The sequence below is a fragment of the Manis javanica genome, chromosome 14 (assembly GCF_040802235.1).
Source record: "Manis javanica isolate MJ-LG chromosome 14, MJ_LKY, whole genome shotgun sequence".
NCBI lineage: Eukaryota > Metazoa > Chordata > Mammalia > Pholidota > Manidae > Manis > Manis javanica.
In genome coordinates, this window is record NC_133169.1 from 42286771 (window position 1) to 42358859 (window position 72089).

Consider the following 72089-nt stretch of genomic DNA (forward strand, 5'->3'; position numbering starts at 1 on the left):
AACAGGACCCTATTGCACTGCCCATCAATAGGCACTTTCACTACCCCAGCCTTTATCAAATCAACCCACATCTGAGTCCTCGAGACCTTCCCTGGTCCTTTGCACCTCTTCTTTCAGTAATAGCCTGTACTTCCTTACATTCTCTTATTATTTCAACCTCCTCCAGAGCTGCTAAACTATGAGTAGCCTCACTTATGGGCTGCTCTATGTGGGATGTAAGAATAGTCAATAGGGACACAAGGAGAGATGGGGAGCTGTATGGAGCACCAGATTTCTCTTTCCTACAGTGAACAACTCCTCACTGGGGCCCTAAGGGTCCGTATTATAGATGATATTTTGCATGCCCAATTCCTGTAACACCTGCTGGAGCTCTGTATGTTTTCCAGCTGGTGGGTAAATATGGTAAATCACCCCGATTAGGCCAAACTACCCTGATGGCTGCTGTAAACCAATCCAGAAGTTCCTGATTCCCTGAGGTGTGATGGCCAGTTTTCAACCACTGCCAGAGAGAAGGGTGAGTCATCAACAAAGTCAGTCTACCCATTTCAGAACCGGACATAAGAATGTTTTCAACCCCCATACCCCAAAGATACCAATGCCATGTAGGCAGAGGTTCTTACAGCTTCTGCTAAAACTTGGTGCTCATGTGCATCAGCTCATCCTGGGTATAGGGGCAGAGCATTGAGTGATCCACACCTAAGGAGGGGGCAGCTCGTTCCCTTGAGGAGCATGTGGTTGTTGCATTTTTATTTTCTTATTTACAGCCATGCAGGCCTTTAATATGAGAGGTGCTAATGCCTTGGGCTGTAGCCTCAGCAGTAGTTCAGCTGTCAGTCCCACCCCCTCATCCTCTCCGGACATCTCCTCTACCCTCTCCAGGGCTGAAGCCACCACTCTTTCATCCCTCTCCTACTTGGCCTTCTGAAAAGTGGATTCTCTTGCTTCCTCCTCTCTCACTGCTAATGTATCTCCCAGGAGAAAAACCTGTCTTCTCAATAAATGTCTCTTTTAAGGGCATCCTCTAGGTCACCACTCACCTCCTCCAAGTGAAGCCAAATTGTGTCTCTCTCCTCTAAAACACTTTCCCCTACCTCAAGAAACAAACATCCCACAATCCTGGCTTTGGCATGTCTACTCAGGGCCTCTGAGCAGTCTTCTGTCTCACAGAGGTCTGATTCCAGAGCTTCTGGTGTCTCCACCCTTCCCCAATTCTGGAAAAGGCCCCACCCATCTAGTAGGAGCTTTACCCTAGTCTAAATTTCCCACTAGGTGCTCCCCAGTTGGGAGCCCCACAGATATGGGTCTCCTGGCTGATGCCACACCCTCCACTGTTGGAGCCACTGGGGAACTCTCCACCATCCACAGGGACATTTCCTGGTATCTCCACATCATCTCCAGGGGAAGCCTGCCTAAGTGTCACACCCACAAAGACAGATTTTGGGTTCAGATGTCCTACTGACTCTTGCCAGATGTAACCCAGGGATGGGGTGAGGAATAAGTTCCCAGCCCTGGGCAAATAATCTTTGAAGCCAAAATCAAAGGGAGAAATCAAGTGGTAAACACTTGTTTATTGCCTACAAGCAGTCTTCCACTTCTGCTCATCTGTGTCTCTCATGAACTGGCTGCAAAAAGGGGTTCCACCCCACCTCTCCAGTCTAGATATGCCCTCGCTTCCCCTTGTAATCACCTGTTGATTGGAGATGGACTACTTCTCTCCACCCCTTGGCAACATCTATTGATATGGTGACGCACTAAGGCCAGGGGGAAAATTCTGGAAATATTGCAATTTTAACCACCCTTGTGTTCCATTGTTTTAAGAGAAGAGCCATGTATGTTTTCTTTTTTCATAGTGTAGTATGTAGACTCTCTTGCAGTAGCTTTTTCACTTACTACTTGCTGGGAATCATTACTTATCAGTGCTAGAGATTGCCTTTCTTATATATTATAGCCAATGAATAACCTATTCTATTATGTATACCATAGTTTTACTAATATCCTGTGTTTGACATTCAGGTACTTTACAAAATTTTGCAATTATGAATAACACAATACATAAAAAACCTTTGAAAGATATTATTGAATTTAGGAGGTACATCAGGGTAATACCTAAGTGAGCCAATAACTGTTCATCAGCCTCTGTTTTTCACTTCCTCACAGCATTCTATCACTATGTTCAAAGCCCAGTGTCCATAAACTCACGTTTTTACACATTCAATTGTTTTGAATATAGCAAAAACAATTAACCCAAAAAAGGATTATTTTGCCCATGTAGAGATTTCCTGTTTCAGATACCCCCAAAAAACTGCATCAAGGCTAGAGGATTAAAGATGGTGGCGCGAGAGGAGAGACAGAGGCTTCTTCCTGAAACTGGATACAATTAGAAAATTTAATTGGCTCTACTAGTCCTGGGAGAGCAAGAGGAAAAAGGATGGCATCATGCTGCACACACCTGGAGAAAAGAGCAGACCTCAACAAATTGGGTAAAGTACCAGAGCTGTGACTCTGCAGGACCCGAGCCCCTCACCCACCCCAGCTCACTGGTGGGAGGAAGACAAATGGAACAGAGAGGGAGTGGAAGGCTTGGGACTGCTGAATACCTAGCTCCAGAGATCTGCTCTGGGAGCACAAACCTACATTTCATGGTTCTTTCATGAGACTCGCATGACTACCGGGTTTGAAAGTTAATACAGGCACAGTTCCTGGGGACACTGGGATTCTGGCTGCTTGTGGAAAGCAGGGATCCATATCTGGCTGATCTGGGACAAAAACTTATACCTATGTCACCGGCCAACTGGCTCAGGCAGTGGAGACAGGCACAGCAGCCAGGAGGTGGGGAACAGCACTTTCCTCCCCCCAGGCACCAGTACCACACCCCTGTGACCCCCAACATTGCTTCGGGGGCTCAGCAACTCCAGAGTGGAACTTCTGGACACTGGAGGGCACCATATACAAACATGAAACGCCAAAGGAACCTTGTACAGAGTAAAATGGTTAATACAACTCCCCAGAGAGATTTAAATGATAGAGACCTCATGACTCTTCCTGAAGGGGAGTTCAAAATAAAAATCATCAACATCCTAATGGAGGTAAGGAAAGACAACCAAGAACTCAGGAATGAATTCAGGTCAGAGATCCAATCATTAAAGAACACGATGGAGGGTATTAATAGCAGGTTGGATACGGTGGAGGAGACAATAAATGAAATAGAAACTAGAGAAGAGGAATGCAAAAAAGCTGAAGCACAGAGAGAAAAAAGGATCTCTAAAAGTGAAAGAATATTGAGAGAACTGTGTGACCAATCCAGGTGGAACAATGTTCACATTATAGGGATACCAGAGGAAGAAGAGAGAGAGAGGGAGATAGAAAGTGCCTTTGAGGAGGTAGTTGCTGAAAAGTTCCCCAATCTGGGGAAGGATATAGTCTGTCAGGCCATGGAGATCCACGTATCCCCCAACACAAGGGACCCAAGGAGGACAACAGCAAGATACATAGTAATTAGGGTGGGAAAGATCAAGGATAAGGACAGACTGTTGAAGGCAGTCAGAGGCAGAAATAAGATCACATACAGAGGAAGGTGCATCAGACTAACATCAGACTTCTCAGCAGAAACCTTGCAGGCCAGAAGGGAGTGGCAAGAAGTATTAAATGCCATGAAGCAGAAGGGCCTGGAACCAAGATTGCTTTATCCAGCAAGATTATCACTTAAATTTGAAGGAGGGATTGAACAATTTCCAGATAAGCAAAGGCTGAGAGAGTTTACCTCCTACAAACCATCTCTGCAGTCTATGTTGGCGGGACTGCTACAGATGGAAGTGTTCCTAGGGTTAGAAAGCTGTCACCAGATGTAGTAAAATCACGGTAGAGAGGGTGGAGCAGCTGATTGTGAGGCAAATGCAAAATTAAATTGAATATCCCCAAAGTCAATCAAGGGATAGACAAAAAGTACAGAATTTGATACCTAATATATGAAGAATGAAGGAGGAAGAAAAAGGAGGAGAAATAGAAAAGAACCTTTAGATAGTGTTTGTAACAGCATATTAAGTGAGTTAAGTTGGACTCTTAGATAGTAAGGAAAGTAACCTGGAACCTTTGGTAACCATAAATCTAAGGCCTGAAATGGCAATAGGAGCATACCTATCAGTAATCACCCTAAATGTAAATGGACTGAATGCACAAATCAAGGGACATGGAGTCACTGAATGGATGCATGGGGTCCGGCGCCCACAGATAAAGAAAAGCGAGCAAATTTTTTTTAAATTAATTATTATTATTTTTTTTTGCGAGTGCTTTTTGGAAGTCTTAAAGGGACAGGAACCCCAAAACCAGAAGAAAGCGTCCCAGAACACTTAGTCCAGCAACAGGGAATCTGAGGATCTCCGGGCATTCTAACTCCCTGGGCAGCAGGGAGCACGGAGGCCTCTCACAGAGATAAATAGCCTCCCAGCCGCTACCCCTCCAAGGCAGCTCCACCATATAGGAGCAGTAGCCCTAGGCAAGGGCTACTTGATGGAATAGAAACCAGAGAACAGGAAGGCATAGAAGCTGACATAGAGAGAGATAAAATTATCTCCAGGAATGAAACAATATTAAAAGAACTATGTGAATAATCCAAAAGGAACAATATCAATATTATAGGGGTACCAGAAGAAGAAGAGAGAGAAAAAGGGATAGAAAGTGTCTTTGAAGAAATAATTGCTGAAGACTTCCCCAAACTGGGGGATGAAATAATTGAACAGACCATGGAAATACACAGAAATCCCAACAGAAAGGACCCAAGGAGGACAACACAAAGACACATAATAATTAAAATGGCAAAGATCAAGGACAAGGAAAGAGTTTTAAAGGCAGCTAGAGAGGAAAAGGTCACCTATAGAGGAAAACCATCAGGCTATCATCAGACTTCTTGACAGAAACATTACAGACCTGAAGAGAATGGCATGATATATTTAATGCAATGAAATAGAAGGGCCTTGAACCAAGGATACTGTATCCAGCAGGATTATCATTTAAATATGATGGAGGGATTAAACAATTCCAGACAAGTAAAAGTTGAGGGAATTTGCCTCCCACAAACCACCTCTACAGGGTATTTTAGAGGGACTGTTCCAGAAAGGAGTACCCCTAAAACTAAACAGATGTCACCAAAGAAAATAAAATCACAGCAAAGAAAGCAGACCAACCAAATACTAACTAAAGGCAAAAAAATAAAATCAACTACCCACTAAAAGCAGTTAAAGGAAACACTAAAGAACACAGAATAAAACAACCAACATATAAAGAATGGAGGAGGAGGAATAAGAAGGGAGAGAAGAAAAGAATCTCCAGACAGTGTATATAACAACTCAATAAGCAAGCTAAGTTAGGCAGTAAGATACTAAAGAGGTTAACCTTGAACCTTTGGTAAACACGAATCTAAAGCCTGCAATGGCAATAAGTACATATCTTTCAATAGTCACCCTAAATGTAAATGGACTGAATGCACCAATCAAAAGACACAGAGCAACAGAATGGATAAAAAAGCAACACCCATCTATATGCTGCTTACAAAAAACTCACCTCAAACCCAAAGACATGCACAGACTAAAAGTCAAGGGATGGAAAAACATATTTCAGGCAAACAACAGAGAGAAGAAAGCAGGGGTCACAGTACTAATATCAGACAAAATAGACTTCAAAACAAAGAAACTAACAAGAGATAAAGAAGGATATTACATAATGATAAAGGGCACAGTCCAACAAGAGGATATAACTATTCTAAATATATATGTACCCAACACAGGAGCCCCAGAATATGTGAAACAAATACCAACAGAACTGAAGGGGGAAATAGACTGCAATGCATTCATTTTAGGAAACTTCAACATGCCACTCACCCAACAGTATAGATCCACCGGGCAGAAAATAAGTAAGGACACGGAGGCACTGAACAACACAGTAGAACAGATGGACCTAATAGACATCTATAGAACTCTACATCCAAAAGCAACAGCAAATACATTCTTCTCAAGTGCACATGTAACATTGTCCAGAATAGATGACATACTAGCTCACAGAAAGAGCCTCAGTAAATTCCAAAATATTGAAATTCTACCAACCAACTTTTCAGACCACAAAGGTATAAAACTAGAAATAAATTCTACAAAGAAAACAAAAAGGCTCACAAACACATGGAGGCTTAACAGCATGCTCCTAAATAATCAATGGATCAAAGAACAAATTAAAATAGAGATCAAAGAATATATGGAAACAAATGACAACAACAACACAAAGCCCCAACTTCTGTGGGACGCAGTGAAAGCAGTCTTAAGAGGAAAGTATATAGCGATCCAGGCACACTTAAAGAAGGAAGAATAATTCCAAATGAATAGTCTAACATCACAATTATCGAAACTGGAAAAAGAAGAACAAATGAGGCCTAAAGTCAGCAGAAGGAGGGACATAATAAAGATCAGAGAAGAAATAAACAAAATTTAGAAGAGTAAAATAATAGAAAAAAATCAATGAAACCGAGAGCTGGTCCTTTGTGGAAATAAACAAAATAAATAAGCCTTTAGCCAAACTTAGTAAGAGAAAAAAAGAATCAACACAAATCAACAGAATCAGAAATGAGAATGGAAAAATCACGACAGACTCCACAGAAATACAAAGAATTATTAAAGACTACTATGAAAACCTATATGCCAACAAGTTGGAAAACCTAGAAGAAATGGACAACTTCCTAGAAAAATGCAACCTCCCAAGACTCACCAAGGAAGAAACACAAAAGTTAAACAAACCAATTACGAGCAAAGTAATTGAAACGGTAATCAAAAAACTACACAAGAACAAAACCCCCGGGCTGGACGGCTTTACCTCGGAATTTTATCAGACAGACAGAGAAGACATAATACCCATTCTCCTTAAAGTGTTCCAAAAAATAGAAGAGGAGGGAATACTTCCAAACTCATTCTATGAAGCCAACATCACCCTAATACCAAAACCAGGCAAAGACCCCACCAAAAAAGAAAATTACAGACCAATATCCCTGCTCAATGTAGATGCAAAAATACTCAATAAAATATTAGCAAACAGAATTCAAAAATATATCAGAAGGATCATACACTATGACCAAGTGGGATTCATCCCAGGGATGCAAAGATGGTACAACATTCGAAAATCCAACATCATCCACCACATCAACAATAAGAAGGACAAAAACCAATGATCATCTGCATAGATGCTGAAAAAACATTGAACAAAATTCAACATCCATTCATGATAAAAACTCTCAGCAAAATGGGAATAGAGGGCAAGTACCTCAACATAATAAAAGCCATATATGATAAACCAACAGCCAACATCGTACTGAACAGCGAGAAGCTGAAATCTTTTCCTCTGAGATCTGGATCAAGACAGGGATGCCCACACTCCCCACTGTTATTTAACATAGTAATGGAGCTCCTAGCCAAGGCAATTAGACAAAACAAAGAAATGTAAGGAATCCAGATTGGCAAAGAAGCAGTTAAACTTTGACTATTTGCAAATGACATGATATTGTACATAAAAAACCCTAAAGACTCCACTCCAAAACTACTAGAACTGATATCGGAATACAGTAAAGTTGCAGGGCACAAAATTAACACACAGAAATCTGTGGCTTTCTTATACACTAACAATGAGTCAATAGAAAGAGAAATCAGGAAAATAATTCCATTCACAATTACATCAAAAAGAATAAAATACCTAGGAATAAATCTAACCAAAGAAGTGAAAGACCTATACCCTGAAAACTATAAGACACTCTTAGGAGAAATTAAAGAGGACACTAACAAATGGAAACTCATCCCATGCTCTTGGCTAGGAATAATTAATATTGTCAAAATGGCCATCCTGCCCTAAGCAATATACAGAGTTGATGCAATCCCAATCAAATTGCCAACAACATTCTTCAACGAACTGGAACAAATAGTTCAAAAGTTCATATGGAATCACCAAAGACCCCGAATAGCCAAAGCAATCCTGAGAAAGAAGAATAAAGTAGGGGGGATCTCACTCCCCATCTTCAAGCTCTACTACAAAGCCATAGTAATCAAGAATATTTGGTACTGGCACAAGAACAGAGCCACAGACCAGTGGAACAGATTAGAGACTCCGAACATTAACCCAGACATATATGGTCAATTAATATTCGATAAAGGAGCCATGTACATACAGTGGGGAAAGGAAAGTCTCTTCAACTGATGGTGCTGGCAAAGCTGGACAGCTACATGTAAGATAATGAAACTGGATCACTGTCTAACCCCATACACAAAAGTAAATTCAAAATGGATCAAAGCCTGAAGGTAAGTCATGAAATCATAAAACTCTTAGAAAAAAAATAGGCAAAAAAAATCTCTTGGACATAAACATGAGTGACTTCTTCATGAATATATCTCCCCAGGCAAGGAAAACAAAAGCAAAAATGAACAAGTGGGACTATATCAAGCTGAAAAGCTTCTGTACAGCAAAGGACACCATCAATAGAACAAAAAGGTACCCTACACTATGGGAGAATATATGCGTAAACGACGGATCCGCTAAAGGCTTGACATCCAAAATATTTAAAGAGCTCATGCACCTCAACAAACAAAAAGCAAATAATCCAATTAAAAAATGGGCAGAGGAACTGAACAGACAGTTCTCCAAAGAAGAAATTCATATGGCCAACAGGCACATGAAAAGATGCTCCACATTGCTAGTTATCAGAGCCAGGAGAGAGGGGGGGCTCAGGCACTGGTTTCAGATAAGCAATGGCTCCTGTCAGGGGAAAGGTGGACACAACCATGAGATGGGGAAGGCAGGTGGAGAGAGCTTGTGACCTGCCTTGTGCAGACTGGATCCTTAGCACTGTACTGAAAATATAGATGTATGAGAAAACAGTGGCAAGTAAACAAAAAAAGCCCATAAAATATCCCAATGGCCACACTGACATTAATAGTGATATGATCTTTAGAGCAAGAAATCCTTAGTAATGTGGGACTCTTCTGGAACCACAGAAAGATAAAGAGAAAGTGCCAGTCGCATATAGACCTCCAAAGAATCCTCCAAGGACCCAGGAGGCAGCTGCCAACTTCCCACATGCCGTCTTGTTCATGACGAGCTCATAGTGCAGGGGGTGGCAGCTGGCCACATAGCGGTCACAGGACATGGCAGCAAGGATGAACACCTCAGACCCCACAAAGTGTATCACCAGTAAGACCTGCAATACACCTCTTGGGAAAGAAATACAGGTGTTGTGGGACAGAGAGTTGAGAATGGATTTTGGAACAATGATGGAAATAAGGCAGAGGTCAAAGAAGGACAAATTCTTCAGGAAGAAGTACATTGGGGTGTGAGGACACTGGTCCACGGTCACAAGTACAATAATGAGAATGTTTCCCAACAGTGTTGTCAAGTAAATCAGTAAAAAAAGAAAGGCATGTAGAACTTGGAGCTCTCTGGTGTCAGGGAATCCCCCCAGGAGGAATCCCGTCACTGCTGTGAGGTTGGCCAATGTCCTTGCCTCTACCATGCCTCCTGTGGGGTAAAGAAATTTAATAATATTAACAGGCTTCCCTAAAGCTCTAATTTTTGAGGACTACACATTTCTTACAGTTCTTCAAGACATTGTCTGAAATCTGCACTTTATCAGTTTGAAGAGTGTGGGCTGGCTTTAAAGTGAGACCACATCATATACACGTGCTTTCTTTTGTTGAGAAAAGGTGGTGATGTTATCTCCTTTTTAACAGCATATATACATCTAGAAAGCTTAATTGAATAGAAAAATTATAATGGAGTTGATTCATACTATGCATTACTAACTGGCAAATGTTTCATTGTTGCTAAATTAATTGAATTAAAAGTAACTTATATATCAGTTTTATATTGTAGAACATTTGCTTTTTAAGTTGTTTCTACTGCAAATATATAGGGTTTATCTGTAAGCAACACAAATTTGAGAATGCAGCAATGATAAGTGGAGATTATTCGTACAAAGTTCAATGTAATAAACACTATGACAAGAAAATGACCCAGTAACAGATAATATATTAATTGAATTAATCTCCTATTTCATGCTATAAAGAGAAAAAGAGAAAAATGTAAAGAAAATGAAGAGAATGGATAAATCATATGGCAGAGTTGGAAATGCAGCTGTAGTAAGAAATGAAAAATAGAGTAAAAGCGTTAGCAGAAGGTAGACAGGACTACCTCTTTTCACAATCTGCTCACCCTATTTCTTATCTTTTCAAGTAAGGAGAATGTATCTTAAGAGAATAAATCTTCATTGTAAATGAAAGGAGCTATTATTTCTACATAAAATTAAGTGTCAAATTCATATTTCAAGGAGGATGAAGATATCATTTTCTGAGAAAAGACAAAATACAGACTGTAACCTGAAAAAAAGGAAAAAAAATACCAGAAATTTTGAAAAAGGTAGTAACAATTAGAATGTTACCACTCACCAATATTCTTAGACAACTTTTGAAATATCTAAAAGAGATTGTTTGTTGATTACAAATAGAGAATGTGCACATTTTTGCAAAACCTATGAGCTTGCCAAATTTCTTAGAGACAAAATTAAATAGATTTTCTAGCACCACCTTTATTTCAGATGTGCTCAGTGTTGTTTTCCCCACAGAGCTGATTTTCAGCTTATTGAATGCTTTTAATTAAATATTAAAACCATCAGGGCAAAACCTCCTTAAATTGTTGTTAAAAATTATCTTTTCATTACTTACCTTTTGATTAATTTCTCATGGATCAATTTAGGTGTGTCTCTAAATCACAAAAAACATAAAATCCAAAATGTTTTAGCTTATTATTATTCACCTAAATATTTCCAGTATTTTCGGGAAGCTAATCCAGAAATGAGAGCAAGCATGAAAAGCAACTTTAGGATAAGAATATTCAGTATTTGGTTCTAAAATGAACCTCCAATGCTTGTAATGACCTGTTGAGGTGAGAAAGCCCGCCTTGGCTGGATCTTAGGCTTTGCTTCCTCTAGGAGTCATCTGCTTTCTGGGAGATAAAAAGACAATGGCAGTGAATAGTGCCATGTCTGAAAATATTTTTTCAACTTGATCAATTTCCTGAAATCCTTTCCATAGTGTTGCAAAGCTCCATTTAAAGGAAATCGGGTCATGGTGAGTGAGGTTCTCAGGGGAGGTATTAAAGCATCTCTGGGGGGGTGAACTTGATCGTCTAAAGCCACAGGGCGCCCGCGCCATGACTCCTGGCTCACCTCAGGACCCCGCACTGTTCCCCTTCTCAGGGCAGGACATGTGGGAAGCCCTACAGGTCTCATCAAGTCAGAAAAACACCAGCGTCACTGCATTTCATTATCTGTTCTGTTTAAATCTAGAAGAACTAATTTTTCACAATTCTAAAGTCTCTGAGATGTTGAAGTTCTTTTTCCTAGGACCCATCTATTTATTTACCTAAATGCAGCTGTCAGAGAAACCAAGAAGAGGGAGGGGAAATAAAGAATTGTCATTGAACGTGTCAGGGCCCTGATACCTATTTTTATCATAAACCCTGATTGGCAATATTGAATATACTAGAAAGTTGGTCTCAGCCTAGAAAACTGCACCCATTTTCCCTGTTGGACAACATTAAAATATATGGCTTTCTCATTAGATTGCCAATGCATAGCCAAGACACTACAGATTAGGGCCCATTTGCTTCATTATTCAGAAAGTAGCTTTGGTATTGCTGCCAATCTACATGAAGAAAAGTATAAAAGAGTATTTCATTGCCTTCTATAAATTTAAATTTCATTCATATAAACTGACTCCAGGGAGAAGAATAAGCAGATCCTACAGCCTGAGCGTAACAATGTCCTGCCTCAGGGGAGACGGCTTAGCAAGGACAGTGGGAAGTCCTCTAAATATGAAGAGACTTAATTTTGAAGAGACTGACTGCTTTCCTTGCTTTATCAATTCCATCAAAATAAGACCTGTGTTTCAATCTTTTTGGATATTAATATACACTCTTCATATGGTTTTTAAAGTCTTAAGTGAATTCATAAATACTATCCACAGATGATGGTCATAGTTATAATTTAGAGAAGATAAGGAAGGGATGCATCAAAAAGCCTCAATACTGGGTGCCTGATTTAAACATGCTTACATTAAACATGTAATTTTCCCTTTGGTCTCTCCCATTGAGTAGCACGCTGAATGCTGTTAAAAATTTTTCTGTATCTGTTGTTGGCAGCTCTATTTTATAGTAATCAAGTCATTTTGTCATAAGAAAGAGCATCTTCACCATTTTGTATCTTCTCAAGCATCAAGCAGTTTTTTATCTATTCATTCAAGTCTGCTTTTGCAATTTGCCCAGAGGTAATTGTTTTTAAAATAGCCCAATATATTATTCATAAACTGACTTTCCAGCATTTTATATTCTGTGTCCTTTTGGTTAAGCATATTTTTACATATGAAAGCACATTAGAATGATAAGGATAGACGGTGTTGAAATAAATTTTTGGCCCCAAATGGAGCCACTTCTGCATGGGGTTTCAAGTCAGCAAAGTGAAGTTTCATGTTAGTATAAATGTTCTTCTTGACCAGGAACACACTATATCCAGTCCACCGATATCCACATGCCAGGTCCTCTCTGCGCTCTACGTCCCTTGACATTTTAAAATGACGCCAGATACGAATCCTCAGCCGATCATGCCCTACTCCCCTTCCAAGGCTCTATAACACTTGCTTTTACCCAAAATCCCTTGGGAGGTGCTCCACTGCTTGCGAGCACTGCGCTCCCTCAGACAACGGACCGCTTCCCTCGGATAAGGACATCAAACTAGTTACTAAATTGCTTTAGTTTGACAAGGGCACTGACAGGTAACTAAATAGACTGGTTGAAAAGTGGAATAGACAGTAACAGCCACCTCACTGGACTTTTTTTTTTTACATCACAACATTGTTCATGTGAATTTTTTACATTACAAACAAAAAAATACAGAAATGTGTATATGAATACAGCTAAATGCAGAATGGTGACTCTTTTTTTCCCCTTTCAAGAGGTCATGATTCCCAATTCTAATAAAATAAAGAGACTGCACATAGGTAGGAATAGGTTGGTGGTTAGCTTCACAATTTTACCTAGAAATGAACTATAAATGCATTTCCCCCTGCTACTTACCATAAAGTGTAAAAACGGAATTAAAGGAAAGTTCTCTTTGTTTCATAACATAAAAAAGATGCTATATTCTATTTTATCAGGACCAATATATGGAAAATACCTAAATTAAATGTTATTATGAAAGTGAAGCTGTAATGAGATTCCGAATAAAGAGGGTACTAAATGAGAATGTATATTTAAAGAATCCAAAACAAACACACAAACAAAATATTGTTATAAAAAAGCTCTAGGTGCATTTTAAGCATATAGGGTCTTTTTCCATGTGTATTTTTAAACAATGGAAGTGTCAAAAAATAGGGTCAACTGTGTTAGACTAAATTACATTATTGTATATCCTGCATCGAATGGAACCTTTGTATTTTATTTATTATAGAGAAGCATAGTTTGCATCATAATATGGCAATTTATCCTCAATGAAAACCTTTCAGAGTCCTTTTATTTTGGAATATCCTGTAAACAATCAAACCACCAGAACATGATTGTACAACAGTACAATGTTTTTTTGCATTAAATTGAAGACATCTGTTTAATAAAAAAGAAAAGAGAATGTAGGAAAGGTACTTAGAGCTGTTAGTTTCTAAGTACACAACACCCTAGACAATTCAAGGCATCTTAATCTCCATCAAGAACAAAGAATAATAATTTTGTCATGCTGTTAAATCCATCATTAAGGATTAAACTGGTGCAGATTGGTCAAACGGATCCAGCAAACACCGATGTCCAAGCTGGAATACTGGCAGCTAATAGGTAAGTGGTGGTCAATTGCGGATTTAAAAGGTCTTCCCCTTCTTCTTGTTCTTTCCAAGGTCCTTGAAGAGTTCTGTTGTTCTAAAATACGTTGTTGGGCTTCCCAGTTTGCTTTCTCATCTTCAAACTGACGACGTTTTTCCTCCAATTTGTTGTGCTGGGCTTCCAGATGCTTTTTCATTTGCTCATGGCGCCTTTGGAACTCAGGTTCAGAGTCCAGTTCTTGAACTTTTTCTTTGACCTTCATCTCAAACGCCTGCTCCATCTGCATCTCCATTTTCTTCATCTTCGCTACGTGCTCCCTTCTTTCTTCTTCCATTTGTGCAAGTGGGCTCTTGGTGAGCTGCCCTTCATTCTTGCTATTATCAGCTCCATTATAAGTCACAGTTGCCAGTTTTCTGCTCCGGTAGTTTTCATAGTGTACATTTTTAGTGACATCTTTCAAGTCCTGCAAGCGTGTTCTTATCAACATACTTCTTAGAATTGTAAAATCACAGTGTTCCCCATTTTATAATTCATCAACATGCAGTCATCCTCTGATCCATTTGCTATTAAATTCAATGATAGTATTACTACCTACCACAGCAAGAGGGTTACGGTCCTTTATCTTTTTAACAAGCTTATTTTCTTCTTCATCACCTGTCTCTAGAAACTCATATATTTTAATTTTACGTCCTTGGATTTCTTTCATTATCTGTTTTTTAAACTGTTGACATTCCTCTGGTGTGAGTGGGTCTGCTTTGGCAATAAGTGGAATGATATTCACTTTTTCATGCAAACGCTTCAGAAACTCAATATCCAGTGGTTTAAGTCCATGTTTGAAGGAGCAATGAAGTATAAACAGCACTGCACCCTGTTATCAGGCATCTACCGTCTGTTCACTAGAGATTCTGCATTTAGGTAGTCCTCAAATTTACTATCAGCATGGTCAGTAACAGGCTGCCGGCAATTACTATTATCCACTGCATCTCCAAATCCTAGGGTATCAATTATTCGAGCAGCAACTAAACACCACCTTCTTTGATTAAAACTTTGGATTATTCCACCCGTATAGTCTTTTTTATTCTATGAGAAGGATCTGGATACTCTGGAGAATACAAATCTGTGAGGAATAATGAGTTGATTAATGTTGACTGTCCCAGTCCAGATTCACCCACAACCATTAAGTGTGAATTCAAACCCTCTCTTCACTGATTTTCTGTATACTTGACGTGGGAGATTTGCATATCCCACCTAGCCTTCACGGTTCTTCTGTTGAGCCATGGTGCTGCTGTTGACGCTCCTCTCCTGAGCAGCTGTGGATCTCGACACCCACCCCCTTCACAACCAGCCCAGGCGCCACACAGCCCACCGCTTCTCCAAGGCCGCTGGCCCTGATTCCATGGTGCAGCCGCCCCACTCAAGCAGACGGCAGCGGGCGGACCCCACTGCGGGCTCTTGCCTCACTCCCGCCCCTCGCTCTGCCCCCCGCCCCCGCAGAAGGGGCCTCACTGGACTGTCCTACTGGATAAGCGTGGTGAGCAGTCTGCAGTCCCAGGGAGCAGGATTCCTCGTGGGGAAGAAAGCTGGCTCACGTGATGTTGGTTGATTTCTTAAACACGTTTCCTCTATGCAAAAATAAAATAAGTCCAACATGGTGTTAAGATGTCATAACTGGAAAAGGACTAAAGGTCATTTATTTTTTTCAAAAATCACTCTAATGACTGTGTTTTGTTTAAAACTTAGGAGATTTTTGCTCCCTCTCTGGCCTTTGTTCTTTTCATTGTAAAGTGAAGAGGAAAGAGTACATGAATGCTGTAGAACTTTGATATCTAATCTGGGTTTATTTCCTGTGCCCTGGTCCTGCCTGGCCTGCTAGGACCATCAGTAGACCACAGTTGCTGACCAGCATGACCAGCAGGCAGAGGGTGGAGTGCCCAAAAGGAATCCCAGTAGAAGCTTCTCACATCACAGAAAGGGCTGGCAGAGGAGAGCCACCAGCCCATGCTGATGGCGATCTCCTACTACTGACAGGAAGGCAGAGAGGTGGGCCCTACCCACAGCACAGTAGCAGGAACACAGATCCCCTGCAAAAGGAAACCAGGCACTGGCGAGCAAAGAGTCTTCAGCTCCTGGGCACCACAGGATGCATACTTCAGACAGCCACAGCATTCTAGACAAGGAGGCATAGCTGATCTATCTAGGACAAATGAAGAAACACAGGAACCCAGACCAAATTAGGAGGCAGGGGAATATGTAACAAACAAAATACAGGATTAACACACCTACATAGGGCCAAATGCAAGAGAAATTAGCAATCATTTTGAGAAAGATTTCAAAGTAACAGTCATAAAGATGTTCACTGAACTGTGGAAAATAATTGATGATCTCAGTGAAAACATCAGCAAAGACATAGAAAATATGAACAAGAGTGACTCTGAGCTAAAGGATACAATAACTGAAATGAAAAGTAGAATAGAGGGAATGAATATAGACTGATGGAAGAGAGGAAATAATCAATGTGATGGAAGATAGAGAACAGGAAAGTAGCCAAGCTGACAAACACAGATACTAAAAAATTTCTAAGAATGAGAAGATGCTAAGAAAGCTGTGTGACAACTTCAAATGCAACAATAGTGATGTTATAGGGTTTCAGAAGGATGAGATAAAAAGAAGTAGAAAATCTCTTTGAGTAAATAATCATTGAAAACCTCCACAATCTGGGGAAGGAAATAGACTCTTAGATCCTGGAAGCACAATGATCCCCTAATAAAAGGAACACTAGGGAGAAAACACCAATACATATGTAATTAAAATGGCAAAGATTAAAGATCAGAAGAAATTTTTAAAAGCAGAAAGAGTGAGGGAGACAGTTAAATATAAGGGAAACTCCATAAGTCTATCGGCAGACATATGAGCAGAAATTTTACAGGCCAGAAAGGAGTGGCAATAAATATTTAATATATTAGAAGGGATGAACCTACAACCAAGAATCCTCTATCCACAGGTTGATCATTCAGAATTGAAGTTGAGAAGAAAAGTTTCCCAAATAGATGAAGGTTCAAGTACTCCCCACCACTAAACCAGTTATATTAAAGGCTGTAAATAGAAATGTTATTAACCTATGTAATTTTCAACAGTGAAAATAACCCTACAGTAAACAGGATAAATAGTAAATAGCAAATCCTATAGTAAGTGTAGACCAATTACTTACCACACAAGAATGAACTTAAGAAAAACAAAAGCAATAAAACCAACTTTACGCAAAATCAATCAAGGCATAAACAAAAGATGTAAATTATGACATGTCATACACAAAGTGTGGAGGAGGAAGAAGAATGAAAAATAGTACTTTTAGATTGTGTTCAAAATAGAGTAACACATAAACTGTTATAAACTGTTAGTTCATAACTTAACATAAACTGTTGGATATTTAGAAAGTATCTATGAACCTTATGGTAACTACATACTGAAATCCTTTAACAGAAAACACAAAATTTTGAAAGAAAGAAAAAAAATACAAGCATAACACCAAAAATAAACCACCAAATAAGAAGAGAACAGTATGAAAAGAAGAAAGAAACAGAGATGAACTTCAAAAGCAACCAGAAAACAATTAATTAAATGGCAATAAGTATATACCTAACAATAATTACCTTAAATATAAATGGACTGAAATGTACCAATCAAAACATATAAGGTGGCAGAATGGAAAAAGAAACAAGACCCATCTACATGCTGCATACAAGAGACTGTTTCAGACATAAAGTCATACATAGACCAAAATCAAAGCAATGGAAAAAGATATTTCATACAAATATATGGGAGAAAGTAGAAGGAATAGCAGTACTTGTATCTGAGAAAATAGACTTCAACACAAAGGAAAGCAACAAGAGACAAGTAAGGGAATTACATTATGATAAAGGAATCACTCTAACAAGGGATATAACAATTGTAAATATCTATGCTCTAAACAGAGGGCACCTAAAAACATAAAACAAGTGTGACAAGACACCAATGTGTAAATAGACAGCAATTCACTCATATTAGAAGATTTTAACAGCCCATTTACATCAATGGATGGATCGTCTGGAGAGAAAATAAGGAAACAGAGATGTTGAAAAACACATTAGAGAAGATGGACTTTATAGATACATACACATCCTTCCACCCAAAAGCAGCAGGACACACATTTTTCTCAGATGCATATGAATAGATAAAATATTAGGATACAAGAAATATCTCAGTAAAATAAAAAAGATTGAAATTGTATCAAACATCTTTTCAGATTAAAATGATATAAAGCTAGAAATCATGTACATAAAGAAAAAAGAAGCCTACAAGCAATTGAGGACTAAACAACATTTTTCTACCTAATCAATGGATCACTGAAAAAGCCAAAGAGATCCAGCAAGTCATGCAGAGAAATGAAAAAAATACAACAGTTCCAAATCTGTGAGAAGCCACAGAAGTAATTATAAAAAGTTATATAACAATGCAGACCTATCTCAAGAAACAAACAAACAAAAAAACAAATGGAAAGCCTAACCTTACAGCTAAAGAAACTAGAAAAAGAAGAAAACATGAAACCCAAAGTTAGTAGATGGGAATGATAATCATCAGAGCAGAAATAAATAAAATAGAGAATAATAAAATCGTGAAAACAATGAAACCAAGAGCTGGTTGTTTTCAAAGATAATAAAAAAACACTAGCCAAATTTATCAATTAAAAAATGACAAATTAACAAACTCAGAATTAAAGAGGAGAAATTACAACTGAAACCACAGTAATACAAATTATTACTAAAGAAATCTATGAAAAACTATATGACAATAAACTGGACAACCTAGAAGAAATAAACACAGTCCTAGAATTGTACACCTTTCCAAGACTGACTCAGGAAAAAACATAAAATTACCAGTAAAAATGTTAAATAGGTAACCAAAAATCTCCCAATAAACAAAATACCAGAGACAGGTAGCTTCACAGTTGAATTCTATTAAACATTAAAGAGCTAATACCCATTCTCAGTAAAGTATACCCATTGTGGTTTTGATTTTCATTTTCTTGATGATTAGTGATGCCGAGCATAGTTTCATGTCGGTCATCTGCATGCCTTCGAAAAAAAAGTCTTTTCAGGTTCCTGACCTTTTTTATATCAGATTGTTTTCTTTGATCTTGCATACTAAGTAATTTTATGTATTTTCAATTTTAAACTCTTGTCAGATATATCATTTAAAAATATATGTTCCCATTGAAAAGATTGCCATTTTATTTTATTAATGACATACTTTGTTGTGTGGCTTTTGTTTGATGTAGCTGCACATATTTATTTCCTAATTTTTATTCCTTCACCTCACTGGAGACAGTCTTCAGTATGAGTTCTTGCCATTATGAAGAGTGATAAATGAAGCTTGCAGAATGTTAATGAGAGAAATATGAGCATGACTATGTGGATAAGCATATAAAAAATGTAATGGAAAAATTAATTTTTACTGTTATCTAACAATGCAATGATGCAAATTCAATCTTTATGGCTTGCTTTATAGAATTTAATTATAATTTGTACTGTTTAGTAATTTTTCTTGTAGCATTGTAAGAATAGAATTACACTTAGAAAGTCATTAAATAGTATGAAATTACTGTTAGTTATCAGCATTATTGCTCTGTTTACTAAAGAAATCCGTGAAAAAATATATGCCAACCTAGACATATAGTGGACAACCTAGAAGAAATAAACACAGTCCTAGAAATGTACAGCTTTCCAAGACTGACTGATGAAAAAACATAAAATCAAATGGACTAATTACCAGTAAAAAAGTTGAATAGGTAATTTGCCATATAGCATAATCATTAGACAAAGAATATGTTATGGAGATAATTGTTTTATGACATATTGAAACAAATAAATGTATGTCTTCATTTGCACAGAAAATGCAGAGGGGTCCAATTATATATCATAAATAACTATCTCACAAATCAGATGTCCAGGTCAGGATGAAAAGTGGTATGTCAATAAATCATACTGATACTAACCAAGGTATTGAGACTAATGGCTGATGCCTCGTAGCAGATGAAGTATGAAAATAAAAACCATATAATTAAAATAATAAACTTAAAAAGATACCTTGCTGAAATACATATAAATAAAAGTGTTATTTCAGACTGGGAAAGAATGTCCCAGAAATTAGAATATTGGCCAACTGAAAATTTCTCACTGGCACTAGAAAGAACTTAGCCCCATTCTCTTCTCTTTCTCTGCAAAACTGAAATAAAGCATTCTAGCAGCCCTGAAGAAGCAGCTCAGAGCTACTGTCCTGCCTCCTGTGCTGCAACTAATGAAATCTGTTTTCTCACACTTGCCAAGATTTGGACAACAAACACTTAAAGAATCTGCAAACACGACTGAACTTCTCCAGTCCCTGCTTTGAAATGTATAAGCTGTTGTCTTCAGAAAAAATAAACCTAACCTATGAGCTGATTAAGTCTGGTATATTTTAATGAAAGTTTAAACTAATGTTTTAGGTAATTTTTAAACCACCTGCACAGAATATATTTTAATTTGCATTGTAATTTCTTGAGGAACATTAGAAATAATGTTAAAAACCAACTCTAATGTGTGACAATTCAGAAAAGGACACTGAACATATTAATTTTAGTATATATAGAGTATCAACAATAACAACAAAATAAAGAAATAGGGGAGTGATTAAAGAAAATCGGTAAGCAAATTTTAATTTATTTTTAATAGATGCTACAATATCAAATACTACAACTAAAACTGAATTAACATTAATTTCACATTTTTATAATAGTGAATACTAGAAAAAATAGTCTAAAACAATTTTTCTACTGAATTATAAAAATTTAGAGAGTAAGGATTGTGAACCTCTTCTTTTCAATATTCATCAGCTTTTAATAAGACTTTGTTTCTTGGTAATCTTTCCTTCTCCCACCAGAAATTCAATTTAAAACACATATGTGGACATGGGTTAGAGGCTTGTTTTTTTTATTATCACCGTTGTAACAAATTGTCACAAATTCTGTCCCTTAAAACAGTTTCATTATTTTACAGTGCTGTCATTTAGTAATACAAGCCTGGCCACTCGGGTGAAAATCTAGGATTAGCTGGCATGGTTGCATTCCTTTCTAGCATTCTGGTGGAAATCCATTTATTTGTATTTTCCACCATCTAAAGTCTGCCCACATTCCCTGGCTCATGACCACCAACCATCCTGAGAACTGACAGTGCAATGTAAGACCTTCCTTCTTCCTAATGCTTATCTCACTTTGGACATAGATTAGAAAAGGTCTCCACATCAAGGTATTTATGTAACTACATTAGGCCCTCAGGATAATCCACTATAATCTCCTCAAGTTCCCTAAATTTATCACATCACCAAAGTCTCCTTTTCTATGTAAGGGATCATATTTATACCTGCCAAGGATTAGGACACAGACATCTTCAGCAGACACTCAGAGGCTTACAGCTGTGTTTCAGAAAGACTATTTTGAATGGATCACACTCAAAACAGTAAGCATTCTGCTTTTGAGAAAAGCAGTTTTATTAATTTCCCTGAATATTCCTCTTGTATCCTAAAATAATATTGCATTTAACATAAATATTAAATAATTTATACTAGGTCACAAAAGCATGGTGAAATAGTAAAAACTATAATTCAATCAATTTAAATACTAGATCTATTATTTTCCTGTAAAATTATGTAAAATTTCCATACAAACTTCCCTAAAGCTGCCTTGATTTCCTTGTTTCTTAGACTGTATGTTATTGGGTTCAGAAATGAAGGCAACACAGCATAAAACACAGACACTAAAATACCCACAAAATGTGGGGAATCAGGAACAGGCTTCAAACAGGCAGTGGTGGCTGTTATAAGGAATGTCATCACAACTGTGATATGGAGCAGGCAGATGGAGAAGGCTTCGGACCGTCCTTGTAAGGATGGCATCCTCAGCACTATGTTGAAAATGGAAACATATCTATAACCTATATAACATGTACAAAAAAAGCCCATATATGACCCTAAATGCTACACTAACATCAATGGCAATATGTAACTCTGAGCAAGAAATCTTTAGTAGGGAGGGCACATCACTGAAAAATTGAGGGAGTTTTCTGGAGCCACAGAAAGATAAAGGGAAGGTTCCAGCTGAGTACAAGACCCCAAAGATGCTCTCAAAGACCCAGGAGGCAACTGCCATCTTCACACAGACCCCCCTGCTCATCATGATGTCATAATGTAGCAGGAGACAGATGGCTGCACAGCAGTCATGGGACATGGCTTTCAGGATGAAGAGGTCACATGTGGCAAAGTGAACCACCAACAGGACCTGTGACAGGCATCCTGGGAAAGAAATGTGGCTCCTATGATGATGAGAAGCTTCCCCAGAAGAGATGCCATGTAAATCAGCAAGAACAGAAATGCGAGTGAAACCTGGAGCTCCCTGGTGTCAGAGAATTCCAGGAGGAAGAAGCTCGTCAGTGCCATGAGGTGGGTCATGTCCTCCACTCTGTTCACCTAACATGGGACATAAGAAGGTAAGGACTCACAGCAGGTTCTTGTGAAGTCTTTATCCCTTCCATTACTACCTTTCATTTCTGTTTAAATTCATCTGAATTGTGTTACTAAAACAGGATCATTATCACTCTTCTTAAATGCATGTTGTCCCTAAAAACCTGTCATGGTGTCACAGGCCGTAAATGTTAGGATGGCAGATACACTGCATGAGTTTTTATTGAGTCTTTGTCTTATCAAAGTTTTACTGGCTCATTAGCTGAATTATCTATAAAGTACAACAAATTCAATTATTCAAGCAGTCAAATGGAGATAATATTTTTTGTAAGTTACCAAAAAATTCTTGTAAAAGTTATAGTTTTTGTTTTATTGTTTAAACAAATTTTATTGAAATATAGCATATATGCAATATTATATTCATTTCTGGTAAGCAATTTAGTGATTCATCAATTATACACATTGCTCTGTGCTCACCATCATACATTGATTGACCAGTATTATTGGCTGTATATTCCCTATGCTATACTTTAATCCCTGTTGTTAAATTGTTGTGTCCTTGGAAGTCAGGCCCTCCTCACCCCTCTCCCCTGCTTAGCCTGATCCCCTCCTGTCTTTGCCGTCCGTCCATTCTCTCTGCTCACGACTGCACATTGTGCATTTCTTGCTTTGTTTTTTTCAGGCTCCTCATAGAAGTGGAACCAATGCATTCCTCTTTCTCTGTCATATTTTACTTATCACAATACCCTGAGGGACATAAAGAAATCAACATCACTAGTCATCAGGGAAATGCAAATCACTATTACAACATATCACCTCATGCCAGCAGGAATGGTTAATATCAAGGACACAGCAACTAACAGGTGTTGGTGCGGGTGTGGAGAAAAGGAAAACCTTGTACTCTGCTATGAGATTGCAGAGTGGTGCAGCATTTTGCAAAAATGTAGTAAGAGAAACACCATACAATCGAGCAATTCTAGTTTGGAAATTCACTCAAAGCACACTCAAAAATATATAAATACCCCCATGTTTATTGCAGCATTATTTACAATAGCCAGGAAGTGGAAACAACTGAGGTGGTTTTAAATAAATGAGTGGATAAACAGGTGGTACTTATTTAAAATACAATATTATCCAGGTGTGAAAACTTAAAAATTGCCATTCAAGACAACATGAATTTACCTAGAATGTATTATGCTAAGTAATAGTTTTTGATACACATTTATCTACAGAAAGTAAAATTATTTTCCCTTTAATTTTATGATGAAATGCATTATATTACAGAAGGGAAATACAAATTTATGGTAGAAAGGACATGGACAAGGAAGGAAGGAGGTGTATATCTATGGAGTTATAATAACATTATCATAGAACACTAATATCAATGATAAATGTGGGTGGAATTATAGAATATGGAGTAAAAATCCAATTTTCCCAACCTCGTGTCTTCTCATTTTCATAGTCACATACATGTGTCACATACCATCATACATTCACATAACTACTCATACCCAGATTGATTTTTCAGTATTTTTAAGGACAGGGTGGAAGCACACTTTAGAGAAAATGGTAGAAATAGATGTGCAATTATAAAATATGTAGAAATACCAATGGTAAAGAGCATGATGATAAGAAATTCTTCCTGTGATGAAGAGAAGTAATTTAGTGCCTGAGAAATAATAAACTATACTGAATACATTATGGAGGCAAAAAGAATAATTTCAATGTCATTTAATATGAACAAAATTAGAACATTTTGTTAATATACTGGAATTTAGCTAAAGAACCCTTACTTTCTAAAAATGCATATTGGTTACCAATTTCAAATTTAGTTCCTTGAGTGGGAGAAATAAATAGTTTCTCTATGTAAGACTCTTCTTTACAAAGCCCAAATTACAAGTGATGCTAGATGTTACTGTTGTAATCTAAGACACAGAGCCTATCACAGAAAGTGAAAATGTACCTCTTCATCTAAGGACCACATTAACTCCACATTTCTGAAGTGTGTTCTGATTTAGGAGGAAAAGCTGAGATGGAGGGAGTCAAGTGTCCATGTTCAGTAGTTGGGCATAAGGCCTGCAGAGTCACCCCAGATGCTCACAGTGCTGTGAACAGAGTGGCTGCCCTGGGAGGCCAGACAGCACTATTGAGCAGAGGTTTGTGGGTTTCTCTAGAATCTGCACAAGGGTAAGGTTTTTATTGTATTCTTAATCACAAACTCATTTTGTATACATTTTAGTATTATTTCTTTTCATGGAAATTATAACTTTTTAGTTTCCAACATTCATTATTCACAGTAAATGTCTTTTGAGAGGAATATGTACAATATGAATGTGTGTGACATATACAGAGTATAGTATGTTTCTTTTTATTGAAGTATACTTGATGTACAGTGTTATAGTGGTTTCAAGTATACAGCACAGTGATTCAACAGTTATCTGTATTGTCTTAATCCCACCAAGCGTATTTACTATTTTTTCAGCATAGATGTTACTTGATTACTGACTATACTCACTATGCTGCTGTACACTCATTCCCATGACCAATTTATATCGTGATTAGATTTTGTGTCTCTTTATCCCCTTCACCTGTTTCACCCACCCATCCCAACCTCTCCCTCACAATAACCACCAGTCATGTCTCAATAGACTGAATCTATTGCTGGTTTGCTTGAATGTTTCATTTGGTTTTGTTTTTAGATTCCACAAATAAGGGAAACCACATGGTGTTTGTCTTTCTCCACCTGGCTTATTTCACTGAGCATAACACCTCTAGGTCCATCCATGTGTTTGAAAATGGCAAGATTTTGTTTCTTATGGCTGAATAATATCCCATTTTATATGTGTATCACACCTTCTTTATTCATTCATCTACTGATGGACACACCTTCAACATTCCATTTGACCCAAATTACAAAGCCTAAAACCTAAACGTACTTGACAATAACTAAAGACAAATAAGGGTTCAGAATGGTGAAACTGAATCAGACCAGAGATATACTTTCTCCAATAAGGATTGTAATTAATGTGTTTTGTGACTTAAGAGGTTTCTTTCTCTCTCGATCCAGTTCTATCAATTAGAAAGTAAAGAGGTTAGATTTCATTACTATAAAACTTCCATCTGTGAGTTGTGCTGCTTCAAGGACCCCCCAGTGTTCATCATGTTGAAATGCATGCTGGCCACCACTTTGTGGTTACCTTAAAAGTTAGGTCCCATCTGCATTCCTGGCGCAGCATGTTTAAGTAAGTATTGCTGTTAGTGCTTATGTGATAAGACAGCTTAACAATTTCTTCTTCATACATGAAAAAAGCAGTAGATGGGCCTTTTAAACATATATATGTGACTTAAGTTACCATGTTTTTCAGTATGCAAGGTAATAAAATATTCAAAAAAATTTGATATAAGGATACCTATTGAGGATGTTTAAGGACCTTAGATTAAATTTAGTTCCATGTCCATGTTAAAATATGAATGAGAGTGAAAGACTCTTAAACATCTGGTTTATACACATTGGGATAACCTTAGTTAGAGGAGACCAGATCACATATAATGCCTCACAGTTATATAGACTGTGACACTTATCAGAATGAGCTCCACTCTTATTCTGGAAAACTTAAGCAAATATTGAAGTAATGCAAGCTGAAGACTATGAAAGCAATTCAGAAATTGCATATGTCAGCTCTGTGCTTACAATCTGCCTTTGCACATTTAACATCTTTGCACCCACCTGGTCGCTGCAGCCGACAGAAGGTCATTTCCTCTCCCTATTTTCCTGCAGCCTTCTAATGCCTAATATTCATACTCACCTATTAGGATTTAAAATGTTAATGTTGTGTGCTACCAAAAGTCTTCTTTCTACTGATTTTCTCCTCTATATATCATGGTATGAGGGAGAATCCCTGAAGTTCACTTTGAACACCTCTCCTTTTCTTTTATTCTAGAGAACATGAAATCATTTTCAATAATTAAACATTGTCCTTTGGGAAAACTGTGGACTGAGAGACAGGCATGATTCTCTTAGGGACAATGAAGGCAGCTGTTTAGGAACCCTTATTAAACCAGATCAATCAGTAGCTTTTAACCATGGCATGAACACCTCACACCTCACCTTCCTCTCTCATGCCGTTATTTTTCCCTGGTGTATTTTTCCCTTACTGACCCTCTTCAGCAGGAGAAAAGATCATGTATTTTCCAGCATATGTTATTTGTTCAGTTCAGAGGGAATCAGTATATATGATCTCTATTATTGATGCTTTTTGCATAATCTTCAATCTGTGCATCTGCTTATCTCTAACTCCTGCCATCATTCATAAATGTCTATTAGTCCACGACTGATGAAAAGAGCAAAACCAGAGTAGAATATATAACCTCAACTTTTGAAAAAGAAAACATTATGGAGATAGTTGTTTTATGACATGTTAAGTAAATCAATGTATTAATTCATTTGCTCAGAGAATCAAAAGGGTTCCATTTTTCTGTAATGATTAACTATATGGCATATCAGGTCTCCCAAATCAGGATTAAAATACCGTGTCTCCAATAAATCATATCTAGGTTAACAGTGGTATTGAGAGTAATGGTGCATGCCATATATCAAATCAAGTATGAAATCAAATTCCATACAATTGAAATAATAAAGTTCAAAAAGATTCTCATGGAAATAAGTATGGTTGAGAATATGGTATCAGAAGAGAAAATGATACAGAACTGAAGATACTGGTAACCTGGAAATGTCCTATTGGCCCCAGCAGGAAGGGCACCCAAGGAGCTTCTCTTTTTTTAAACCAAAACTTTAACAATCAATCCATGTGAATAAATAGCTCAGATTTACTTCCTGTTTTTTATCCTGTGACAAACGAATTCTGTTTTTTCACACCCTCCAAGAATTTGAACAATAAATAATTATTGAATATGTAAACACAACTGAAATTCTTCAATTATTCTATTAAATATATAAGCTGCATCTCCCCACAAAAATAAACCTCATCCAAGAGCTGATCTCAGTTTGCAGTGTTTTAATGAAACCTTAAGCAAACAAATTTTGGTAGTTTTAACTAATCCACACACAGTATGAGGTACATATTAATTTCCATTTTAATATTTTAAGAGCATCAGAAATTAAGTTAAAGGCAACTTTAAGTTGTGAAAATAAAAATAATTGGACATCAAAAACACTAATTTAAAAAAAAAAAAACACTAATTTTAATATATTTGATATGAATAACAACATAACAGGAATTAGGGACTTTATTATATGAAGAAATTCAGTACATAAATGTTAATCTTTGTTGAATAACCTTTTATTCAAAATTTAATTAATGAAGTCCAAAAACCACTAAAGCTATAAATGAAAACAGGCATATTATATTCTTATTTTTTACAATAGTGAATAATGCAAAAAGAGTCTAAAAATTTCTTCAAAATTATAAAAGTTTTGATAGTAAGTAGGATTGCATTTGTTCTATATTCCTTTCTTTTTACCCAGACTCAGTCATCATACCTGTTCACATCAGAAATTCTTATTTAAAAAACTGTACATGGACAAGGATTTTAAGCTTATTTGCTTGACTGCTGTAACCAATTGTCACATTCTGTGGCTTGAAGCAATTTTACTATTGTAGAGTGCTGTCTTTTAGAAATCCAAGCCAGGTCACTTGGAGTGAAAATCTAGGATTAGCTGGCATGGCCGCATTCCTTTCTAGAGTTCTACTGGAAATCCATTTCCTTGTATTTTGCATCCTCTATAGACTGTCAGTGTTCCTTAGCCATTACGACTTCAATCTTTAAAGCCAGCAATGAAAGACCATCTTTCTTCCATAGACAATCTCTCATTAACATGGCTTAGAAAACTCCTTATACATTTCGGTGTTTATATAACTATGTTACTCCTGTCTAGAAATCTGGCTAATTCCCCCATGTCAACCTCTTTAAATTAATCATATCCTCAAATACACATTAGCCATGCAAGTCATCATATTCACAGGTACCAATGATGTACCATCTTTCCTAGTCTCTTCTGGGACTCACAATAGTGAGTCTGAAGTCTTAGTTAAGTAGAACACACTCTAAATAATAAGTAGTCAGATTTTGATATAATCTGAGATAAAGTTGAATAATAAATATGAACCATATCCTTATATACTGAAATAAAATATTATTTTAATAGAGATATTTACATACTTATACTAGATCATGAAAATCCAAAGCATCTCTAACAAGTAAAATTTAATCTTTCTTTGTAGTAGTTCTATTCTTTTTCTCATTAAATCTATAATGATAAAGTTTCCATATAACCTTCCCAAAAGCTGCCATGATTTCCTTGTTTCTTAGACTGTATATTACTGGGTTCAGAAATGGAGGCAACACAGCATAGAACACAGACACTAAAAAATCCACAAGATGTGGTGAGTCAGGAACAGGCTTCAGGTAGGCAGTAGCACCTGTTATAAGAAATGTCATCACAACTATGAGATGGGCAGGCAGGTGGAGAAGGCTTCTGACCGTCCTTGTAAGGATGGCATCCTCAGCACTATGTTGAGGATGGATACAAATGTATAACCTATAGAAACTAAACAGAAAAGTCCATATATGAGCCCAATCACAATGCTAACATCAATGGTAGGGTATATCTCTGAGCAGCAGGGAGGGCACATCACAGAAAAACTGAGGGAGTTTTCTGGAGCTGCAGAATGATAAAGGGAAGGTTCCAGCTGAGTACAAGACCCCAGTGATGCTCCCAAGGACCCAGGAGGCAGCTGCTGTCCTCACACAGATCCCCTGCTCACCATGATGTTGTAATGCAGCAGGAGACAGATGGCTGCACAGCGGTCATGGGACATGGACATCAGTATGAAGAGGTCACTTGCGGCAAAGTGAGCCACCAGCAGGACCTGTAACAGGCATCCTGGGAAAGAAATGAGGCTGCTGGGAGAGAGAGAGTCCAGCACAAATTTTGGAACTGTGACAGAAATGAGACAAACATCAAGGAATGATAAGTTCCTCAGGAAGGGGTGTGAAGACAGTGGTCCAAGGTGACAAGGATGATGATGAGAAGATTCCCCAGGAGGGATGCCATGTAAATGAGCAGGAACAGAAAGGCAAGTGAAATCTGGGGCTCCCTGGAGTCAGAGAATTCCGGGAGGAAGAAACCCGTCAGTGCCGTGAGTGGGTCATGTCCTCCACTCTGTTCACCTAACATGGACAAAAGAGGGTAAGGAGTCATATAAGGTTCTTGCAAAGTCTTCCATTACTACTTTTTCATTTCTGTTTAAGTTAATATAGATTGTGTTACTAAGACATGCACGTTCTCACTCTCCTTAAATGCATATTGTGCTTAAGAACCTCTCATTGTGTCACAGGTAGTAAATGTTAGGACGGCATGTACACTGAGTGAGCTGTTACTGAATATTCATCCAGTATTCTGTATTATGGGATGGGCTTATTTATTGTGTCTGTGTCTTATCAAAATTTTCTTGACTTACTAACTGAATTGTCTAAAAGTACATTTGCATAACAAATTCAATTATTAAAGCATCTCAAAAGGAGAGAAAGCAGTCACTGAATAATATTGTAAAAGTAATAGCTTTTATTTTATTGTTTAAACATTTTATTGAAACATAGCATATAAACAGTATTGGTTTCAGGTAAACAATTCAGTGATCCATCCATTATATACATTATTTTATGTTCACCATGCTAGTGCAGTTACGATCTGTCCCCATACAGTGACTTACCAATATTTTTAGTTATACATTCCTGATGGTGTATTTCCATCCCTGTTTTTAAATAATTTTATAATTTGAAATTTGTACCTCATTATCCACTTCACCCCTTTAGCCTGTCCGTTGTCCCCCTCCCAAGGTAACCATCTACCATCTGTCCATTCACTGTTTATGATTCTATTCATTGTTGGTTTATTTTGTTTTATTCAGATTCCACAAATAAGTGAAACCATATGGTATTATTTCTCTTTCTTATTCCACTTATATAGGACCTTCAGACACATAAAAAAGATGTTAACCATCAATAATCTGCAGTGGGAAGAAAATCAAGTTCAAAGGAGAAGTTAATCATAATATATGATAGTTACAGAGATGAAAGAGCAGATGAGATGAGCCTCTTAAATATCTGCATGTGATCTCAGTTACCATGGTTTTTAATATGCAAGATAATTAAATGTTCAAAAAATTGTAAATATGTGGCTTCCTGTTGCAGATTTTAATGAATCTATCTGCATTGTTTTATAAAAATGATTAAATTTAGATACATGTCCCTGTTTATTCATCATGTGAAAATAATGATTTCTCACATATCTTGATTATAAACATTTGGATAACCATACCTGCAGTAGACAGAAAACATACAGTGTTATATATATTATAGAGCAAAGACTGTGACACTTTTGAGATCATTCTGTAATCTTATTCTAGAAAATGTGAGGAATAAAGTACTAAGTCATTAAAGTTAATACTTTGAAAAAATAGATATTCTTCTAAGAAGGAAAAGATGTATCAGCTCCTTAAAAGCTACCTTTCCATATTAAAAGTCTTTGCACCTACCTGGTCATATGCAGACCAAGGATGGTCATTTGCTACATCTCTTCTTCTGCATTCTTAGGAAGACTAGTATTTGAACTCACTGGTTGGAATTCAAGATGCTAATTCCTTGCTACTCAGTGTTTCGTTTTGCTCATTACTTTTTATTTTCCATGGTTTAAGAGAGAAAGAGATATAGTTCATCTTATCTGTGCCCTCTTCTTGTATTTTTTGGTATCATTAATCTACAATTATATGAGGAACATTATATTTACTAGACTACCCCCATCGCCAAGTCCCCCCCTCCACATACTCCGTTACAGTCACTGTCCATCAGCGTAGTAAGACACTAGAGAATCACTACATCTCTTCTCTGTGTTGTACAACCGTCCCTGTGACCCCCCTGCTACATTATGTCTGCTAATAGTAATTATCCCATTTTTTCTTCCCCCCTTATCCCTCCCTTCTCACTCATCTTCCTCAGTCCCTTTCCCTTTGGTAACTGTTAGTACATTCTTGGGTTCTGTGAGTCTGCTGCTGTTTTGTTCCTTCAGTTTTTCTTTGTTCTTATACTCCACATATAAGTGAAATAATTTGGTACTTGTCTTTCTCCACCTGGCTTATTTCACTGAGCATAATACCCTCTAGCTCTGTCCATGCTGTTGCAAATGGTAGGATTTGTTTTCTTCTTATGGATGAATAATATTCCATTGTGTATATGTACCACATCTTCTTTATCCATTCATCTACTGATGGACACTCAGGTTTCTTCCATTTCTTGGCTATTGTAAATGGTGCTGCAATAAACATGAGGGTGCATATGTCTTTTTCAAACTGGGCTGCTACATTCTTAGGGTAAATTCCTAGGAGTGGAATTCCTGGGTCAAATGGTATTTCCATTTTTTGTTTTTTGAGGAACGTCATTACTGCTTTTCACAACTGTTGAACTAATTTACATTCCCACCAGCAGTGTGGCAGGGTTCCCCTTTCTCCACAACCTCACCAACATTTGTTGTTGTTTGTCTTTTGGGTAGTGGTGATCCTTACTGGTGTGAGGTGATATCTCATTGTGGTTTTAATTTGCATTCCTCTGATGACTGGCGATGTGGAGCATCTTTTCATGTGTCTGTTGGCCATCTGAATTTCTTCTTTGGATAAGTGACTGTTCAGATACTGTGCCCATTTTTTAATTGGATTATTTGCTTTTGGTTTGTTGAGGTGCATGAGCTCTTTATATATTTTGCATGTCAACCCTTTATCAGATCTGTTATTTATGAATATATTCTCCTGTACTGTAGGCTGCCTTTTTGTTCTGTTGGTGGTGTTCTTTGCTGTACAGAAGCTTTTCAGCTTGATATAGTCCCACTTATTCATTTTTGCTTTTTGTTTCCCTTGCCCAGGGAGATATGTTCATGAAGACTCTTCTTGTATTTGTTAAAGAGCCTGAACTCCTGTTCAGTTTGTTAAACATTGTCCTTTGGGAAAGCTGTGGATTGAGAGAAAAGCATGATTGTCCTGGGGACCAGGAGTGCAGTTCTGTATGAGACCTTATTAGCCCGGAGCAGCCAGTGGCATGTAAGCCCTGCAGGAATCTTTAGTGCATCACACTCCAGGTCTCATGCTCTTACTTTTCATGGGTATAAATATTGGAAATATATTACTGGGCATCTTCAAATTAAAAAAAAACATATATTGTGTAATTTATCTCCTAATTTATTTCACTCTAGAGGAAATAAATATGTATCTTTCTTAATAATGTGTGGCCATTCTACTCATTCTGTGTCTCTGCTCCTCTCTCACTCCCAGAATCTTTCATGAATGGCCACCAGTCCATGAACGATGGAAAGAGAAATACCAGAAACAACCATAAAGTGAGCCAACCATGAAAAGACAAGACATTACTTCTAATTCCTCATTCAATATTCTCTTTGTGGCACTATTACACTGCCAAAAATTAAATGCACTTCACAAAAATTAAAAGAAAATATGGGGTCTGAGTTCTGTAATTGTGAGGAGATGAGTAGATCCTGAGAGTTCTCATCACAAAAGGAATTTTTTCTTTCCTTCCTATGGTTTCTATGACATAACGGATGTTACCTAAACCTGTTTTGGTCATTGTTCCACAATATGTGCAAATCAAACCATTATGGTGCACTGCTTAAACTTATACAGTGATGCATGCCAGTCATTTCGCCATAATAATGGAAAGGAAAAACAAATAGAACAAACCTGAGCATAGATTTCAGTTACACAGGGAACCAAAGAAACAATACAAAAAAAAATTAATGAGCTAAACAGAAATAGACTCATTATCCCAGAGTAGAAACTAAATCTACTGTGAGCACAGGGTAGGAGGATGTGGATGACATATGTGAATGATACAAAGAGGCACAAATATTTCAGTTATAAATTAGTCATTGGGATGAAAGTATGGAGTGGAGAATATAGTAAATAATAGTGTAATGTCTGTCAATGATGGCAGATAGTAACTATACTAATTGGGTTGAGCATTTCATAATTGTAAATAAACTATTGAAACACTATGTTATATACTTGAAACAAATGCAATGTTCTGTATCAACTATATTTCAGTAAAATGTTTCAGGCAATATTCCTTATACTGTAGTTTACATACCCGTAATTTATTAACTATATAACTGCAAGCTTGTGCCTCTAATTCCCCCTCAGCTCCTTTACAAATACTCACACCCCTCACCTGTGGCAACCATGAGATTGTTCTCTGTAATTATGAGGATGTGTCTGTTTTATTTCATTTTGCTTCATCATTTGGTATGTTTCTTAGATTCCAAATTTATGTTGAATCATATGTTATTAACTTGAACAGTCTCACATATCTCATTTATCCTAATATACTCTAGGGCCATCCATGTTGTTGGAAATGACATTATGTCATTTTTAAAGCTACATAGTAATCCATTATATATATATACTACATTTTCTTTATCCAATTATCTATCTGTGGGAAGAAGTTCCTACCATATCTTGGGGATTAACAATAATGTCACAATGAGCACAGGACTTCAAAACATTTCCAAATTAATGTTTACATTTTCTCTGGGTAAACACACAAAAGTGGAAATGCTGAATCATATGTTAGTTCTTCATTTAAATTTTAAAATAAGCTCCATAATATTTTCCATAGTGGCTGCATCAGTTTACATCCTGAGCAACATTGTGCAAAGGTTTCCTTTTCGCACATTTTTGCCCACACAGCTATTCCTTCTTTTTAGAAGGTACCCATTCTGACAGGCGTGAAATGATAGCTCATGTGGGGATTCTTTAGTGTCTTTTTTTATTGATATATGGTTGATAAACACTCTTACATTGGTTTCAAGTACACAGCACAGTGGTTCAACAGTAAACCATGTGGTTAAACCCTCACCCTGAGCAGTGCCGCCACTATTTGTCCACACAGGAGGTATCAGAGGATCGCTGGCTGGGTTTCCAGTGCTGCACTCCTGTCTCCATGACCAAGTTATATTGTGATTGAGAATTTTTGTGCCCCTTTAGACCTTCCCCCTCCCCCATACTAACCACCAGTCCCTTATCAGTGTCTGTGAGTCCACTGCTATTTTGTTCATTTCTTTTTTCTTTTTTTATTAAACAAATAAGTGGAATCATATGTCATTTGTCTTTATCTCCCTGACTCATTTCACTTAACATAATACCATCTATGCCCATCCATGTTGTTGCAAATGGAAAGATTTCTTTCTTTCCTATGGCTGCATAATATTCGTTTGTGTATATGTACCACACCTTCTTTACCCATTCATCTACTGATGGACACTGTGGTTGCTTCCATATCTTGGCTTTTGCAAATAATGTGGCAATGAACATGGTGGTTTATGCATCTTTTCAAATCTAGGATTATGTTTTCTTTGGGTTAAGTCCTAGAGGTGGAATTACTGGGTCATGTGGTACTCCTATTTTTAGATATTTGAGGAATCTTCATACCTCAGTTGGCTGAACCAATTGACATTCCCACTAAATAGTGTAGGAGGGTTCCCATTTCTCCACATCCTTGGTAACACTTGTTATTTCCTTTTTATTGGATAGTGGCCATTCTGACTGATGTGTGGTGATATTTCACTGTGGTTTTGATTCATATTTCCCAGATAATTAATGATGTGGAGCATCTTTTCATGCATCTGTTGCCATCTGTGTTTCTTTTTTGGAAAAATATCTGTTCAGGTCCTCTGCCCCTTTATTATTGGGATTTTTGCTTGTTTGGTTAGTTGGTTTTGGTTTTGAGTTGCTGTGTCAGAGATGGAGGCTTATTCTGGTCCTTAGCTCTTGTAGTGATGGAGAAGATGACCCTCTTCACCCCCTCAAGGGGAGCAAGAGATGAGAGGCTGCAGGAAGCTGCGGGGGAAGTTTACTGGCAGGCAGATATGGTCCACACACATTTAACTATCTGACAAGTTCCATGTTCCAAATTAGAATAAAACTGTGCTAAATCCAATAAATCATATTGAGGTTAACCATGGTATTGAGGGTAATGGTAGACATCACATATCAAATACTGTATGAAAAGTAATGCCATATAATTAAAATAGTAAAGGTCACAGTGTTCCTATTGAAATGTATGAGTGAATATATGGCTCAGACTGGGAAATAATGTCCCAGAACTCAGAATATTGGCCAACTGAAAATTTCTCAGTGTCCCTAACAATAACGTATTTCTATACATACCTCTACTTTTTAAAACCAAATTTCAAAAACTCAGTGCTGTTAAAAAGCAGCTGAAAATTGCTGCCCAGCAAGCAATGTCATACAACTAATAACTAATCTTTTTCCTCAGACCTCTCATGAATTTGAACAATAAAAATAACTGAATAGCTATTCAAAACTGATCTTCCCCACTCTGTTCCATTAAATGTCTAAACCGTTCTTCCCCACAACAGTCAGCCTGCTCTAAGTGCCGATCTGCTTGCAATATTTCCATGGAAACTTAAGCTAATGATTTTCAGTAGTTTTTAATCTATACATACAGTATGAAATACACTTTAATATCCAGTTTAATATATAAAAGTGTATTAGAAGTAATGTTAAAAGTCAGCTTTAAGTTGTGAAAAGAAATTTTAACTGGCAAAAATGAAACTTTCCTCAGTAGAGTATTAGTTATAACAAAATAACAAGAATTATGGAAAAATCAGGAATTAGGGAAGTCATTAATTGAAAATATTCAGCAAAGAAATCTCAATCTATTTTTCATGCAATTTTGAAAGTCCAATAACATTAAAAATACTAATGAAAGTATATTAATCTCTCATTTATTTGTAATATAACAATGAATAAATGCAAAAATATTCTGCAAACACAAATTTTTAGCCAAATTGTAAAAATGTTGAGAATACAGATTGTGAGTTTCTTCTTTTCAATATTCCTTAACTTCAGTTTCACAGTAGGCATACCTGCTCCTACCAGAAATTCTGATTTAAAAAACATTTCTGTGGACAAGGGTTTTCTGTGTCTGCTAGTTTTCTTTCACTACTGTAACTGACTGTCACAAATTCTGTGGTTTAAAAACATTTGATTATTGTTATACAGCACTGCCATTTATTGACCAAGGCAGGTCACACTGTGCTAAAAACCAGGAGAACGTGGCCTGGCAGCATTCCCTGCTGGTGGCCTAGTGGAAATCCATTTCCATAAACTGCCAGCCCTCTAGAGTCTGCCCACATTCCTTGGCTCATGGCCATCATTCATCCTGAAAGCCAGCAATTTAAGACCATTCTTCTATTGACATGTTTCTAACTGACAATGGCTAAAAACGCCTTCCACATTTATGTTTATATGACTACAGTAGGTACATTTGGAAATTCCAGTAAAATCTCCACATGTCAAGCTCACTCTTTTCACCATACCCTCAAAGTCACATTAGCCAAGCAAGATATCATATTCACAGGTGTCAGTGACAAGGACAGGGACACCCTGGCTGACTCCTCAGGGACTTATAGTAGCATTTCTGAAGCTGATTTCACTAAAGTGTTCACTAAGTATGAAGTATTCATCTTTTCAAATGTTCAAAGATAATCACAGTTGATTAATAATCATGAACCTTATTCTGGTATCTTTAAGTAAAATAACACAATATTTAATAGAGTTGTTAAAGTATTTACACTAGATTACAAAATTCTTATGAACTTTGAAAAATAGAATTTAATCCTGCTACATACTAGTTATATTGCTTTTTCCATAAAACCTGTAATGCTAAATTTTCCATAGAATCTTCCCCAAAGATGCCTTGATTTCCTTGTTTCTTAGGCTATATATTATGGGATTCAAAGAAGGAGGCAATACAGCATAGAACACAGTCAGCAAAATATCTACAAGATGTGGGGAATCAGGAACAGGCTTCAGATAGGCACTAGTGGCGGTTATAAGAAATGTCGTCACAACTATGAGATGGGGCAGGCAGGTGGAGAAGGCTTTTGACTTCCTTTGTAATGACTGCATCTTGAACACTATATTGAAAATACAAATATATGAATAACCAATACAAACTAAACAGAAAATTCCAAATATGACACCAGATACTACAGTAACATCAATGGTAATGTGTGTTTTTGAGCAAGAAATCTTCAGGAGGGAAGGCACATCACAGAAAAACTGAGGGACTTTTCTGGAGTCACAAAAAGACAAAGAAAATGTTCCAGCTGAGTATAAGACCCCAAAGAGACTCCCAGTGCACCAGGAGGCAGCCGTCATCCTCACACAGACGGCCCTGCTCATGATGGTACCATAGTGTAGTGGGTGACATATGGCCACATAGCGGTCATAAGACATGCCCGTGAGAATGGACAGCTCAGATGCTGCGAGGTGAGTCACCAGGAAGACCTGTACTATACATCCTGGGAGAGAAATGAGGCTCCTGTGGGTTAGAGAGTCCAGAATAAGTTTTGGAACTGTGACGGAAATGAGACAAGCATCAAGGAATGATAAGTTCCTCAGGAAGAAGTACATGGGGGTGTGAAGGCACGGGTCTAAGGTGACAAGGACGATGATGAGGAGATTCCCCAGCAGGGATGGGACATAAATGAGCAAGAACAGAAAGGCATGTACAACCTGGAGCTCCCTGGAGTCAGAGAATTCCATGAGGAAGAATCCCGTCACTGCTGTGACGTTGGTCATGTCCTCCACTCTGTTCACCTGGTGCGGGACAAGAGAAGGTAAGGACTCCTAGTAGTTTCTTGCTAAGTCTTCAAGGCTTCCATTAGTACATATTTATTTCTATTAGAATTAGCTAGTATGTGTTTATAACATTCCCAGGTCTACTCTTTCTAAGTGCATGTTAGCCTTATGAACCTCTCACTGGTTCACTCTCAATATGCGACAGAATTGCATATACATTGAATGAGCTGAATTGGTGGGAGCCATGCTACTCAAGCTGTGTAGCAGAGCTCAGGATGGAGGAGATCCCCGCAAAGCAGGGGCCTTCAGAGCTGGCTCCGCCTATTACCCACCTTGATTTTGTTATTCTCCATTATACTATTGGCTTTGCTTTTGCTTGCATTGTTGCCAAGGCCTAAGCTAACCTTTGATAAACAGCATGGAAAGGAGGAGAACATAAACTTCCCAGAAGCCTTTCAGGACAGTGCTCCTGAAGAATGGAACTCGCAGGGGCCAGATGGTGATCTTGGCATGGAATACCCAACCCTGCAGGTAGTTAGTCAAACACTGACCACCCCATCTCCACCTAAGTGGGAATGCCCCCCTTTTTTGCAATGCTAGTGAAATGAGTGATGAAGAGTTTTATAGGAAAATTAGAGTAATAAAGTTATGGGAGAATACTGAATGGAATAACCCTGTTAGTCAGCAATGCTATGAAAAGAAAAACTCCTGGTTTAGTCCCTAAAGTGATGGGGTCAGGGGGACCTGCATATTATATGTCAAGGAAAATTTGGTATCCGCCTAGAGGAAAGAGAAATATGGATAGGACAGGGAAATTTATTTTGCTGCCTACTGTGTCCTATGAAAGGGTGTATGATGAGGATATAAATTTATGGTTTTAGATTGATTATACAAATTTATTAAAGCCTCTTGAAATATAAATAATAATAGCTGCCTAACTAACTGTGGCAGTGGGTGACCTGTATTTCACCCTGAGCTGATAGACTCTATAGTCACTGCTACATGCTGCGCACTTCTGCGGTCCAATGCATTATTTAGAAACCACTTTGATTAGAAATGATAGACACAGTAGAGTACATGTTACTGAGAAAAGTTTAGGTCAAGGAACAGGAAAAGGTCACCTGTCTGACACTTGGCTAACCATGTATAGATCAGAAGGAAATAGAAAGAAAAAGCTTGCCTATGCTTGTTAATCAAAAGAATGAATAAAAAATAATCATATCTTTGTGCAAAATGGTATAAATAAAGATGTCATCCGCACTTTGTCGAGCGACCTCCTCCCACTGACTCCGCGTCCTGTCTCTCCGTGCACCGACTCTGTCCTGCACCTTCAGGCATCCCAGCCCTCGGCAGGAGCTGGACTCTGGCACTGAATGTTTCATTATAAGGCCCATATTGCAAGTGTGACAAGCAAGTCATGTTAGAATATTACTGCTGTAATCTAAGACACAGCATCTGTCACAGAAAATGGTAATCTCTCTCTTCACCTAAGGACTACTTTAAATCATCTTCTCTGATGGGTGTTTTGCCTGATGAGGGAAAATCATCTGAGACTGAATGAGGCACACATCTGTCTCCTGGTGTTTGCAGCAGGCCAGCATTGGGACACCGAGACGCTCACTGTGCTGTGAGCAGAACAGCCGCCTTGGCTGCACTATTGGGCAGAAAGTGGGTTTCTCAAGAGTCTGCAAGAAGGTAAAATTGTTTTTATGGAATTAATAACCAGACTCATTGTGTGAATTTTTTGGAATTATTTCTCCCAGAAGTTATACCTTTGTACACTTTTCTTTCATTATTCATGAGTAATAATTATCAGAGGACGTACTTATCATCTGAATGTGTATAATATATAGAAAGTTTATAGTTTTTCTTAAGGTTCCTCCAGTGACCTGTTGTGACCAAAATTACAAGACCAAAAATCTAAATGCACTTGACAAAAATTAAAGGCAAATATAAAGTCACAATGTTATAACTGAAATGACCAGTGATGCATTTTTCTAATAAGCCTTGTAATCAATGTGTTTTCTGTTTTCTGACTTACCTGATTTTCTTTTACTGTCTGGATCTAGTTCTTTCAGTTATAAAAAAAGGAGTTGGATTTTACTCATGTGAAATACCTCTCTCTACATAAAGAGAGTTTATTTCTTGAAGTATGTAAGATTATTAATGATATTCAAGCACATGCTATGCATATTCTTGTTACTTTGAGTATATGTCCCATCTGTACCAATGGAGCAAATGTTCAGTTAAGTTCTGGTGCTATTACCTTATTATACAAGATTAGCCAGGCTAAGCGAGCTGAAATATTTGTTACTCATGCATAATACAGCAGGAGACATGGATCTCAACTATCTGTATATGATCATAATTACCAAATTATTCTCTATGCATGTTAATTTGTTATTGAAAACAATGATCTTAGGCTTTCTGGTAAGGATATTTACTGAGCTTCTGTTTATTTTCATAATAGATATTATTAAATTTACCTCCACATCTCTGTTAAAATATTGTTACATCACGGATCCTTATACAGCTTCTTGACTGAGGCCACTGGGATAAAAACCCCTAAAGAGAGACAAGCTCCTGCATACGGCCTCACAGTCATGTGCAATGACCACAGCACCTACCAGAATAGTGTCTAGTCTTATACTAGAAAAATCAGAGGAACAAATATTCAAGTAAATAAAGTGAGTATATAAAAAATAATTTATATAATGTATATATCTGCACTTTTTAAAAGCTACCTGTCATTAAAATTATTTGCACCTCCATGGTCAGCGCAACCCAAGGAGGCTCGTTTCTCTCACCTTTTTTCCTTCAACCTTATAAAGCCCCATATTCATACTTATGAGCTGGGATTCAAAATGCCAATGTCCTGTGCGACCCAGCGAATCCTTCTTCTCGCTGCTTGTCTGTCTCCCATACTCTGAGGGGAAATAAGTGAGGTTCACAACGTCTGAGGTCCTCTTCTATTTTTAAAGAACATGGAACTCTTTTCAATTTGTTTCACATTTTCCTTAGGGTGAACTGTGGGCTGGGAGACAAGTAGGGTTCCCCTGCGGCCACGGGGAGGTCACGGATGAAACTCATCTGTCCGGGCGCCCGGGGCACGTGTCCTGATGTGACCGTGGTGTGTGCCGCACTCTGGCTCTCTCGCTGTTACTTTCCCTGGTGTCACTGGAAATGTTCCACTGGGCCTGTTCAATTAGAAATAAAATGCAATATATTGTCACAATACCTCTCAATTCATTTTAACCCAGAGGGACTGCAGTTACATGATCTGTGATGATTTTTACAGTAATATTGCTTATTGGCTTCCTCTGAGCTTGGAGAGTGTAAATTTTCATTTTAAATATCTCTCAAACAATCTCATATCTATGTTACATCTAGGTTTCATATAAGAACATAATGATATGGTCTCATTACTAAAAACCTCAATTTGATTCTGGTAAATTATATACCTTGATAATTTTTCTAGCTAATTAGTAGTGATGTTTTTGACTACCACCATCTTTCATAAATGGATATTTGTGATGTTCAGAAGTTGACTATGTTTTTTTCTAGAAGTTGTATAGTTTCATATTTTATAATAAATCTTTATTCCTTTTTGAGTTTATTTTTGTAAATGGTGGAAGAGAATGATTTTCATTCTTCTGCATGTAGCTCTCTGGTTTTCCCAACACAATTTATTGAAGAGATAATCCTTCTCACTTGTATATATATTCCTGTCACTTTTATCACATCTTATTTGACTGTATATAGACATGGGTTTATTTCTGGGTTGTCTATTCTTTTCCATTCATCTTGGCATCTACTTTTTCACCACTACCATACTGTTTGGATTGCTGTAACTTTGTTATATTGCTTGATATCCAGGAGCTTGATATCCTCCACTTTGCCCTTTTCCAGAACGCTTTTGGCAATTCAGGGTCTCTTGTGGTTGCACCTAAATTTCAGAATTATTTGCTTTAGTTCTTTGATATTTTACTTTGGTATGTTGATGGGCATTGCATTGAACATGTGGATTATTTTGGGTAGTATGGCCATTTTAACAGTATCAGTTCATTTTATCCATGAGAATGTCTGTTTGTTCTAACTGTGTTGTTCAATTAATTTTTTTCAGTGTCCGAGTTTTCAAAGTGCCATTCTATCACCATTGGTTACATATTTTCCTAGGCTTTTTTTATTTTGGTATCATTAATCTACAATTACATGAAGAACATTATCCTTACAAGGCATGCCCCTTCACCAAGTTCCCCCCACAAACCCCATTACAGTCAATGTCCATCAGCATAGTAAGATGCTGTAAAATCACTACTTGTCTTCTCTGTGTTGCCCAGCCTTTCCCGTGCCCCCACACACATTATACATGCTAATTGTAATGCTCGTTTCTTTTTCCATGCCCTTATCCCACCCTTCCCACCCATTCTCCCCAGTCCCTTTCACTTTGATAACTGTTAGTCCATTCTTGGGTTCTGTGAGTCTGCTGCTGTTTTGTTCCTTCATTTTTTCTTTGTTCTTATACTCCCCAGATGAGTGAAATGATTTGGTACTTGTCTTTCTCAACCTCACTTATTTCACTGAGCATAACTCCATCCATGTTGTTGCAAATGGTAGGATATGTTTTCTTCTTATGGCTGAATAACATTACATTGTGTATATATACCATATCTTCTTTATCCATTCATCTACTGATGGACACTCAGGTTGCTTCCATTTCTTGGCTATTATGAATAGTTCTGCAATAAATATAGGGGTGCATCTATCTCTTTCAAACTAGGCTGCTGTATTCTTAAGGTAAATTCCTAGAAATGGAATTCCTGTGTCAAATGGTATTTCTCTTTTGAGCTTTCTGAGGAACCTCCATATTGCTTTCCACAATGGTTGAATTAATTTACATTCCCACCAACAGTGCAGGAGGGTTCCCCTTTCTCCACAACCTCGCCAACATTTGTTGTTGTTTATCTATTGGATGGAGGCCATCCTTACTGGTGTAAGGTGATATCTCATTGTGGTTTTCATTTGCATTTCTCTGATGACAAGTGATGCGGAGAATCTTTTCACGTGCCTGTTGGCCATCTGAATTTCTTCATTGGAGAACTGTCTGTTCAGCTCTTCTGACCACTTTTTAACTGCATTGTTTGCTTTTTGTTTGTTGAGGTGTGTGAGCTCTTTATATGTTTTGGATGTCAACCCTTTATCGGATCTGTCATTTATGAATATATTCTCCCATACTGTAGGATGCCTTTTTGTTCTATTGATGGTGTCCTTTGCTGTACAGAAGCTTCTCAGCTTGATATAGTCCCACCTGTTAATTTTTGCTTTTGTTTCCCCTAGCCAGGGAGTTATGTTCAAGAAGAAGTCATTCATGTTTATGTTCAAGAGATTTTTGCCTGTGTTTTTTTCTAAGACCTGTATGGTTTTATGGCTTATATTCAGGTCTTTGATCCATTTCAAATTTCTTTTGTGTATGGGGTTAGACAATGAACCAATTTCAGTCTATTACATGTAGCTGTCCAGTTTTGCCACCACCAACTGTTGAAGAGGCTGTCATTGCCCCATTGTATGTCCATGGCTCCTTTATCATATATTAATTGACCATATATGTTTGGATTAATGTCTGGAGTCTCCATTCTGTTCCACTGGTCTGTGGCTCTGTTCTTGTGCCAGTACCAAATTGTAGAGATTATTGTGGCTTTGTAGTAGAGCTTGAAGTCGGGGAACAAGATCGTCCCCACTTTATTCTTCCTCCTCAGGATTGCTTTGGGTGTTTGGAGTCTTTGGTGGTTCCATATGAATTTTTTAACTATTTGTTCCAGTTCATTGAAGAATGCTGTTGGTAATTTGATAGGGATTGCATTAAATCTGTATATTTCTTAGGCAGGATGGCCATTTTGACTATGTTAGTTCTTCTTAGCCAAGAGCACGGGATGAGTTTGCATTTGTCAGTGTCTCCTTTTATTTCTCTTAAGAGTGTCCTGTAGTTTTCAGGGTATAAGTGTTTCACTTCCTTGGTTCAGTTTATTCCTAGATATTTTATTCTTTCTGATGCCATTGAGAATGGAATTGTTTTCCTGATTTCTCTTTCTATTAGTTCATTGTTAGTTATAGGAATGCCACTGATTTCTGTGTATTAATTTTGTATCCTGCAACTTTGCTGAATTTCGATATTAGTTCTAGTAGTTTTGGAATGGAATCTTTAGGATTTTTTAATGTACAGTATCATGTCATCTGCAAATACTGACAGTATAACTTCTTCTTTACCAATTTGTATTCCTTGTATTTCTTTGTTTTGTCTAATTGCCATGTCTAGGACCTCCAGTACTATATTCAAAAACAGTGGGAAGAATGGGCATCCCTGTCTTGTTCCCAATATCAGAGGAAAGGCTATCAGCTTCTCACTGTTCAGTATGATGTTAGCTGTCAGTTTATCATATATTATCACCTTTATTATATTGAGGTACTTGCCCTTTATACCCATTTTGTTGAGAGTTTTTATCATGAATGGATCTTGAATTTTGTTGAATGCTTTTTCAGCATCTATGGAGATGATCATGTGCTTTTTGTCCTTCTTTTTGTTTATGTGGTGGATGATGTTGATGGATTTTCAAATGTTGTACCATCCTTGCATCCCTGAGATGAATCCCACTTGGTCATGGTGGATGATCCTTTTGATGTATTTTTCAATTCAGTTTGCTAATATTTTGTTGAGTATTTTTGCATCTTCATTCATCAGAGATATTGGACTGTCATTTTTTTTTTTTTTTGGTGGGGTCTTTGCCTGGTTTTGGTATTAGGGTGATGTTGGTTTCATAGAATGAATTTGGGACTATTCCCTCTTCTTGTATTTTTTGGAAAACTTTAAGGAGAATTGGTCTTATTATCTTCTCTGTATATCTGATAAAATTCCGAGGTATATCAATCTGGCCCAGGGGTTTTGTTCTTGGGTAGTTTTTTGATTACTGCTTCAATTTCATTGCTGGTAATTGGTCTATTTAGATTTGCTGTTTCTTTCTGGGTCAGTCTTAGAAGGTTGTATTTTTCTAGAAAGTTGTCCATTTCTTCTAGGTTTTCCTGCTTGTTAGCATATAGGTTTTCCTAATATTATCTAATAATTCTTTGTATTTCTGTGGGGTCCATCATAGTTTTTTCTTTCTCATTTCTTATTCTGCTGATGTGTGTTGATTCTCTTTTTCTCTTAATAAGTCTAGCTAGAGGCTTATCTATTTTGTTTATTTTCTCAAAGTACCAGCTCTTGGTTTCTTTGATTTTTTCTATTGTTTTATTCTTCTCAATTTTATTTATTTCTTCTCTTATCTCTATTATGTCCCTCTTTCTGCTGACTTTAGGCCTCATTTGTTCTTCTTTTTCCAATTTCGATAATTTTGACTTTAGACTATTCAATTGGGATTTTTCTTCCTTCTTTAAATATGCCTGGATTGCTATATACTTTCCTCTTAAGACTGCTTTCACTGTGTCCCACAGATGTTGGGGCTTTGTGCTGTTGTTGTCATTTGTTTCCATATATTGCTTGATATCTATTTTAATTTGGTCATTGATCCATTGATTATTTAGGAGCATATTGTTAAGCCTCCATGTGTTTGTGAGCCTTTTCGATTTCTTTGTACAGTTTATTTCTAGTTTTACACATTTGTGGTCTGAAAAGTTGGTTGGTAGAATTTCAGTCTTTTGGAATTTTCTGAGGCTCTTTTTGTGGCCTGTTATGTGGTCTATTCTGGAGAATGTTCCATGTGCACTTGAGAAGAATGTGTATCCTGTTGCTTTTGGGTGTAGAGTTCTACAGATGTCTATTAGGTCCATCTGTTCTAGTGTGTTGTTCAATGCCTCTGTGTCCTTACTTATTTTTTGTCTGGTTGATCTGTCCTTTGGAGTGAATCGTGTGTTGAAGTCTCCTAAAATGAATGCATTGCAGTCTATTTCCTCCTTTAGTTCTGTTAGTATTTGTTTCAGATATGTTGGTGCTCCTGTATTGGGTGCATATATGTTTATAATGGTTATATTCTCTTGTTGGACTGAGCCCTTTATCATTATGTAGTGTCCTTCTTTATCTCTTGTTACTTTCTTTGTTTTGAAGTCTATTTTGTCTGATACTAGTACTGCAACTCCTGCTTTTTTCTCCCTATTGTTTGTATGAAATATCTTTTTCCATCCCTTCACTTTTAGTCTGTGCATGTCTTTGGGTTTGAGGTTTTCCTAGGTATTTTATTAATTTTGCATTCATAGTACTTTGATATTTATATGAAAAGATGGTCACCATGATGAGCCTGTCACCATCTGTCAGTGAAGCATTAACTGTCATTGGCAATAGTCCTTATACTGTGCTTTTCACCTAAATGATTTACTTATTTTATAACTGGAAACTTGTTCCCATAATCCCCTTCATCAATTTTTCCTCTCACCCTAACCATTCTCCTCTGGCAATCACCAGTTTATTCTCTGTACTTATGAGTGTGTTTTTGTTTTATTTCATTTTTCAGTATTTGTTTTTTTTAGATTTTAAATTTACATGGATCTTATGGTATTTGTCTTTCTTCACCCTGGCTTATTTCACTAAGCATAATACCTTCTACATCCATCCACATTGTTGCAAATAATAAGATTTCATTCCTTTTTATGCCTGAATATAAGTCCATTCTATATACAAGCCAATTTTCTTTTCCCACCCAGGTAATAATGGAAACAAGTTACTACTATATCTTGGCTATTATAAATAATGTTCTTATTAAATTTCAGAGTATAGTACTATTTATTCCTGTTTTGTAACACAGCTCTCTCAAATATTTATGGTCTAATTGCTTTGCCCCAGACTATGAAGCACTTTCAAATGATATGTTTGTGAGATGTGATTATATATTCATCAAATAATTGTACTATAGAGTCATTTATTAATTTGGCATTTTACTCTACATTTTTACCTTATATTTTTATTTATGATGAAAACTGATCATTTTGAATGATTTTTGTATCATCCTGCATTGCATTTGTTATGTTTCTATTGTCCTCCAGAGGAACAGTTCTTCAGTGTTTCGCTGAACTTTAAGACCTAAAATCAAGTTCTACTCTTGTTGAAACAGGGGGCAAATAATCCTCAATTCATATGGAACCACAAAGACATTGAGTAGCCAAAGCAATCCTGAGAAAGAAGAAGAAAGCTGGGAGTATTACACTCCCTGATGTCAATCTACACTACAAAGCACAAGAAAAGACGAATAGATCAATAGAACAGAATATAGAGCCAAGATATAAACTCACACATATATGGCCAATTAATACACAATAAAGCAGCCATGAAGATACAGTGGGGGAAAGACAGACTCTCCATTAATTTGCATGGAGTAAAATGGACAGCTACATGCAAGAGAATGAAAATGGATTATTGTCTAACTCCATATACAGAATTAATCTCCAAATGGATTAAAGACCTAAAGATAAGATATGATACCATAAAACTTATAAAGAACACATAAGCAAAACTCTCTTGAACTTAACATAAGTGTGAGCAATTTTTTTCCAGACATATATACGTGGGGAAAGAAAACAAAAGCAAAAATGAGCAAGTGGGATTACATCAAACTAAAAAGCTTCTGTACAGCAAAGGACACCATAAACAGAAAAAAATAGTCAGAAAACTGTAAGACATTTCTACAAAGAAGAAATACAGATGGCCAACAAGGACATGAAAAGATGCTCCACGTCTCTAATCATGAGGGGAATGCAAATCAGAACCACAGTGAGATACCACTTCCCACCAGTCAGAACAGCCACCATCCAAAAGCCAAGAAATAACAAGTGTTGGTGAGGATGTGGAGAAGAGGGAACCCTCCTGCACTGTTGGTGGCAATGTTACTTGATGTGGCCGCTGTGGAAAACAGTTTGGAGGGTCCTCAAAAAAAAAATACCCTAAAAATACAAACATCACATGACCCTGTTATTCCACTTCTAGGAATTTCTGTAAAGAAAAAAAAATCCCTCCTTTGTAAAGACTCTCACACACTGAGAAGTGGTGGGTGTGTGGTTATCATGGGAAGGTCTGGATTGGGTGAGTAGGTAGGGTGAGGGGGATACAGGGCACACAGATTCTCAGTCATAATGTAAGCTGGTCATGGGGATGGTGCTGTAGCACAGGGAGTATAGTCAGAGGTTCTGTAACATCTTCCTATGTTTTCAGAGAGTGACTGCACTAGTTGGGGTGAGGATTTAATAATGTGGGTAACTGTTCAACCACTGTGTTGCATACTTGAAGTCAATATAAGGTTGTACAACAATTACACTTCTAAAAAAGAAAAGTAAACACATGGGAAAGACACAGACTGTGAGAAATTATTGACATGTCCAACAAAGAACATATTCAGAATTTAAAAAAACTACAAATCAATAATAAAAAGAAGAAACAAATGAGACAGATAATTGATAAGGTCAGAGATGAAATGGTTATCGGTACTTTACTTCTGCATAGAGAAAACATGTTTAAGAAATCAACCAACATCACATGAGCCAGCATTTTTCCCCACGAGGAGTCCTGCTAGTGGGGACTGCACAGACTGCTAACTGCTCTTATCCAATAAAAAAAAGTCCAGTGAGGTAGCTGTTATTATCTATTCCATTTTTCCAGCAGGCTATTTACCTACCAGTCAATAGTCCTTATCAAACAATTTAATGTCTAGTTTGATGTCCTTTATCCAAGGGAAACGGTCCGTGGTCTGAGGGAGTGCAGTACTCACATGCAGTGGAGCACCTCCCAAGGGATTTTGGGCAAAAGCAAGTTTTATAGAGCATTGGAAGGGGAGTAGGGCATGATCGGCTGAGGATTCATATCTGGCATTATCTTAAAATGTCAAGGGACGTAGAGCCCAGAGAGGACCTGGCATGTGGATATCAGTGGACTGGATATAGTGTGTTCCTGGTCAAGAAGAACATTTGTAAGAACATGAAACTTCACTTTGCTGACTTGAAACCCCATGCAGACGTGGCTCCATTTGGGGCCAAAAATTAATTTCAATACCATTTATGCTAATCATTATATTGTGCTTTAATATGTAAAAATATGCTTAACCAAAAAAGGACATAAAATATTAAATGATGAAAAGTCAGTTTATAAATAATATGTACAGGCTATTTTAAAAACAATTACATCTGGGCAGATTGCAAAAGCAGACTTGAGTGAATAGATAAAAAAATTGCTTGATGCTTGAGAAGATACAAAATGGTGAAGATGCTCTTTCTTATGACAAAATGACTTGATTACTATAAAATAGAGCTGCCAACAACAGATACAGAAAATTTTTTAATAGCATTCAGCGTGCTACTCAATGGGAGAGACCAAAGGGAAAATTACAGGTTTAATATAATCATGTATAAATCAGGCACCAGTATTGAGGCTTTTTGATGCATCCCTTCCTTATCTTCTCTAAATTATAACTATGACCATCATCTGTGGATAGTATTTATGAATTCACTTAATACTTTTAAAACCGTATTAAGAATGTACATTGATATCCAAAAGGATTGAAACACAGGTCTTATTTTGATGGAATTGATAAAACAAGGGAAAGCAGTCAATGTCTTCAAAATTAAGTCTCTTCATATTTAGAGGACTTCCCACTGTCCTTGCTAAGCCGTCTCCCCTGAGGCAGGACATTGTTACGCTCAGGCTGTAGGATCTGCTTATTCTTCTCCCTGAAGTCAGTTTATATTAATAAAATTTAAATTTATAGAAGTCAATGAAATACTCTTTTATACTTTTCTTCATGTAGATTGGCAGCAATACCAAAACTACTTTCTGAATAATGAGGCAAATGGGCCCTAATCTGTAGTGTCTTGGCTATGCATTGGCAATCTAATGAGAAAGCCATATATTTTAATGTTGTCCAACAGGGAAAATGGGTGCAGTTTTCTAGGCTGAGAACAACTTTCTAGTATATTCAATATTGCCAATCAGGGTTTATGATAAAAATAGGTATCAGGGCCCTGACACGTTCAATGACAATTCTTTATTTCCCCTCCCTCTTCTTGGTTTCTCTGACAGCTGCATTTAGGTAAATAAATAGATGGGTCCTAGGAAAAAGAACTTCAACATCTCAGAGACTTTAGAATTGTGAAAAATTAGTTCTTCTAGATTTAAACAGAACAGATAATGAAATGCAGTGACGCTGGTGTTTTTTCTGACTTGATGAGACCTGTAGGGCTTCCCACATGTCCTGCCCTGAGAAGGGGAACAGTGCGGGGTCCTGAGGTGAGCCAGGAGTCATGGCGCGGGCGCCCTGTGGCTTTAGACGATCAAGTTCACCCCCCCAGAGATGCTTTAATACCTCCCCTGAGAACCTCACTCACCATGACCCGATTTCCTTTAAATGGAGCTTTGCAACACTATGGAAAGGATTTCAGGAAATTAATCAAGTTGAAAAAATATTTTCAGACATGGCACTATTCACTGCCATTGTCTTTTTATCTCCCAGAAAGCAGATGACTCCTAGAGGAAGCAAAGCCTAAGATCCAGCCAAGGCAGGCTTTCTCACCTCAACAGGTCATTACAAGCATTGGAGGTTCATTTTAGAACCAAATACTGAATATTCTTATCCTAAAGTTGCTTTTCATGCTTGCTCTCATTTCTGGATTAGCTTCCCGAAAATACTGGAAATATTTAGGTGAATAATAATAAGCTAAAACATTCTCATTATTGTGCTTGTGACCATGGACCAGTGTCCTCACACCCCAATGTACTTCTTCCTGAAGAATTTGTCCTTCTTTGACCTCTGCCTTATTTCCATCATTGTTCCAAAATCCATTCTCAACTCTCTGTGCCACAACACCTGTATTTCTTTCCCAGGATGTGTATTGCAGATCTTACTGGTGATACACTTTGCGAGGTCTGAGGTCTTCATCCTCACCGCCATGTCCTATGACCGCTATGTGGCCATCTGCCACCCCCTGCACTGTGAGTGCGTCATGAACAAGACAGTGTGTGGTAAGTCAGCAGCTGCCTCCTGGGTCCTTGGAGGATTCTTTGGAGGTCTATATGCGACTGGCACTTTCTATTTATCTTTCTGTGGTTCCAGATGAGTCCCACAGGTTTTCTGTGATGTTCCTTCATACTAAGGATTTCTTGCTCTAAAGATCATATCACTATTAATGTCAGTGTGGCCATTGGGATATTTTATGGGTTTTTTTGTTTACTTGCCACTGTTTTCTCATACATCTATATTTTCAATACAGTGCTAAGGATCCCATCTGCACAAGGCAGGTCACAAGCTTTCTCCACCTGCCTTCCCCATCTCATGGTTGTGTCCACCTTTCCCCTGACAGGAGCCATTGCCTATTTGAAACCAGTGCCTGAGTCCCCATCTCTCCTGGCCTTGCTACTCTCAGTGCTGTATGCAGCACTGCCTCCCTCTCTGAACCCCTTTATCTACAGCCTTAGGAACAGAGAAATCAAGGCAGCCCTGAGAAAGCTCCTGTGGAAACTATGTGACAGTGTGAAATAGGAGAAATAGAAATACAGTTGTCAGAGTTAAATTTTTCTTTCTTATTCTCATTAACAGTCTTTATGGTATTTGGTGTGTAACAATTCTTTGTTGGTTTTTCTAAAAAAAAAATCTAAGTTTGAAAGATTGGAATTCCCCCAACTTCAAAGAAGCTCTAGTTTTTATAATGATGTATTTAGTGAAACTACCCCTGAATTTATCTTATCTTACTGACTTTAGCAGATTTACTTTCATACAGTAATTTTGTATGTTTAGCAGTTTCAACAATAAAAGGTTACCAAATTTGGACTATTTCTATTTGTATCTTATTTTCAAACATTACATTCATATATCAAATTTTAGCTAATTTAAAAATCATACACAAAGAATAGAACAATTACACATATTAAATACCTGCATTGAATTTCATGAATTTTACACAAATACTTTTATTAATATATAGATATTATTAGGTAGTGGACATTTCACAAGAGATGTGTTAATGTGTTCAAAAATTGAGGTTGTATTGAATGTGCCATTATTATGCTGGTGTATCCTAGCAGCTGCTAGTTTCATTTGTGTGATGTATTTTAGTGTAATTTTTTATCTATATGGTACCAAATGCATTATTTAGTTATATTCCTTCTTATGCTATTAAAAACATTGCTTTTTATAAACTCATAAAAACAGAGTTGAATGGTGATTACCAGATGGGTGTGGGTAGGGGTCCTTGGGATACATTTTTTAAGGATACAAACTTGGAACTAATAGATAAACAAGCCCTGGTGATATAATGCACACATAGTGATTATACATAATGCTGTCTTATAAACTTCAAAGTCTCTAAGACACTAGATCTTAATGGTTTCCCAAAAAAACCCAAGAAATTATAATTATCGGATGTGATAGAGATTAGCTAAAACTATAGTGGTTATTACACTGCAATATGTGATGAATCAAACCAACACACCATAAGCTTATAAAATGTTATATGTAAATTATATCAATATAATAAATTTTAAAAGAATGTTATAGGAATTACATAGTGTTTTCCAAACTTGGAAAATCCAGAATCTTTTTTTGTTTAATGTAAAAATTAATAGGATTTTTAAATAATTAAGTTAAACAAGCATAGACACCTCAAAACACCAGAAGTAAATTTTTCTCAGTTGATTTCTTATGTGTCCAATGCTTGATTTGTATTATGGGAATCTAAGTTTAAAGAAGAGTAAGAGGAATCATTGAAATAAAATTGTTCTTTAGTTAGGTAGATGTACAGCATTTATTTTTGGGTATCCAATTCAGTAAGAATTTTTTAGTAGAAATTTAAAGGACATTAGTTAAATAAACAAATGCCATATAATCTGATTTATGTGTAGAATACATATACAAAGCAAAACATAATGAACAAAATAGCAGAAGGCTCATAGACACTGAGAAGGGATTGGTAGCTACCATGGGGGAGGCTTGGAATGGGTGGGTTGGGGGAGGGAGGGTGATAAAGGGACACAAAAATTGTCAATCATAAGTCTGTCACAAAACTTTAGAACAGCGTTGAGAATATGTAATGTCTTCCTATGTTGACAGTAACTGTACAAGTTGATAAGATTTAATGAGTAACTGTAGAACCACTGTGTTGTATAATTGAAACCAATATAAGATTGTCTATCAACTATACTTAAATTCAAAAAAGAAAGAAATAAGCAGTAACACCTAAAATAAAAAAGTGTCTGCATAACAAAAAAATAACCAACTAAATAAAATGAAACCTATGGAGTGGGAAAATATTTGAAAACCATATATCTGTTAATGGGATAATGACTAAAATATGCAAGGATTCATACAACACCGTAGAAACACATAATATGATTAAAATACAGGCAAAGGACCTGAACAGATGTTTTCTCCAAAAAAAGACTCACAAGTTGTGAACAGGAAAATTAAAAAATAGCCAGTATCAAGGGGATAAATCTGCAAAGAAGTGAAAAGCTAACCTTTTCAAAGAATACTGCTTCTCTCTCACTTACCAATTTTACATTTCCCTGTATGGCCCCGTAAGATGACTGGTTAGCCAGAGACAGGTAAGATTCCTCAAGGGAAGAACAACCAAAGACAGGCACAGTTGCAGGGGGGCCATCAGGAGAGAAATTGGGGGTCAACAGAGGTGAGGCTTGGAACCTCACCCCCCTGTTTTGAGAGAAATCTTCTGCATCCGTGGATGTTTTGTTGCCCTTGTCTAGCTGGGATTAATACTTAGTCTATAGACACACACCTGATCATCTACACTTGCCCTCTTACAGCACTAAATTATGTTTTCTACCTTTATCTTGCATCTACCTACCACTTAATCATTTTATTAAAATAATAATAATAATAATAATAAGGAGAAATGTGGGATTCACATATAAATCAAGTATAAAAATAAAAAATAGCCAGTATCACTAATCATCTACAAAAAAAAATGCCAAGCAAACCATAATGAGCTATAATTCACATTTATTATGACCACCTTTATTAATAAAAAACACGTAATGTTGGTGAATATACAGAGAATAGGGAACACTTGTACACTGTTCATAAGAGTATAAATTGATACAAACATTATGACAGTTTAATATCAGGCTTATTATACCTGTGCTTTTATGTTTTTTGCAAGAATTATTCACTAAAAGAAATACATGTTAACTTCAGTAGTGCACGTGAGGATTTAGTGATATGGGTAACTGTTGAACCACTGTGTTGTACATTAGAAACCAATGAAAGTTGTATGTCAATTAAATTAAATTAATTATTTAATTCATTTAAAAAATTAAGACAACAGCCAGTTAAATGTCTTTCAACCAATGAAGAAAGAAATGTAGCAAGTGTGGATAATGTATGGAATTTATGGTCACAATAGAGAATCATTTAGCATAAAAATGTGCGGACCATTATGTCCCCTTCATGCATTTCACCCATCATTCCAGTCCTTCCATCTGGTAACTGCTATCTGTTTTCCATGTTTATAGGACTATTTCTTTTTCATTTGTGTTTTTTTCTTCAGATTCCACGTATGAGTGAAATCATATGGTATTTGTCTTTTTCTGTCTTGCGTTTTCCCATAGCATATTACCCACTAGGTCCAACCATGTCACAAATGGCAAATTTCCTTCTTTTTTGTGACTGAGTAATAGTCCATTGGGTATATGTGCTAATCTTCTATGTCCATTCATCAGTCTGTGGGTATTTGGGTTGCTTCCATGTCTTGGCTACTGTATGTAAATAATGGTTCTATGAACATAGGTAAGCATATATAATTTTGAATTAATAATTTTGCTTTCTTCAGAAAAATTTCCAGAAGTGGAATTGCTAGGTCATATGTTTTTTTCTATCTTTTAGAGGAATCTTAATGTTGGTTTCCCACAGTGCAGCCATTTACAATCCCACTAACAGTGCCTGAGGTTTCCCTTTTCTCTTCATACTCACCAACACTTGTTATTGTTTGTCCTTTGGATAGTGGCCATTCTGACTGGTATGAGGTGATATCTCACTGTGGTTTTGATTTGCATTTCCCTGATTATTAGTGACGTGGAGCATCTCTTCATGTGCCTGTTGGCCATCTGTATGTGCTCCTTGGAAAAATGTCTGTTCAGATCCCTGCTCACTTTTTAAAAGGGTTATTTGTTTTTGGTCTTGAGGCACATGAATTATTTATATTTTAGATGTTAACCCCTAATTGGATCAATTATTTGTGAATATCTTTTCCTGGACTGTAGGTTGCCTTTCCAAAGTGGGAGTAAATTTGTTGTGAAACTAACTCTCAAAATATATATTACTGCATGTATATTTGTGTAAATATATTTACACACCTGTGTAAAACTCTATTGAATAAGAGAGTTGAGAAATGTGACACACTATTATTTTTACTGCAATGGATAGTTGAAATCATGCATATAGGAAAACAAGGGGACTTCGTTTTCCTTGTATTATCCATTAAACAAATGAAATCAGTACACATAAGAGCAATTTAGTCTGTATCTTTATTTAACTAGTATATTGAAAAAACTAATAGGGAGAAATTTTCCATTATAATATATGTTTAGGATGGATTTTATAATCATGTTTATTACTGGAAGCCACATATATTTCTTATAGTCCAATTTGTTGGTTAGAAGTATGGGCTTGGGTGCCAAAATGTTGGGCCTGACCATGGACTTTGAAAATTGCAAATTTTATTTTATCTTATTCTTTTCCATTCAATTATATCAACCATCTAGAAACCCATTCAGTCTACCCAAATATCTATCTTTCTTTCCCTTCAGAATAAATAATATGAAATCATGCTTTATATTTAGAATCATATCTGTTTCATTATACACTTAAAAATAAAGAAAATAATCCTTAACATTATGATACATTTGGGGATTTTAAAATGAAAAATATCTGAGAAGTTCTTAGGGCAATGTCTAACACATCATTATTTGTAGTTGTTGTAATGGTAGTAGACATACATGACAAAATCTCTAGAAATAAGTTGCACAGAAAAAAAACAATGAAATGCAGTGGAATACATACATATTTTTGATTCTCATGCTCAGGTTGTTCCAAGCACACCTTAGGATGTTCCAATAACCAAACTGGATATCAGATTTTAAATTTAAATGAACTGAAACTAATTAATGTCACTGTCATGTCAGCTGCATTTCAAGCCCTTAATAGTCACATATACCAAGTATTAACATGTTTGATAGTACAGTTCTGGGCACATTTGACTTGCAAGCTTATGTCTAGTCATAGAATTCCTACCTCTAATTTAAAAGACCACTTTTATTTTTCATTGAATATTATTTTTAAACTCTTGTGCATTTTTTATGATGTCTGTCATGTCCTTTCTCTTGGTATGATCTTCAAGTTATGCCATCACAAACCATTATTCCCACATATGAGCTCCCTAAATTTAATTAAAAATGAAAATATTTGCAATCTTGTTAAACATCATCATATTGATCATCATCTGGGATTTAGACTGTGCTTAAGAAATTGAAGGAAAAAGTATGAAGGTAGGCATTCGATTAAATTGTTTAGTGCTTGGAAACCAATATACTGGTCAACAGTCCCTGATTATCCAGCCTCAGAACATTCTGTTTAGGAATTTTCTCCTGAAGCTTTCCTGCTAAAATAAACCCTGACAACTTCTACCATTCCTGATATTCCCACTTACGTATGTTTTAAGAAAGACAGCATGTTATTAACAGAATTAGTGACTTATGTAATTGAATTATATTTCCATTGGATATATAAATATATACACATATATGGATGTATATAAATATATGTTATGTATTTATATAAATTATGCTCAGATAAGCTTAATCTGAAAATGACAATATTAAAATACTTGAAGGCATTTACTTTTCCCTATCTTTTTCTTCTCGACCTCTGGCTTCAGTTTATTGCAGTCATGAATGGAAAACATGCATCAGGAAATGGTGTGCATCTGGGGAACAAAGGCTCTTGTGTAGAAGACTGAGCCCCAGCATAAGGAATACCTGCTACGAAGTTGTATTGACTCAAATACTCAAATCACTCAGCTCCCTCTCTCACACCTATCCCCATTAAATTTACTAATGAAAGGGCTTTAATTACTAGGTGTTCATTCTCTGCCATGCCTGCCATTTAATGAAAGTAAAATGTACAGCAGCAATGTCACGGACTTTGTGATTCTGGGCCTCACCCAAAAGCCTGAGCTCCAAGGAGTTCTTTTCCTCGTGTTTCTCTTCATCTATCTCGTGGCTTTTCTTGGCAATATGCTCATTGTCATCACCATAATCTGTAACGCCACCTTGCACACCCCCATGTACGTTCTCCTGTTGGAGCTGGCTGTCGCGGACATCATCTGTACAACAAGCATCCTGCCGAAGATGCTGGAGACCCTGCTCGCTTCAGGGAAGACCATTTCATATAAAGGCTGCATGACCCAGCTCTTCTTCTTCACATGGTCCCTGGGGGCCGAGATGGCTCTCTTCACGCCGTGGCCTATGACCGCTCTGCAGCTGTCTGTTTCCCTCTTTGCTACAGGGCCATCATGAACCACCATGTGTGGGTGGCCTTGCTTGGCATTATCATGGCTATTGCAGTGACCAACTCCTGGGCACACACAGGGCTCCCCCTGAGGTTGACCGTCTGTGGGTCAAACACCATTAACCGCTTCTTCTGCGAGATACCCCCTTTGCTGGCTCTGTCCTGCAGCCCGGTGGGAATCAACGAGGTGATGGTTTGTGTTGCTGATATCACCCTGGCCGTAGGGGACTTTGCCGTGACCTGCCTCTCCTACAGATTTATCATTGCTGCCGTCTTCCGCATCCGCACAGCAGAGGGCAAGAGGAGGCTTTTCTACATGCTCAGCCCACCTGACCGCGGTGTCCCTCTACTACTTCCCTGTGATCTACACCTATATCCGCCCTGCTTCCAGCTACACATTTGAAAGGGACAAGGTGGTAGCTGCGCTCTGTACTCTTGTGACCCCTGCATTAAACCCAATTGTGTACAGTTTCAGGAACAAGGAGATGCAGACAGGGATTCAGAAAGTCTTTGCAGTTCTGAAACATTAATGGTTTCAACAGGAAGCATCAATTCTCTACTCTAGAGTCATCTTCTAGATATTTCAGATTTTACTGATCTTTCATAGTTACCTTCAACCTAAGTCTTCCTGTTCTCTCCTATGAGAAAGAATGTTCACTCAACTGTAAAATATTTAACAACTATTGTAAGGACAGTATGTGTTAAGTTTCCTTGAAAACTTAACTTTTAACTAGGTAACACGCAAATATTCCTAGAAAGCTCAGTACATTTTGGAAATTTTATTAAAATTGAATGTCTTTTGCTGGAAATAATCCAAATGACTTAAAAGCAAAGTAATTTCACTGTATATCTTTAATTCAATGCAATCTAAATGCAAAGAAATTCAAAATGTCTCTGACTGGATATTAGATCATAGCATTTAGGAAGTTTTTTTTGCTGTTATGTACAAGAAAGAGTTTTTGTTTCTCAGAGATACATTGTAAACTATGTGCACATTAAAGAATAAAATATGTGATATAATAGGTGAAGTCAATATGCCTTCCATCTTTCATAATCATTTTTGAAATTTGTTTTCTATGTTTTTCATGAATTAAAAAGCAAAACTTCATGTGGCAAAATCATTTAAAAATTCTACTTCATTTTAAATGTTCTCTGTAAAAATTAAGTGCTTAGCAGTTTATGACCTTTTGTCTGAAAATATGCCACATGACTTAGATTTTGAGACAGGGAATGAACTTTACCACAGGAATTTTAAAAATAATAATAATTTGGAAAAGAGCTCTTCAACTAATGGTTAGCCTTAGATAGTTCTTTTACATAATATTTTTTTAGAGACAGAATTTAATATTGGGAACATATTTTCTGTGATGTATCTTTACTTCACTCAAAAAATAAGTATTTGAGTATTTTCTTATGAAAATAGAATTGTACACATATTAGATAATAACACAGAACTACAATGACTGATTTGCTTTAAACTCATTTTTCTCAGAATTTAGCATTGCTTTTCCTGTTTCTTTGAAAACAATTTGACACTAGAATCAAGTAAAGTTTCTCATCACCTTGTTTTCTTTTACCTATTACAGCCATGCTTGTCAACATTAAGAAAACAAGTGTTTCCACAGAATTGTGCCTTCCTTTCTTTCACATGAAAGACTTCAAAGACAGCTCTCAATTATGAATCATGAAAGAGTTTCTAAAGTGTGATTGACTGTCATTTTTAATATTTATCCCTTTTTTGGAAGCTTAGTTTTAATACTTTTTCCTATCAGCAGTGGCTTTATACTATTACTGGATAATATTGGGAGGCACTAACACACATTGGAGTTCATCACTAATAATGGAGTACACCTGTATTTCAATTAATTGTTTTAATATTTTCAATTTTTTATTATGGTGAGCATTTGACAGAAATTTTTTTTCTACCTCAGAGAACTGGCTCATTAATATACATAGTGATTCTGGTTTGAATGTTTTTATTTTCTTGCTGTTCCTTTTATAATTAAAGATGAGTGTTAAAATGAATCACTAAGGGAAAGAGACATTATATAATGGAAAATATAAAAAAAAATAAATCATCAACAACCTTAAACATGATATATAAACCAGTATAACACCATTTGAAGAAATATCAAATGTATAAATACTTGAATAAGCTTGAACATAAATACATTGAACTTTTAAAGCATATATACTACTGTATATACACTAGTGCATATTATACTCTCCAAAAAGAAAGCAGATATTTTTTAAAAGCACATGTAAAACAATTTTAAAAATGAGTCATATATTTAGCCATAAAATGAGCCTCAATCAATTTAAAAGGATCAATGTGTGAAGTAATTCTGAGTATTATTAAATATGCGTATGTGTGTGTTGGGGAAGGGTGTGTATGAAATAACATTATGGAATAATCTCCAGGATGCCCCAGCCGGCGGAGAGTTCAACAAGGGCTCGAGGGGATGTTAACCTGGATGAGAGACAAACCAGACACAAACAAGGAGAGCAAGTCGAAAGTCTGATCAAGGTCTCAAGGTTTGTTCTTACAAGGTAGATTATATAGGAGCTAGGAGGGGGAAACAGCCCCAGCTGAAGTGGCAAGGGTTATCTAGGTTGCTAGGATGTTCTCTGAAAAGATCATGGGTGGGGGATTACTGAGAAAAGACAGAATGTTTTACTAAGGAGGAGATGTTATCACGGCAGCTGCTTAATCTCTATCCCAGCAGTCTAATCGCAAACTGGGTCAATTGATCTTTTGTAAACCTGGCAGGCTTGAGAAACTAGAGACCTAGGCGAAAAAGGTGAGACCATTGTTTCTATGGCCTACGGCTCCCGACATCTCCTCCCTTCTTTTATACAAAAGAGGGGGAGGCCCACTATTTAGCAGTGGGCATTAATCAATTGGGGGAGTAGTGACCTGGCTCCTCCGAGACTCCCCATTGATGGGGGTCAATGTTGGCCCTTGGTATCTTTTGTGGAGGGGAGGAAGGGCGTATTTATTTTAGATACCAACCTCCATGCAAGCCAGGTTTTTCTCTCAGGGAATTCAGAGGTGGTTCATGGACCTTCCCTTGCGATGTTTAGCTTCGCACCCACATTGGTGCCCATATCGCACTCACTTTATTGTGAGCTGATATGCATAGGTCTGAATCCTATGCAGCTTCTAAAGGAGGGGAGTCATCTGGCACATCATAGCCTTGGTCCGCTAGGTCAAGCCGGTGATAGTGGACTTGTATCTGTCTGAGTATTGATCTGTTCTCTAATGAAGGTGGTAATTCTCCAGAAGGCCCAAGGGCCAAGGGAGAGCACAAGCATGAGACTAAGGAAGGGTCCTAGTATAGGGAGAAGATAAGGAAGAAACCCACTCATCCTAGTCCATAGGGAATTTTCAAACAGTTTTTTCTTTCTTTGCATGAGATCTTCTTGGAGTCTTTTTATTTTGTCACAAACTACTCTGGACTTGTTTGCGTAGAAGCAGCATTTCTCTTCTAAGGTTAAGCAGATGCCACCTTGTTCCGCACTGAGAAGGTCTAGGCCACGCCTGTTCTGTAAGACTACTTCTGCAAGGGAATCTATTTGGTCTTGAAGATCTTGTAAGGTTCCTGAAACAGCCTCAATATCATTAATTAATTGATGGGATAGTTGATTATATTTGTGTATGGCAACGCCCATTCCTGCGGTACCGGTCGCCAGACCACCTGTGACTCCAAAAGCGATTAACAGAGGAAGAACAGTAACTGCTCTTTTATGCCTTACAGGGTAGTAATCAGAGGTTGGCAAAGGGACCGGTTCTTTTCCATCAACTAAGGATATATCAGGTAAAGGGCTAGCAGTGGTGCACTGCCCTTTCCAGTTGGTGGGTAGGGAGGTGTATGCCATGTTAGTCCCACAAACAAAGATTTGGTCTTTGGGGGGGGCATAGGATACTGTTTATAATGTTAGTGACAAGAATTTCTGAGCAGTGGCCAAAAGAAATGTTCCCTAGTTCAATATCATAGGAATTATTTTGAAATCTCTGGTACAAGCAGGTTATGTTATCTAGTGATACTGGTTGCACTTTAAAAGGAGAGGAAAGTGAGCAATGGTTATTATTTTGGAGATTTTGTGTGATACTGGGTGTGAGAATAGCTATAGAGGCATGGGTGTTCTCCAAGGCAGACAAAGCCAACAATGGGACGCAAGGTCAGGGTTGGTAAGATTAAGGAGTTTCTGAGTTTCTTTAAGCAGGCTGCTCATGGGTGAATTAATATCGATTCCTCTGGGTTTTGGGAGAGCCAGGGGGTGATATTTTAAGGAAGGATACATCTACTCTATGAGTTGCTCTATACGCTGTTGCACAAGTTGTTCATGAGCCCTATCCGATGGACCTCCTCCATCGGACACATGAATAGGTGATAAAACCTTCCATCAAACAGGTTTTCCTGGCGTCCCTGCACAACTAGCTGAAAGTGGTGAGTTATGGGAATGGGTCTGTACAGCGCCTCGGCAGATTGTCTTTAGAATGGCTGTCAGATAAGTCTGGTTTTTATGATGACAGCTCTGGACAGAGTCATAGCAACTACTATGCATTTGATCTTGGACTGTACAGGTGCCGTTGGCATTGCAATTACATGGTATTGATTTCTTGTCAGCAGTTGGTGTTATGGAAGGCTTTTTAACACATTTCCAAGAGAGTTGTTTCCATCTTCTGCTAGAGGAATATCCTCCTGCAGAGATATCTTCTGTGAGATATGCTGTCTTATCCTGACAATCTATGGGTCCTCAGGTGGTCAAATGGAGTCCAGCTAAGTATTTTGTCCCTTGAGATGTTACTTGTTTATGTCCTTCTATATTGGGTTCCAAATCCTGTATTCCTCCTTTACAATCACATGGTTGTCCAAATAGCTGCATATAGATCTGTTCTTTGTTAGGGGGTGATTGAAACCCCCCTTGACAATAGAGAGGGAATAGTATACTTACCACGAAGAAGGTGAAAATGCGAGAGTTGATGGGCTTCATCTTTTTATAAGGTGCAGTTAAGAAGTGTGAAGACGCCAACAAGGATCCAGTAAGTGGCAACAAGAATAGTCTGCTGTACAAGGGTCCACTGGGGAGGGGTGGAGGCGGCGAGTCCTATGCCTAAGATAAAGGTAAGGACTAAACCGGCGGCCAGAATCTATGGAGAGAAGAAGAAAAAGGATGTCTCAGGGGGTGTCACCACCCTGAACAGTTGGATAAGATTTTTTAAAATCTTCTGATAAATCTATTGGTTTAATCAAACACTCTGGCAGCCAGCGAACAGCTCTTTCTTTGGTGTTGAAAACACAGGCAGATCCCTGGCCCCATTTGAGTATGGGGTCAGGGCCATTCCAATGGGAAGTGAGGGGGTCTCTCCACATGACAGTGACATAATTTTTATCAGTTTGTGGGTGCCAAAGGCTATCAGCTTCAGATTTGCCATGAGCGTCCAAAGTTAAAAAATTAAGAACAAACAAGGCATGATGAAGAATATTTCTTGGAGAGCCTTTCATGGGATATAAATCCCCCATTTTTAATTTGTGGAAGGTATGTTTAATAGTTAGATGGGCTCATTCGACAATCCCTTGACCCTGGGGATTGTATGGTATGCCTGTAACATGCTCAATTTGTAATTGGCGACAAAATTCTTGGAATTTTTTTCCAGTATATCCAGGGCCATTATCAGTCTTGATAATCTCGGGTTTTCCCATGACACTAAGACAATTGAATACATGAGCAATAACATTTTTTGAAGCTTCTCCAACATGGAGGCTGGCAAAAATAAATCCACTAAAGGTATCCACAGTAACATGAAGATATTTAAGATTTCCGAATGAGGGGACGTGTGTTACATCCATTTGCCAGATCTCATTGGGAACTAGGACCCTAGGGTTCACACCCAAGTGAGGAACAGGCAGGAGAGTAACATAATTTGCACATTGTTTAACAATCTGACTGGCTTTTTCTCTAGCAATTTTAAAAAGAAGATGTAAGGTTTGAGCATTAAGGTGGTGTAAAGAGTGAGCTTCTTTGGCTTGAGCCACAGGATCGAACTCAGCGAGAAGGGCAAGTTGGGTGGCTTTATCAGTCACAGCATTGCCTGTGGCTAGAGGTCCAGGAAGACCAGAATGGGCACGAATATGGCTTATATAAAAGGGATGTTGCCTGGAATGTATGCACTGCTGGATGGAAAAAAACAGGGGTGGCGTTTGTAGTGGGTTTTATATAGGGCACGGTCTCTAAAAGGGGAATGAATTGAGCAATATAAGCACTATCAGTATATATGTTAAATGGAGTATTTGGGAGTTGTTGAAAAACTTGTAAAACAGCAAAGAGTTCAACTAATTGAGCGGAGTGGAATGGGGATTGTAGGGAAGTGGTTTGATTATCTACGGTGAAGGCTGCCACTCTGTTGGAGAAGTCATCAGTGAAAACTAAGTGAAAACTAGAGGGGCATGAGGAAGGGGTTGGGAGGAGGTCAATGTAGGGAAAACAAATGGTTGGGTCCTTAGAAAATGGAGAAGCTTCTTAGCAGGGTAATGATTGTCAAGGGCTCCCTGGAAAGAGGTGCAGGATGTTGCCCATTCATCATCATTCTCCATCAACCACTGGATTTGGGTAGAGGAATAGGGTAGGACAATTTTGTTGGGGTCTTTACTGAATATTTTCCTGCTGTGGTCGCATCTGATTTTTATCAGCTCAGCCACCCAGGAGGTATAGGGGATAAGGACTTTGGGTGGTGAGGCAGGTAAATGGACCCAAAAAAGGAGCCCCTCTTGCTAGAACACTCGTTTGGGTGTAAAATCAGTAGCATAAATGACTAGGAGAAGAGGCTTCTCATAAGAGATAAAGGTGACCCTTTGGTTTAGAATTGCAGCTTCCACTGCCTTTAGGGCTTCTAGGGTGGGGGCTGTTAATGAGCGACTGGAAGTAAGATCTGGGTCCCCTTTAAGAATATCAAACAAGGGTTTAAGCTCTCCAGTAGTTAGCTTGAGATAAGGTCTGAGTCAATTGATATCTCCTAGAAGTTTTTGAAAATCATTTAAAGTTTTTAAGCAATCCGTTCTAAGTTGAACCTTTTGTGAAAGAATCTTATTATGGAAGAGTTCAAAGCCTAAAAACAAGTAAGGGGGTTTTAATTGAATTTTATCGGGGGCTATCTGAAGACCAGCTCTGGTAAGGGCCCTAGAAAGCTCTTGGGAATAAGCAAGGAGTTCAGTGGGGTTAGGACCAGCCATGAGGATGTCGTCCATGTAATTAAATATGTAGAAGGCCATCTTTGCCTAAATGGGTCTATAATTTGAGCTACAAATTTTTGGCACAGCATAGGGCTGTTTGCCATTCCTTGGGGCAGAACTTTCCATTGGAATCTTGGCATAGGGCCTTTAAAATTAATCACCAGCAAACTAAATGCAAAATGCTTGTAGTCTTTAGGATGTAGGGGGATTGTGAAAAAGCAATCTTTTAGATCAATAATGATTTTACAATATCCCGCAGGAATCGCCACAGGAGCCCCATAGGTATCATAGCTTTACTGATTTCTCTAAGATCTTGAAGTAACCTCCATTTTCCTGATTTTTTCTTTATGACAAAAATAAGAGTATTCCAGGGGGAGGTGGTGGGCTCGATATGGCCTGCAGCAAGTTGTTCCTGTACTAACATTGTGGCTGAAGCCAGTTTTTAAGAAATTAAGGGCCATTGATCAACCTGTATAGGCTCTGTTGTTTTCCAGGATATTTAATCTGCATGGGGTACAGGTATGTCAATGGCCATTAGGGTAAATTTTCATAGCCAATTCCAGCACGATCAGTTTTTATGGTGACCAGGACCAGCTCTTTTGCGCCCTGAGAGTGTTTGCCCAACCCTTGCCCAGGGCGAAAGCCTTGATTGAGCATCTGGTGAGTGACTAGTTCATTAGGGCTGCACATAATGAGCTTCACTTGAGACAGAATATCTCTGCCCCAGAGGTTGATAGGTAGGCCTGCAACCAAGTAGGGCTGGACAGTACTGTGATTGCCTTCTTCATCTTCCCATTGAATAACTTTGGAGCTTTGTAGGGGGTTGGATGTTTGTCCAATATCTCTAAGGTGAGTCATGGAAGTGGTGAGAGGCCAAGATGAAGGCCAATCCTTACTGGAAATGATTGTGGCATCCACGCCAGTATCTATAAGGCCTTCAAAGGTTTTTCCTTTTAATTTTAACTTAAGAAGGGGTCTTTTTTGAGTGATCTCTTGTGCCCAATAAACATCTGATGATCCAAACCCATGGGGGCCTCTCTTTTGCTTATAGCAAGGATTTTTATCATCGAGGAGGAGTAATATTAATTGAGCAATCCGTTGGCCAAGGGAAATGGTAATTGGTCCCTGAAAGGCTGTAGCCATAAGTTTAATTTCTCCAGTATAATCATTGTCAATGACTCCTGGAGAAATAGTGAGACCCTGAATAGTAGAGCTGGCACGACCCAGAATAAGACCAAAGGTGCCTTGCAGCAAAGGGCCAAAAATCCCCATAGAAAGAATTTGAGTTCCCATTTCTGGGGTCAATATTGACTGGGAGGTGGAACAGAGGTCCAGTCCTGCGCTACCGGCGGTTGCTCGGGAGAGGATAGTGACGCTGGATTTTGGACTGACTGGGGGACAAACCTGACGACCCCAGGGTTCTGTCCTGGGTAGGTTTTGGGGCCCTGGGGTGGGCCCCATATCAAGTTTCCCTGCTTCGGAGGCAGAGGGTTACCCTGTATGTCAGCCTTGGAGTGGCATTTGGAGGCCCAATGCTTACCCCGTTTGCACCGCGGGCACAGGGATGATGGGAGCGATCGTTCGGTCCTAGGGGCTGTGCACTCTCTTGAAAAATGACCTGGTTGCTTGCAATTAAAGCAAGTCTTGGGCCTGGCTCCCTGAGTAAAATCTTTAAGAGTTGCCCCTATGGTTATTTCGATATTGCTAGAGGTTGGGTCGACATCGGCACAAAGTTTTATAAAGTCAGAGACATTTTTGCCGTGGCAATGGGGACCCATAGCCGCTTGACAAGCTGAGTTAGCATTTTCAAAAGCAAGATGTTTAATGAATTCATTATCTGTTTCCTCCCTTCCCATGAGGCATTCAGCAGCCTCTGTAAGGCGGCTTATGAATTCACTGTAAGGTTCCTGTGGCCCCTGTCTAACCTTGGGAAGAGAGGTGACAGCCGACCCTTTAGAAGGGAGGCTCTTCCAGGCCTTAAGGGCTGCATGTTGGATTTGTGTGAGTAAGCCTGGAGAAAACTTAGTCTGTTTTTCATTTGTGTCATAGGGGCGACTGCCCAGAAGTTTCTCTAATGTCCAGGATTTGGAAGGACCACCGGCAGCCATATTGCGGTGGGCAGTATCCTGGCATCTTTCAGTGTAATCAGCTTTCCATAAGAGAAAGTTACCCCTTGTTAAGGTGGCTTTAGTTAACATGCCCCAATCATTAACTGTAAGCCAGTCTTCACTTAGAGACTCTAACAATGAAATAGTAAAGGTGGCAACAGGGCCATATGAGGAGACAGCATTCTTTAAGTCTTTAATATTTTTAAATTTAAGGCAGCGGTACCGCTGAGTCCTAATGGTTGAAGTTGCATTCTCATCCTCTCCCTCAGTGTTTTCTGACTCAAGCTGGGCTATAGGCTCTTCTGCGTCCATATCTTCCCCTTCTGATTCTCGTGGTTCAGCCTCATTTGACTCTCCCTGGGTCAGCTCTCCCTCGGTCAGTCTAGTTTGGGATCAGGTCACCGGGAAGACATGAAGGGTTTTATTTTTGGTTTTAACTTTCTGAACGGGGGGAGCAGAGGGGGAACTTATTTTTATTTTCTGAGCAGGAGGGACAGGGTGGAGCTTATTTCTAAGTCAAGAACATGTAATTGCCTAAGCAATTGAGATCTCTCCCTTTTGATCTGAAGCAGTGCCTTAAGGGACTGCGCCTCCCAAGAGAGTTTAACAGTGGCTTGTCTAATTATTTCTCCTAGATCCGGTTGAATACAGAAAGGGGGTGGTATGTTATAGGGCGGTGGACATGCACCTAAAGGCGCTTGAGGGGGCCAATCAAGATTATGGTGCTTAGCGGTGTTGGATTCTCCCAGAGGAGGACGCCGCCCCAAATCACTCACGAAAGGCGTCTCTTGATGCAACAAGCAAGAGGAATTTATTCAGGAACCAGCTAGCTGGGGTCCAAGTTAGCCCGACGCAGCGGGTCTCAACAAGGACCCTGAGCACACAAAGCCAGAAGGTTTTATAGCATCTTCAAAGGGGGCAACATTTTCTACAATCACAATACAGTGTTTTTTCATAGACACATAAATCTTTGGCTGGCACCACATCCTGGGGTCTGGTTAGATAAGATTACCTTCGGAATGTTTAGGGTGGTTCTAGCAAGATAAGCTTGGTGTGTATGATTAACTGATTTGAGGTCAGCTAATTAAAGGTCACTACATTTAACACTGGCTGACTAACTTGTTTTTCAAGATTCTAGTAATTTTCCTCCTTCTAGGTTAGGGGGTGGTATTTAAGCCTTTAAGATGGCTGTACTTATGCTAACTTTTGATTCTTCAGATCGTACAGCTGCAGCGTCTTTTAGTTTGGCCTCCTCTTCAGGGGAGAGGGGATCATCATCAGGGCTGTTGGACTTGAGACCAGACAAGACTGGGTAAATAGATTTTGGGGGGCCACTAGATGGCATATCATTATTAACCTCAGGCATGGGAATGGAGACAGAGGGATAAATAGAGCCTGGGGAGGAGGGATGAAGGTCCTAGGGGGCCTCCTTTTTGTGGAGAGAAGTCTGACTGGTTGTAAACTTTCCCTTCAGATAATTTTCACTATCATTAACAATCTTTGAAACATCTGGGTGACAGTGACGGAACTGCAACAGATCGTTTATGAGATTCCAATAAGAAAATGCCTGTACTGGGACCTTCTCAGGGCCAAAGGAACGATAATAATCATTCAGGCAGTCGCCAACTCGGGGCCACCATTTTTCATCTATAATTCCTTCCTGGGGGAACCATGGGCAGACATCCTCTAGCAAGATAAAAAATTTAACTAAATCTTTTTTCTTAACCCGTATTCCTCGTGTCTTGAGAGAAGCCTTAAGTCCCTTAACAAATAACTCATGCTTATTTAGTGTATGCCCCATGATTGCATGGCTTTCCTTACCTTTACTGATCTGTGTCACAGGCAGGTACTCCTGTGTTGATCTTGGTGCAGATCTTCACTCACCGGAGGGGTGGCGATCCAAAGAAAGAAGGACAGCCATCCATATGAGCAACATCCAGATCAGGCTTTGTACCTCGAGCCCCACGTTGGGTGCCACTTGCCCCGGCCAGCAGGGAGTTCAACAAGGGCTCGAGGGGAAGTTTACCTGGATGAGAGACAAACCAGACACAAAGAAGGAGAGCAAGTTGAAAGTCTGATCAAGGTTGCAAGGTTTATTCTTACAAGGTAGATTATATAGGAGCTAGGAGGGGGAAACAGCCCTAGCTGAAGTGACAAGGGTTATCTAGGTTTCTAGGATACCTAACTGAAGAATGTTCTCTGGAAAAGATCATGGGTGGGGGATTACTGAGAAAAGACAAAATGTTTTACTAAGGAGGAGACGTTATCACGGCAGCTGCTTAATCTCTATCCCAGCAGTCTAATCGCAAACTGGGTCAATTGATCTTTCATAAACCGGGCAGGCTTGAGAAACTAGAGACCTAGGCGAAAAGGGCAAGACTATTGTTTCTATGGCCTACAGCTCCCAACACCAGGATATATTGCTTAAGAAAATTTTAATTAATATTATTTATATTAAACAATAGAAGGATATACCAAAGCTAATGCAGGTGATTTTTTATAAGTTAGGAAGGTTACATGTGACTAAGACAGAACTGGAACCTTTGTATTCTAGCATTTACCTTCTTATACCTAATTTTGTAGTTTTGTAGGTCATGTAAATATTTCAAATAATTATACAAAATTAAATTAATCTTAAATCACTAAAATTGGAAGCAAATGAGTCTAATTTTGTATAAATGGTTAACCTAACTATGAAAATATTTTAATAACATTAAACCAGAATAATGTGATGTAAGGTTCAGTAAAATAAATCATAAGGGCAAAAAAACAAAAGGATATACAATAAGGCTTCCAAAGAAACAAACAGAAAGAGAAAATCAATTACCTTTGAAGCATGAATGAACTGCACTTCAATGTAACCAGAGTGAAGTAGTTACCATTTATAAAAACTTCAAGCAAATACATACAAAAGGAACAAAAACATTTAAGTATCATTTATTAGTGAATGATAAATTACTAGGTAAAGATGGGATATTTTATAGCAAATGATAGAGATTGAAACCATCTGACCATAACAATTAAAAATATTATGAATGAAAAAGGGGTCACAATACATTATATGATCCTGGTATGATGCAATAAAGGTACACCTCATCTGAATTCTTCTGCACAAAACAATGAAAAGAAGATTCAATCAAACTTTTATTTTACAGAAAGGACAAGAGACAGAACAAGTTGAATGGCTATTGAATTGTAATAAAATAATCCAAAAAGTGGAATTTTATAGAAAAGTGGCTTATTTTATCATCAAATACAAAAGACACAAAACTAACATGAGTGAGAAATTGTTGAGGATTCAAAGAAACCTAAGACACAGATCAACCAAATTTGTGGCTTGTTTGGACTCTGTTTTGAAGAAATCAATAGTATAAGACATCTAAGCTGCAACAGAAGTTATTTGACAGCAAATGGCTGTTTGAAATATTAAGGAAATACTGCTAAGATACTTCCATGCAACAGCTGAATTTTATTTGATTTGATAAGTAGCCCTAATTCTATTGACAGAGACTAAAATAATTATAACAGTTGGGCAGTGTGGGCAAGGGGTGCTTTGGATGAACCAGTATTCCAGCTGGAACCTGACAAGCTGTGACCTGGGATTTCAGCTCCTCCCAGCTGGGCAGTGGCCTCCATCCTCCCAGTGCAGGTGAGAGGTCAGTGGGGCGAAGTTCAGACTCCCGGAGCTCTGTGACCACACATGCTAATTCCTTATAATAACAACATTCTCTCTCTCAATATATATATATGCTTGAATATATTTATATATGTACAAATATATATGTATTATGGGCAATAATCTTTCTGAATTTTCACTAAGAAAGATTTTTAAAATTCTCTCTGCATGCAGAAGTTATAATTATGTGAGGTGATGAATTGATTAATGAATTACTAACATTACTTTGGTAACTGCTTTGCCATATATAGGTGAACCTCAAATAGCACGGGTTTAAATACATTTATATATTATTATATATAATAAGATACATATATCTTATAGTGTGTATATACATAATGCACATGGTAACTTTTATATAAATATTCTCCAGAGAAACAGAGCCAATAGTTTATATATAACATTTTTCTTCTGTTTTGAACTGTCCCTTTTAAATGTTGTGCTCACTTTGACATTTGATGAGCAATTTTTTACAGTTATAACCTATTATAACAAACCACATTTATTAAATAAACTTAAACACTTGTGCAATATTTGCATTAAAATTTCAGTAGAGCAATTTTGGAACTCTTTGTCATGTTTGATAGCTGCATGATATTCCATGTTGCAGGCATTTATTGTGTGGAATCTTCTGTAACCAGTTTTCTATCAATGAACTTTTGAAACATTTCTAGTAATCTCCTATTAAAATTGAAGATACAAAATTGATTAGAAGAAGCCATGAAGATAATTTCTGCATACATCATTTTATTCTTTTGCCAGTGTGACATAATGATAGATTAGAAATATGTATTTGGTTATTCAGATAATTAAAATAGATTTCCAAGGCATATTTGTTCTTCAGTCACACATCTTGGAAAGCCTTCAGAGCCTCTAACATGAAACTTGTGTCTTGCAGTTAATGAAGGTGATATTTGGACTCATTTAAGGTCGGGAGCAGGCTGCAGGAGGACCAATCATATGATTAGAAGACTGGAGCTCTTAGTTCCACTTCCCAAACTCTGCATGTGGTAGAGAGGCTGAAAGTTGAATCAGGCATTGCCAATGACAGTCAATTATGACTATGTAATAAACACTCCATAAAACCACAAGAGAACAGCTTTTGGGTCCTTTTTTCCTCAGAAAGCCCCTGTACTTGAGGAACCAAAATGCTTTTGAGCTGAGCCCAAACTCTATGAAGACACAACTCCTTTGTGATCTTTTCTACCTGTTGATTCCAATCCTTTGTCAAATTCTTTAACAATCTGGTAAATGTAATTGTTTCCCTGACTTTTGTAAGCCTCTCTTGAATATTATCCAGACTAAGGAGAAGGTCACTGGAACCTCCAATCTGTAGCCTTAGGTCACAAGCACAGGTAACAGCCTGGGTCTTGTGACTAGTGTCTAGAGTGGGTGTGGGGCAATTTTGTATGACTGAAACCTAACTGTGGAGTTTG

The 72089-nt window shown here is 37.8% G+C and overlaps 2 pseudogenes; one reads left to right on the forward strand and one right to left on the reverse strand.

The window, feature by feature from the left end:
- Positions 1 to 13810: 13810 nt before the first annotated feature.
- LOC108409837 (septin-7-like) lies at positions 13811 to 51007 on the reverse strand (annotated as a pseudogene).
- Positions 51008 to 53474: 2467 nt separating this feature from the next.
- On the forward strand, positions 53475 to 59688 carry LOC108409842 (olfactory receptor 13G1-like; annotated as a pseudogene).
- Positions 59689 to 72089: the final 12401 nt, after the last annotated feature.